Source organism: Arvicola amphibius, chromosome 6 (assembly GCF_903992535.2).
Source record: "Arvicola amphibius chromosome 6, mArvAmp1.2, whole genome shotgun sequence".
Taxonomy (NCBI): domain Eukaryota; kingdom Metazoa; phylum Chordata; class Mammalia; order Rodentia; family Cricetidae; genus Arvicola; species Arvicola amphibius.
In genome coordinates this window covers 19055817-19125756 of record NC_052052.2, presented here as the reverse complement: position 1 = coordinate 19125756, position 69940 = coordinate 19055817, and the positions used below count along the sequence as shown (strand labels likewise).

The 69940-nt window shown below is 48.1% G+C and overlaps 3 protein-coding genes across 7 annotated transcripts; 2 read left to right on the top strand and 1 right to left on the bottom strand.

Annotated features, from left to right (window-relative positions):
- Window positions 1-23717: 23717 nt before the first annotated feature.
- Window positions 23718-34506, top strand: Kdf1 (keratinocyte differentiation factor 1). 4 transcript variants are annotated; one of them, XM_038332956.1, is made up of 4 exons: window positions 23718-24081; window positions 31772-32839; window positions 33468-33542; window positions 33993-34506. In XM_038332956.1, the coding sequence occupies exons 2-4, from the start codon at window positions 31804-31806 to the stop codon at window positions 34073-34075; spliced, it is 1194 nt and encodes a 397-aa protein (XP_038188884.1). In that variant the 5' UTR covers window positions 23718-24081; window positions 31772-31803; the 3' UTR covers window positions 34076-34506. The 4 variants fall into 4 exon arrangements, with proteins under 4 accessions (XP_038188884.1, XP_038188885.1, XP_038188886.1 ...); XM_038332957.1 differs by having other exon boundaries at window positions 24080-24140; XM_038332958.1 differs by lacking the exon at window positions 23718-24081 and adding an exon at window positions 24262-24371.
- A 1996-nt stretch (window positions 34507-36502) lies between these two features.
- Nudc (nuclear distribution C, dynein complex regulator) lies at window positions 36503-57106 on the bottom strand. 2 transcript variants are annotated; one of them, XM_038332961.2, is made up of 8 exons: window positions 56884-57106; window positions 46510-46587; window positions 40026-40229; window positions 39871-39936; window positions 38242-38556; window positions 37329-37412; window positions 37124-37242; window positions 36503-36764 (listed from the first exon to the last, which is right to left on the bottom strand). In XM_038332961.2, exons 1-8 carry the CDS (start codon window positions 56920-56922, stop codon window positions 36713-36715), a joined length of 957 nt encoding a protein of 318 aa, XP_038188889.1. In that variant the 5' UTR covers window positions 56923-57106; the 3' UTR covers window positions 36503-36712. The 2 variants fall into 2 exon arrangements, with proteins under 2 accessions (XP_038188889.1, XP_038188888.1); XM_038332960.2 differs by lacking the exon at window positions 56884-57106 and adding an exon at window positions 50883-51084.
- Window positions 57107-57715: 609 nt separating this feature from the next.
- Window positions 57716-60874, top strand: Nr0b2 (nuclear receptor subfamily 0 group B member 2). The gene is made up of 2 exons (XM_038335386.2): window positions 57716-58311; window positions 60359-60874. The coding sequence occupies exons 1-2, from the start codon at window positions 57771-57773 to the stop codon at window positions 60598-60600; spliced, it is 783 nt and encodes a 260-aa protein (XP_038191314.1). The 5' UTR covers window positions 57716-57770; the 3' UTR covers window positions 60601-60874.
- The last annotated feature ends 9066 nt before the right edge of the window (window positions 60875-69940 follow it).

Here is a 69940-nt window from a genome sequence, read left to right as displayed (position 1 = left end):
CATGGTGGCACAAGCCGGTAACTTCACCATTTCCAAGGTAGAGGCTGGAGGATCAAGAGTTCAAGGCCAACCTGAGCTACATGAAACCCTTACTAAAAAGAGAAAGCCGGGGATGGCAGCCCATGCCCTTCCTCCCAGGCAGAGGTAAAAGGATCTCTGCAAGTTTAAGGACAGCCTGGTCTACATAGTGAACTCCAGGGCAGTCAGAACAAATTAGAGAAACCCTGTCTCAAACAAACAATGAAGATGAAGAGTGAGGGTGGGGCCATCTAAAGAACATAGTAACAAGGAATCATTATCTAAAGTTACATATAATACATATAAGTCTATGTGTACATACATACATACATACATACATACAGTTTAAATTAAAAATTCCCACCTGGTCTGACAATGCTACCCCCAAGAATCATAGACTAAAACCCCAAAACTGAGCTTGGGAAGCCATCTTTGGAGTTGCTAGTCAGGGTAGCCCAAGAGGCTTCTAAAACATTATAGGCTATGGCCATTGCCCTTGGTTGCTTCCCAGAGGCTGAAGGTAAGTCACTATTGCTGAAAGCACTATGCACTTTGAACACAGGACCCAAATATCCAAGCTAAACCTGACCCGAAATCCTCCTCCCTGAGACTAGCTTTCACAGCACCAGAAGGTCCCATGCAAGCTTCCAAGGGCGGGAAACAACAAACAGACCTACCCAGCTGTGATGCCCATGAACCATTTACACTAAAGGTGCAGGGGTGGAACACAGATCTCGATGGTAACCAGTAGCTTTCTAATTGGACTTAAGACTCATTAGGCAAGAGGGAAATCATGCCTGCTGCTGGAAATGTAGCCAACCACCTCAGGCTATTAGATCATAGAGCTTGGAGGAGAATCTCCAGCTGCCGTTTTACCAAAGCAGCATAATTTCTAACTGTTCTAAATCTGTACCCTTATAGACAAGTGCAGCTCTCCCTCCTTGTCGAAGAAACTTTCCTTTGCAATAGGCAGAGACCATTATAGACAACCACACTGATCAAAATGCAGAGCACGAGCGATCATGCGGTGCCCAGCCCCCAGTGATCCGATGCGGTGCCCAGCCCCAGTGATCCAATGCGGTGCCCAGCCCCAGTGATCCGATGCAGTGCCCAGCCCCAGTGATCCGATGCAGTGCCCAGCCCCCAGTGATCCGATGCGGTGCCCAGCCCCAGTGATCCGATGCGGTGCCCAGCCCCAGTGATCCGATGCGGTGCCCAACCCCAGTGATCCGATGCAGTGCCCAGTCCCCTGTGATCCGATGTGTTGCCCAGTCCCCAGTGATCCATCTACAACACAACTGCTATACCTAAGGAGAAAATCTCCCCAATTATTTATCCAATGCTAAGTGGTCAGCCCTGAATCATATACATACAAGCACCATCACCATTCTACAAACTGAGCAGGCTGTAGTTATACTTTTAGGAATATATGTATATGTATATTACAAATACATATTCTCTCTCCCCCTCCCTCTCCCCCCGCCTCTCTCTCTTTCTCTCTCTGCTGCTGGATTTGGTTCCTGTTCCCCGTTCATGCAAAGAACTGTGATCTGTGAGTCTACCCCTGAATAAAGAACCCTTTATTATACTAAAACCCAAATATATTTATAATGTAATATATTATAATATATAAATGTATTATATAATACTTATATATATAATATATTATGTAATATTATATATATATAGAGAGAGAGAGAGAGAGAATTCAAGAAAAAGAGGCCATGAATTTAAGAGAGCAAAGGGGGTTCATGGGAGGTGTCAAAGGGAAGGAGAGAAATTATGTAATTGCGAGTTTAGACTGTCAAGAACCTGCCTCAGGGCTGCTGGGATGGCTCCCCAGATAGAGGCACCTATTTCTCAGCCTGACTGTGTGAGTTCCGTCCCTGGGAGCTCTATGACGGAAGAAGAGAACTTTCTCACAAAGTTGTCCCCCGACCTCCACATGTATGCAGTGACACACAGATACAGGCACACAAAAGAAACAAAAATAAAATAAAAATGTAACTTCTTTTTAAGAAAAAAAGAAGGACTGTTATTTGGGGGAACAAAACTGAGCCGCACCATTGGTCAGATCCAGAGAACCTCTCAGATCTGGGTTCAAAACCTCCACACACTTTCTTCCAGAGACCTTGGGCATTGGTCTCTCTAGGAGGGAGAAGATGGTCAAAGCTTATCTACTAGGAACCGGAAGCGTGACTCAGCAGCCAAGCTGGGCTCAATCCCCAGCACCACGAAAATAAAAACAACAAGCAGCTATTATGGCTCCCGCCTGTTGTCCAGCACGTGAGAGATAGTCAAGAGAATGAGAAGCACAAGATCATCCTTGGCTACATAGCAAGTGCCAGGCCAGACCGGGCTACAGGAGACTGTCTCAGAATCCAAATAACTAGAAAGATAGGAAGATAGGGAGGCAGATAGATGATAGATAGATAGATAGATAGATAGATAGATAGATAGATAGATAGATAGATAGATAGATAAAGTGTTCACTGAATAAGTCAATATTCTATTTCTTTACATCATCCCTAGATATGGAAATCAGCAGACTTTTCTTCCTAAAAAGAAGCTAAAACTCGCAAAGTCACATAACGGAGCTGGGTGTGTTGGCTCACAGCTATAACCACAGAGTTCAGGAGGTTTAGGCAATAAGAATGTCATGGGTCAGAGACCAGTCTGGGCAACATATTGAATTCTAGGCCAATCTAATCAATAGTGTAAGACCCTGTCTCAAAAAGGTGATGACTAGCACCAGCCAGATGGCTTATCAGCTAAAAGTCAGCACAAGTCTGACAGCATGAGTTCGATTCCCAGAACTCTCAGTGGAATAAGAAACAGCTCCCGAAAGCACCGTGTGCCTCATTCACACACACACCACACACAGACATACAACAATGATAATAAGTAACAACTTTTTTAGTTAAACACTTTTAAGATGGGGTCCTATTCTGTAACCTTAACTATCCTGGAACTCACTCTGTAGACCAGCCTGGCCTTGAACTCACAGAGATCCTCCTGCCTCTGCCTCCCAAGTGCTTGGATTAAAGGCGTGTGCCACCACACTGGACATTCACTATTTTATTCCTATCCTCTGAGGTATTATATATAAATATGTTGTGTATATTATATAACATATATGTGATAAGTTTTTTCATTATTGATGGAGTCTCCCCTCTATTCTAGTTTTCTTTATAGCTGGAACCCTTTGACATTTAGTAGAATGCTTGGGTCTAAAAGCACTCGTACCTAAATGCCCCTCTACTGAAGAATGGATAAGGAAAATGTGGTACATTTACACAATGGAGTATTACACAGCAGAAAAAAATAATGACATCTTGAATTTTGCAGGAAAATGGATGGAGCTAGAAAACATTATTTTGAGTGAGGTAACCCAGACACAGAAAGACAATTATCACATGTACTCACTCATAGGTGGTTTTTATTTTTTAATAGATTTATTTATTTATTATGTGTACAGTATTCGCAGTTTTCTGTCTGCATGTATGGCTTCAGACCAGAAGAGGGAACCAGATCTCATGACAGTTGATTGTGAGCCACCATGTGGTTGCTGGGAATTGAACTCAGGACCTTTGGAAGAGCAGGCACTGCTCTTAACCGCTGAGCCATCTCTCCAGCCCCCTCATAGGTGGTTTTTAAACATAAAGCTAAGAAAGCCAGCCTGCAAACCACAATCCCAGAGAACTTAGACAACAATGAGGACACTAAGAGAGACTTACATAGATCCAATCTACATGGGAAGTAGAAAGTAGAAAAAGACAAGATCTCCTGAGTAAATTGGGAGCATAGGGACCTTGGGGGAGGGCTGAAGGGGGGAGAGGCAGGGAGGGGAGCAGAGATCTCCTGAGTAAATTGGGAGCATGGGAACCTTGGGGGAGGGTTGACGGGGGGAGAGGAGAGGCAGGGAGGGGAGCAGAGAAAGATATAGAGTTCAATAAAAATCAATAAAAAAATGAAACGGGCTGGAGAGATCGCTCAGTGGTTAAGAGCATTGCCTGCTTTTCTGTTGTGCCCAGATTACGAATCTCCCGGGTGGAAGAGGGGAAGGCCACTATCTTCCTGGGAAAACATTCTGCTAGGAAATTTCTTCTTGCCCCTTTGAGAATAAGGGATGAGGATCCTACACTTCCAAAGGTCCTGAGTTCAATTCCCAGCTACCACATGGTGGCTCACAACCACCTGTAATGAGGTCTGGTGCCCTCTTCTGGCCTGCAAGAATATACATAGACAGACTATTGTATACGTAATAAATAAATAAATATTTTTTTAAAAATGAAACAATAATGTTACCTGATGTAACAAGATAAGGCTGTTACTTCCAAAGGGCTAAAAACACACACAATAAAGCCCTCAGTTTTAAAAAAAAAAAAGCACTCGTGTGTATATGTGTGTGTGTGCATGCATGTGTGTGTGCGTGCATGTGTGTGTGCATGTGTGTGTATTGTTAGATACGAAACTCAGGGCATTGTGCACGCTAGGCAAGATCTACCACAGAGATGTACCACCATCCTAATATCTGCTGGAATGGGGAACGATGGAAGCAGGCACCATCAGCACCGAGACCTCCCCTCGGCACTCACTCACTCATTCATCTTCTTCTCTCTCCCTCACTCCTCAATTTGATGATCCCTTTCTGCACTGGGCTGACTGATGGAATGGGAGACCCAGTCATAACGGGAAAAGTCCTGCCGTGGTGACTGGATGGCAGTTCAGTACTGTTTATACTTGGAAGAAACACAGAGGCTGCAGGAACACATTGCCCAATGAGGCCAGCTGGGGAAGACAAGGTGCAGAAGGTGGTATTTCAGCTGAGAACTGCAGGATGAGTCAATGTGAAGAATACAGAGATTCGGGGGGTTGGGCGGGCGGACTCAGGGTAGGAATACCATGTGTGACCAGCAGAGAGAGACGGTGGCAGCTGCCCATTTTCTTGCCGTCTTGTTTTAACTCCACACACCCAGGAGTGGACAGGGTCCACAGCCAACCACTTATGAGTACACAGCTAGCCCAACAAGCTGAGCGCTCTGAATGAGGAAGCTGGCAGCGGAGGATGGGCTCAGTTGGGAGAGTGCTTGCCTAGCTAGCTAGCACGCCTGAGGTCCTGGGATAGATCCCAGCACCAAACACATTTGCCAGATGTGGTGACACAGCCTATATCCGGGCATTCAGGAGGTAATTCAAACCAGGATGACACTTTTTTTTTTGAGATGAGAAAAATGTCTCACCATGCAACTCTGGTTGCCTGGAATTTACTATATAGACCAGCAGACTGGCCTCGAACTCACGGAGATCTGTCTGCCTCTGCCTCCCGAGTGCTGGGATTAAAGGTGTGCACCAAGCCCAACCTGACAAAGTGACTTTTAATTTTTATTAAAGCTCTAAGAGGTAAAATTTCATTTACTCAACTTATTGTGTGTGTATGTGTGTGCACATGTGTGTGTGCATGCGTTGTGTATGTGTATGTGTGTGCATGCGTGCGCACACATGCACTTGCACATGAGTATACCTGGTATGTGCAGGAACTGCTGCCCTCATGGAGGTGAGAGGACAGCTTGTGGGAGCTGGGCCTCTCTTTCCACCATGTGGGGCTCAGATTTAACTCTGGCCCTCAGGTTTGTATAACAAGTGCTTTCGCCCTGTTCCTCTTCACTTACATTTGTCTTTTTGAGGCAGGGTCTGAAGTAACCCAGGCTGCTCTGAATATTCTAGAGAACTGAAGCTGGCCTTGAACTTCTGACCCTCCCCCCTTCTACTTTTCTAAAAGGACCACGTCTGTCAGCAGGCCCAGCTAGGAAACACATTTTGTGGCTTTCATGACCATTACATTTTCTCAGATCTTTATAAAAATTATAATTTTCTTGTAGGAAAATAGAGAAAATAATAAAATTAAAAAACAAAAAAAATTCATGATAAACCAGAAGCTGGAACGCTTGCTTATTATGCATAAGGTGCTGAGATCAACCCCCTAGCACTCCAAAACCTGGGTATGGTGGCAGGGTGGCACACACCTATAATCCCAGCTCTTCGGAAGTGGAGGCAGGAGGATTGGAAGTTCAAGATCATCCTTGGCAACTTAGAGTTGGGTTTTTGTCTCAAAACAAATATTATCTCACAACCAAAAGTAATAACGAGGGAGAAAGGGGGACCCAGGAGTAGAGAGCTTGTGTTTGGATGGGGTTCAGTCCTTTCCTGGCTCTTCAAAGCTGAGCGAGGCATCTTCTCCGAACTTCCAGGTCCTGTCAGAAAACTGAAGTGCCAATAGCACAGCCAGGACTTGCGACCTTGGGGCTGTTCCTGTCTACCTAGCTCGAAGCCTGTGGTCTGAGTTCAAGACACTATAAGCAAAGTGGCCATCAGACTATATCAGTCCACCCAGTATGGACCAACCCCTCCTGGAACAACCTATGAGGAGGGGGCTCTAAGGGGTCAGGGGGGAGAGGCACATGTGAGTGTGGACCCAGCCAGGTCCCTCAATCAGCTGAGCATGGGCTAGGACAAGAGGTCAAGGCCTGAGGAGTCCACTTCTATTCCAGCCCACAAGATTCACGGCCCCAGCACAAAGCTCTAACACCCCCCCCCCGCCCCCTGCATCTTCCTGGCAAGCTGGCCTGACACCCTCGAGGATGTGATGGCAGTTTAATAATTTAGCAGATGCAGACAAAGATAGCAGTTCTGAAAATAAGGCAGCCAGGCCCCAGGCTCCAGCTCCCCTTTCCTGCTGAAGTCCCCAGGGTCTCTGGTTGCCCTATACACCGTCAGCACCCCCACCTGCCAGAGGACTCTTCGCCTCTCTCCTTCTCACCCTCTTCCCTCCTTTCTCTCACCTGCTCTTCCTCTCCATCTCATAATAGCTTTGGAATCCATTAAGGCTTAAAGGGATCCTACCTTGGCTTTCATTCACAGTGGCTTAAGCAGGGCCCTTCTCTATGGGCCTCTGTTCCTGCATTGGTAATATGAAGCCTTTGGTTCCTAAATGTCAGGGGAGAAGGGGTATGTGGACAGGAGACTAAGTGTCTTCCCCAGCAAGCCACAAGTGCACTGCCAATGTCATCCAGCCCACAGCCTGCAATCCGCCTGCCGCTGCATCCAGAGAGCTCAGACTTTCTTTGTTTTTCATCTCTTCTATGATGAAAATTCTGCCCTACTTATTTTCCCTGGAATAAAAGGCTGTGATTCTTCACAATAGAGGCAGCGGGTGCCACATGCTTTCGATATCTTGTCACATTTCTGGCAAGTAGAAATGACGCTCCTTCCCTCTACAGGAAGCTCTCAAATCCTCCAAGAGGGTAGCAGAAGTTTTTCATTTTTTCTTGCTCTCCCCCTCCCCAGTGAGGGCATTGTTTTTTATTGCCTTTTTGTTGTGAAGTGCTGGACATCCACCCCAGACCATCTGCATGCGGGCAGGCACTCTACCTCCGAGCTGCATCCCCACCCACCCCAAACCATCTTCATGCAGGCAGGCACTCTACCTCTGAGCTGCATCCCCAGGCAGGGCTCCAGTTTCACATCCACTGAAACAGTCTGGTGTTGAAAGATAAAAGGACAAAAGGGGCAAAAAAAAAAAAAGGTTCCTCTCATGTATTCATTAAGCAACCCAATTAAACACCTCCTGTATACACACAGCCACTGGGTGATGCTAGGAGGATCCCTGGTTGACAAATCTCATATCTCAGAAGCAAAATAAATAAATAAAATAATAACCAAATCCTAGGAAAGGTGCTTTAAAGGATAATGAAATATCTGACGATATTCCCGAATGTTCCCTCTGTGCCAGGAATGGCTCTTAGAGATGCCGTTGTGTGTGGTGTTCCTTAGGGAAAGCAACAGAAGGACAGGGGAGTGCTGGGTGTCCCACCCAAGGAGTGTAGGAAGCAACCCCAGGGCATCTTGTTAGAAAAAACTAGGGATTGGATTTAAAAAGTGAGTCAGTGAGAGCTTCCCCCACAAAGATGACATTCAATCTGAGACCCGAAGATGATGATGGGCAAACTGGGGAGAGAAATTTCTCAGAGGGCTGGAGAGATGGCTCAGTGGTTAAGAGCATTGCCTGCTCTTCCAAAGGTCCTGAGTTCAATTCCCAGCAACCACATGGTGGCTCACAACCATCTGTAATGAGGTCTGGTGCCCTCTTCTGGCCTGCAGGCATACACGTAGACAGAATATTGTATATATATATATATACATATATATATATAAATATATATAAATTTCTCAGACAAAAACAATATAAAGTGCGAAGACGACCCTGGAGCAATTTCTCAGACAAAAACAATATAAAGTGCGAAGACCCTGGAGCAGAAAGGTCTGTCTGTAGGAAACCGGAAGGGACTGAGCTCTGGGACAGAACCTGTGCTGCAGATGTGACTCTGCAGGCAGAGCCATTAGGTTGGGGATCAACATGATCTGATTTATTTCTGAAAGATGAAGCTTTTGCTGGGTAGAATGAAGAGACTGGATTGGAAGGGGACAAGGGAGGGCTGCAAGGCCTGAGCTAGGAGATTACTGCGGTAATCCATGGAAGAGAGGACAGCATCAGACCTATGGCAAGGGGTGAAAGGGGGTGGGTTAGGGTTCAATTTGCAAAGAGAGGACTTGAGAACGGCTTAGTGCGGGTGGGAGTGGAGGCATGACCTCTGGTTTTGCCTGAAAACCAGCAGATGGATTATGGTGTTCTTGACAGAGAGAATGGAGGGAGAAGCAGTTTAGTGGAGATATCAAGGTCAAAGGTTTTATGTTACAGTGGCTGACGAGATGTTCCACAGCTAAAACTGCTTGCTATATAAGCCTTATGGCCTAAATTCAATCCTGGAACCCGTGTGAAGGAGGAAGGAAGGAACCACCTCCATGGTAGACCTCTGAACTCAGCAGGGACATGGAGCCTTGCACCTCCCTGGCAGGTGTCAAAGATGTAAACCTGTGGGATACCTGGAGCAGTGTGCAGAAAGCAGCCCAGCTGCGCGGGAGGGGCTAGGATGTGGTGGTGGACACTGTATTCCCAGCACTGGCTACACCAGAGATAACCAGACAAGGGTTAATGTAGCTGGTTGTTTTTAACTCTTTTGGCTCTTTTGGGGCTCATCACCCAGCTCCCAAATAAATACACATGGAGGAGACTTATTCTTACTTGTGAATGCCCGACTTTAGCTTGGCTTGTTTCTTGACAGCTTTCCTTAACTCAAATTATGCCGTGTACCTTTTGCCTCTGGGCTTTTACCTTTTATATATCTTTCTTTACTTCTTACTCTGTGCCTGGCTCTGTTGCTGGGTGGTTGGCCCCTTCTTTCCTTGCTCTTTGATCTTTTGTTACCAGATTTCTCCTCCTATTTATTCTTGCCTGTCTGCCAACACAGGCAAAGTAACATAGTTTCACAGAGTTAAACAAATGCAACATAAAAGAATGCAACATGGGGCTGGAGAGATGGCTCAGAGCACTGACTGCTCTTCCAGAGGACCGGGGGTTCAACTCCCAGCACCCACATGGTGGCTCACACCTGTCTGTAACTCCAGTTCCAGAGGAATCCAACACCCTCACACAGACATACACACAGTCAAAACACCAATAAACAAAATAATAAAATTAAATAAATTATTTTTAAAAAGAATGCAATGGGCTGGAGAGATGGCTCAGAGGTTAAGAGCATTGCCTGCTCTTCTAAAGGTCCTGAGTTCAATTCCCAGCAACCACATGGTGGCTCACAACCATCTGTAATGGGGTCTGATGCCCTCTTCTGGCCTGCAGGCATACACACAGACAGAATATTGTATACATAACAAATAAATAAAATATTTTTTTAAAAAAGAATGCAACATCTTTAAATATCCACATCACGAGCTGGGTGGTAATGGCGTACCACTTTAATCCCAGTACTCGGGAGGCAGAGGCAGGCGGATCTCTGTGAGTTCCAGGCCAGCCTGGTCTACAAGAGCTAGTTCCAGGACAGGCTCCAAAGCTACAAAGAAACCCCATCTCGAGAAAAAAAATCCGCATCACAAAGTAACACATCTTAAAATATTATTCCACAACAAGATAGAGCAGTGGTTCTCAGCCTCCCTAACACTGTGACCCTTTAGTGCAGTTCCTCACATTGTGCTGACCCCAACCATACAATTATTCTCACGCTATTTCATGACTGTCATCTTGCTACTGCTATGAATTGTAATGTAAATAGCTGTGTTTTCTGATGGTCTTAAGTAATCTCTGTGAAAAGGGCCCCCCACACACACACACAGGGGTCTCGACCCACAGGTTGAAAACCATCGTCCTACACTGTTTTGCCCTGTCACACACTGAGGAGATGGAGGTAGCAAGATAGCAAATTCTAAGGGAGCCTAGTGTACAGATAAAAATTTTTGAGTCACTGGGCATCAGAACAAGGAGTATCTGTCTTCCAGAATCCTGTTCACTGTGGATCAGTCTAACCTAGAAAGATGAAACCTAAAGAAAGAAAGAAGACAACTTGGGCTGGTGAGTGGGCTCCAGTACCACAGCACAAAACCCTGACAACCTGAGTTCCACACGCCTCCCTGCCCCTCCCCCCAAACACAAGAAAGAGTGGAAAAGGAGAATTGATCCCACAAAGTTGTCCTCTGAATGACTGTCATGGCATTCACCCCAATGCAATAATAAATAAATGGTTTTATTGTTGTTTTATTTTTGATTTTTTTTTTTTTTTTTTTAGTTTTTCGAGACAGGGTTTCCGTGTAGTTTCTAGAGCCTGTCCTGGAACTAGCTCTTGTAGACCAGGCTGGCCTCGAACTCAGAGATCCGCTTGCCTCTGCCTCCCGAGTGCTGGGATTAAAGGCGTGCGCCACCACCGCCCGGCTTGATTTTTTTTTTTTTTTTTTGAGGCAGGCTTTCTCTGTGTAGTCTTGGCCGTCTGGAACTAGCTCTTGTAGACCAGGCTGGCCTCAAACTCACAGAGATCCACTTGCCTCTGCCTCCCAAATCCTGGGATTAAAGGTTTAAGCCACCATTGCCCATCCTATAAATATCTATACAAAACAAACAAGCAAACAAAAAAGAAGACAAAGAGGGCAGTCATAGTAGTCAATGTCTATAATCCAGGCACTTAGGAAGATGAGGCAGAAGGATTGCCATGAGTTTGAGGCCAGCCTTTTCTACATGAGTTTTCCCAGCCCACCCTGAGCTGCAGTGTAGGAGTCTGTTGCCAAATAGAAAGTGGCTGGGCAGTTTGGATACACACCTTTAATCCCAGCACTCAGACACTCAGGAGGAAGAGGCAGGTGGATCTCTGTGAGTTCAAAACCAGCCTGATCTACAGAGCGAGTTCTAGGACAGCAAAGGCTACACTGAGAAACCTTGTCTTGAACACCCCACCCCCCAAGAAAAAAGAAGAAAAAAGAAAAGGAGAGAGAGAGGATACAGAAAAGGGAAACACATTTCCAGGTAGGCTCTGCAAGAGGATAAAGAAACCTGTGGCAAGACCTTTGAAAGCCCAAATTGGAAATTCATGGTAAGCAGATGAGCAGGCAGTGAAACAGGTTGGGCGGGGCCGGCGAGATGGCTTGGTGGATAAGAGCCATTGTCTCCACCTAGGCTGACTCCCTGAGTTCAATCTCCGGAGCCCACGTAGTGGAAGAAAAAAACCGACCCCTGAAAGGTGTCCACTGATGTGATGTACGCATGCGTAGACACACAATAAATAAATATAAATAAATGTGATTTACAATTAAAAAGAGATTTGTCTGGGGTAGAGATCTAAGTTCATCAACATACAGATGGCACTTGAAGCTACAGGACAGAATGATGGTCTCAGGAGAAAGTAACGAGGTAAGGGGGACTGGAGGACAAAACCTGAGGCTCTGTCACAGTGAGGTCAGGATGGGGTGCAGGAGGGGCCAGGGTGTGGGGTAATACATCTGCAATTCCAGAGGCGAGAAATGAGGCAGAAAGATTTCAAGTTTTTTTAAAATAATTTATTTAACTTTATCTTATGTGCCTTGGTGTGAAGGTGTCATATACCCTGGAATTGGAGTTACAGACAGCTGTGAACTGTCATGTGGGTGCTGAGAATTGAACCCAGGTCTTCTGGAAGAGCAGCCAGTGCTCTTAACCACTGAGCCATCTCTCCAGCCCAAAAGATGTCAAGTTTGTGGTCAGTTTGGATTACATAGTGAGTTCAAGGCTAGCCTGGGCTACCTAGCAAGACCATGTCTCAAAAACTGAAAACACAAAATCAAACTTGTAGAAAACTATTTACAAAGGCCAGGTGTGGTAGTGCATACCTTTAATCCCAGCACTCAGGAGGCAGAGGCAGGTAAGTCTGAGTTTGAGGCCAGCCTGGTCTACAAAGTAAGTTCCAGAATGGCCAGGGCTACACAGACAAAAACTCTGTCTCGAAAAACCAAAACAAAAAACAAACTTGTTCACGGAGCGTGATGTGGCCATCTTGAACTCTCAACCACTGTGAGTAACTGCCAGAGACCTGCCCAAGACTATTACCTCTCCTTCACAGAGGAATAGCGGGGTTTGTGAGGCTCACCTCTCCTGAGGGCATAGAGACAGTTTCTTCAGTGGTGCAGTTGCTCGTCAGTCTCCCTGTTGCTGCAAGTAGCCCCTTGTGGTTGCTCCTATAAGCACCCCTAATTAAGCTCAGTGGTTTACCATGCTCAACTAGGATGGAATTATTTCTTTGACTCCCTTTGAAAAAGTGGACATTTGTTCATCTCTCCAAGTTCACACGACAGAAATAAACACACATACCACCTCCACTACCACCACCACCTCCACCACCACCACCACCTCTACTTCCTGCACCACCACCACCTCCACCACCACCATCACCACCACCACCACCACCACCACCACCACCTTTACCTCCTGTACCATCACCACCACCTGTACCACCTCCATCACCATCACTACCACCACCTCCTCCTCCACCACCTCCACCACCTCCACTACCATCACCACCACCTTACAGAAAAACACAAGTAGCACTTCTTCCATCAATGAATCAACCTAACAAAGCACTATGTCCCTAAGCTGTCAAAACAGTGCTGGCTATTGTGCTAGAAAAACAAGCCAGGGCCGGGGAAATAAACCGGAGTGATGCCCCTGTGTCCTGTAGATGACATTGATTGCTGTCCTGTGAGGACAGCCATGAGGACCCTCCTTGAGGTGACATTGGATCTAAAGCCTCATCTGACCCGTTAACAAAATGAGAGCCCAGAAAAGTCCATTCACTTAGCTCCAGGTTGCCAGGCTGATAACGTCAGGCCTTGTAACCCCTTCTGCTGGCCCGGGTTCTCAAACTTCACTCTATCCTCTCCACGCATCACTGCTGCTGGGATCCAGCTTGGCCAAGTCACACCCCCAATTCCTCTGTGTGTCCCCTTCTTCTCTCTTTTTACATGGACCCTGGAAGGACCTTCATCAATAAATGCCAACTGTGACACTTTGGCCAGCGACACTGGATCGGCTTCTGCATCCCAGGCCTTGCCATCTGCCTGAAATGCTTCGACAGGCAGTTGACGGTGGTGCCAGCCCACAGCTCTACCCCTGCCATCTGCTTTTAGGTCTGGCATTTGCGGCCTCCTCTGAGACTGGTGAGCCAGCTTTTCTTGACATCTGATGCTGATTCAGACTCCATCGTGACAGGGGAGCAAGCACACTCTGATCTTTTCCCTCCGTGCATCCTCCTTGCTTCTGTGGCTCAGGTTCCAGCGGCAGGAGTGATCTATGTTTGGCTTTGGGAAGAACAGCACAGGGCTTGTGAACTGTTCCTGGGGGCTTCTGTTGGCTGGAATGAAATGCTAAGTCTAGGAGGACCGTGGTACGCCCATGGGATTGGTCAGACAAAATAACTCAGGTGAAGATTTCCTTCTTTTTTTTTTTAGACAGGGTCTCACTATTGAAGCCCTGGTTGCCCTGAATCTTGCTCTGTAGACCAGGCTGGCCTCAAACTCTCAGAGATCTGCCTGCCTCTGCCACTGCCTCCCAAGTGCTAGAATTAAAGGTGTGACCACCAACTGTGGCTGAAAGATTCTTAAAACAAGAGTGAGTCCAGGCACTTTGCCGCCTGCTGAGCTGTTTCCACGCTGTGCAGTGTGCTCCAGATTTGTGAGCTGTCACCATGTCAGAGTGGACCTGGGGAATGCAGCTGTCTTAGAGACATTTCTTTTTTTAAAATATTTATTTATTTATTTATTATGTATACAATATTCTGTCTGTGTGTATGACTGCAGGTCAGAAGAGGGCACCAGACCCCATTACAGATGGTTGTGAGCCACCATGTGGTTGCTGGGAATTGAACTCAGGATCTTTGGAAGAGCAGGCAATGCTCTTAACCTCTGAGCCATCTCTCCAGCCCTCTTTGAGATATTTCTATTCCTGTCAGTAACCCCAATAAATCTCACTGGTTCAAAAAGAAAAAAGAAAAAAAGTGAGTCCAGAGAGATGGTTCAGCGGATAGAATACTCATCCCACAAACACAAGGACTGGAATTTGAAACTCCTGGGTCGAGTGCTCTGCAGGCCCCGGGTCCTCCTTCCCTCGGCTGCTTCTGTTTAGATATCCCCACATACCTGTGCTTTCCTGGCCCGTTCTTCTTGCAATGTCTCCTGGGAGTAAGAAGTCGTCATCTTAGAGCGCCCACGACTGCTTTCCTTGTCTACCTAGGTCCCTTTCCCTCTCCCTCTCCCTCACTCATGTGGTGAGAGGGGAAGTAGAGGCAGGGGAATCCTCAGAGGCTCACAGGAGGGCTAGCCTAGTGGGCACATAGCAAATACCAAAGAGAACCTGCCTCAAATGTGATAGAAGGCAAAAATAGGCACACATACATTTGCGCACATGTATTATGTATCTATAAATAATTTAAATGGGTAGCAGGCCCCAGTCAGTGGTTTGGTAAGACAGCCCAGTCTAGTCCTATTTTTGTTTGGTTTCGTTTTTTATTACACTGTGCTGGGGATGGAGCCTAGGGCCTCCCATGTGCTAGGCAGATCTCTGCCACTATGCTATACCCAAGCCCACACTTCCCTTACTAGGTAGTTATCTGTGTCTTAGGAAGATAACTGTATGACTTAGCCATTATTTTAGCTTATTAATTTTGGTTCTGGAAACAGTCTCAAGCTGGCAAGGATGACCTTGAACTCTGGATCCTCCTACCTCTGCTTCCCATGTGTTAGAATTATAGACTTGTGCCACCATAATTTTGGCCCAGATAATATTTTTTCATTTTTAAATTTATGTCTGGCCGGGCGGTGGTGGCGCACGCCTTTAATCCCAGCACTCGGGAGGCAGAGGCAGGTGGATCTCTGAGTTCGAGGCCAGCCTGGTCTACAAGAGCTAGTTCCAGGACAGGCTCTAGAAACTACAGGGAAACCCTGTCTCGAAAAACCAAAAAATAAAAAAATAATAAATAAATAAATAAATAAATTTATGTCTCTGTGTGTGTGTGAATTTATAAGTACCATGTGCCATACATGTCTTCAGTGTCACAAAAAAAATGACATGAAGCTTAGGCCTGTTTGTAACTAGCTCTTATAACTTTAATTAATCCATTTCTATTAATCTATGTGCTGTGGTGTAGCTTGCGGCTTTTTTTTTTTTTTTTTCCTGAAGCAGGGTTTCTCTGTGTAGCAGTCCTAACTGTCCTGGAACTAGCCTTTGTAGACCAGGCTAGCCTCAAACTCACAAAGATCCACCTGTCTCTGCCTCCCAAGTGCTGGGATCACCATCACCGCCTGACTGTTTCCTGGCTTTTATCTCTCTTCCTGCATGTCATGTTTCCGACCAGGTGCTAAACTAATGGTTTTTAAGATAAACTATGCCGAGAAAAGGCAGCCCAATCCACAAGGGCCTATCACAAGCTATCTGATCTTGAATTAAGGTTAAAGGTGCCACACAACCTAATTGCTATGCCAGCTTCTTTTGCTAGGTATGGTTGATAACCTAGGATGGTGATGACCTCTGTACAAATTTGTAACCTCAGTTTTATGATACAGGTATATAACCTGAACATTCGGAAGTTCGGCCAATTAACTGTTTTTATGTTGGGTCTTGATATTGCGCAGGTGACAGGGAACTAACCGAGGTCTAGAAACAAAACTGGCTTTTGTTCAGGTACAGCACAGAAAAGATTGTCTAAATGACCAGAACTACAAAAAAAAAAAAAAAAAATATCTGACTTCATAGCCCTGAGAAAGAGTTAAAAGTTTCCTTTTTTATGATCTAAAGTTACACGCAGGACAGAAAATACATTCTAAGATTTAAAATGCTTTTAGTGTCATTATACCTTGGGGAGTGTCGATTGAGCTGATATTAAGAGATTTATGGTAATCCTGAGCCCCCCAAAATATTTTATGATATAATCGCTCTCTGTAAACATAAAGAGTCCTAAGAAAGCCCAGTTTTTTCAACTACTAACCACAAAATGTTAAAGTGTTTGTACACTCAGCAGTGTAGGATATAGAGCACAATTTCCTTAGTAGCTTAGTTTTATAATTCCTTTTAAATCCTTTATAGACCTCCTCTCTAGATAGATAACAAAATGACTGACTCTTTCTTTGCAGCTGCAGGTTATAGCCCACCAATTAGGGAGCTGACTGAGAGAAGAATGCTCCTTCCTTGCTCTGTGACAAGCTATTTAGATTCATTGCATGTAAATTATCAGGAAGACTCTGGCTTTTTACCATTTACTTAAGAAATGGAATATGACCTTATGTGTGACTCTTAGATTGCCTGAAAGATTTTGTGGGGGTATTTAAGCTGTAAAGAATGAAGGGACATGGGCTGGAGAGATGGCTCAGCGGTTAAGAGCACTGCCTGCTCTTCCAAAGGTCCTGAGTTCAATTCCCAGCAACCACATGGTGGCTTACAACCATCTGTAATGAGGTCTGGTGCCCTCTTCTGGCCTGCAGGCATACACGCAATATACAGAATATTGTATACATAATAAGTAAGCAAATAAATATTAAAAAAAAGAGGACACTAAAAAAAAAAGAATGAAGAAACATGGAACATCATGAGAAGAGCATCATGAGAGGAGTTAAAATGGGCCAGAAGGATAACATCATGAGAGAATTAGAAGGGAAACATCAAGAGTAAAGATAGAGTCAGAATGAGAGAAAGAATAGAGAGAGCAAGAATGTAGCAAAGAAACATCATGAGAACAGCATGAGAGAATAAAAAAGGAATCCATCAAGAATAGAAACATATATACAGTATAACAAAAATAACCTTAAATTTGTATCAATACACAAAAATCCATACCAATGTAAATTATTTGAAATAGTGGTTGCTAAAAACTAGACTAAATAATCGATCCTTTTAATCCCATCATTTTTATACTAGATCCCCCTTTTTCCCTTCAGAAAACAATCCTTGAATCTAATATCCTTTGTTCAGCTTTTTTCCTGACCATGACCAATAACAACTTGTTACCAACCCCCCTAAATGATGACAAACATCCATAACCCATTGAACTACCAAAAACCATCCACCCCACCCCTTGGGACTGTTCCCAGCACCCGTGTTGGTTGGAAGGTCCAGGGTATCCAGTGCCCTCTTCTGGACTCCATGAACACCTGCACTCATGCATACACATACACCCCAACACACATACACACTAAAATTCTTTTTAATCTTTTAAAAAATATATTTATTATTTTAATTTTTAAAATTTCCCTAAAATTTGCCGGGTGATGGTGATGCATGCCTTTAATCCCAGCACTCAGGAGGCAGAGATAGGTGGATCTCTGTGAGTTTGAGACCAGCCTGGTCTACAGAGCGAGTTCCAGGACAGGCTCCAAAACTACAGAGAAACCTGTCTCAGAAAAAAATAATTCCTAAAATTTATTTAGGTGTATAGTGTTTTGCTTACATGAACACCTATGTACCATGCGCCCAGCAGAGGCCAGAAGAGGGCTTTGGAGCTACAGACAGTTGTGAGTCGCCATGTGGGTGCTGGGAACGGAACCCAGCTGGTGCTCTGAACCTCTGAGACATCTTTCCACCCTTAAAAATATTCATTTATGTGGATGCATGCTTTACCCACACATGTGTAAGTTTGTGCCCATGAAAGTCAAAAGAAAGTATAAAATTGCCGGGCGGTGGTGGCGCACGCCTTTAATCCCAGCACTTGGGAGGCAGAGGCAGGCGGATCTCTGAGTTCGAGACCAGCCTGGTCTACAAAAGTTAGCTCCAGGACAGGCTCTAAAGCTGCAGAGAAACCCTGTCTCGAAAAAAACTAATTAAAAAAAAAAAAAAGAAAGTATAAAATTCCCCAGACCTGAGGTATGAATGGCTGTAGGGCACATGTGGGTGCTGGGAACGGAACCTGGGTCCTCAGGAAGAGCAGCCAGTGAACAGTCCCTCTAGTCCCAACAATTTAAAGTATCTTCTTTAAAAATTTTTTTAATTTTTTTTTTTTTTTTTTTTGTTTTTCGAGACAGGGTTTCTCTGTGGCTTTGGAGCCTGTCCTGGAACTAGCTCTAGTAGACCAGGCTGGTCTCGGACTCACAGAGATCCGCCTGCCTCTGCCTCCCGAGTGCTGGGATTAAAGGCATGCGCCACCACTGCCCGGTCTCTTTTTTTAAAAACTCATGGAATGTGTATTTCTAGAATGTGTTTTGTTTTGGTTTTGGGGTGTTTGTTTGTTTGTTTGTTTTGTGACTGTTTTGCGGTATTTTTGTTGTCCATTGTTTTTGCTTTTGCTTTTTCCTGTTATTGTTTTCTGAAACGTGGTCTCATTATTTAACTCTGGCCGATTTGGAATGGTGAAGATCAGGCTGGGGTCAAACTGGCAGCAATCTGCCTGCCTCCATTTCTTGGGTATCCTGTGATTACAGGTGTAAGCCACCATACTGAGCACAGATAACTGAAATTGTAGAAAACGAAGCCGCAAGCAGGGAAAGGCTGGTGTGCTACCCCTTTACAGGTGTTTCAGAGGCATGGAGAAGTGAGATTTAACCAAATACACAAATCCAGTAGATAACAGAGTTATCTGGCTTCAGAGTTCACACTGTAAACAGTGTGACGTCTTAGTCGAAGCTGAGCCCACCCGCTGAGAGAGGTGCAGAGGCTCAAAGCCTGTGTTCACACAGCAGCTGCACAACACACACCTAGAGCCGGGGAGCCAGTCTGGGCGTTTCCGCTGTTGTATGCTGCCCCCTAGTGCTCCTCTGAGAGAAGTGCAGCAGAGGCAGGCAGCCCTCAAGGGAAGGAGGCAGGGAGACTTGCAGAGCCTGATTATGGCGCCCATACCCAGTCCCCTGAGCCCCAAAGCTGCTGTGTGTCAGCTTCAAAACAGTCATCCATCCGTGTGTACAGTCATGTGCTTGACTGCCTCACGACCCTCAGACCCAACGGGTCCAACCTAGATCAACATCGTTACACCTGAAACTCTGTGCATCGGGTCGCACAGTCAGGTGCCAGAACTAGAGACCAGAGAAGGTGACCAGAGAAGCACAGCAGAGCAACAGTGGTAAAAACAGACGTCAGGACGATGGCCTCAGGTCAAGGCCATCAGGCCAAATGAGGTCAGGAAGCCCTAGTCACAAAGCAATGCTCCCGAACTGGATGGGATGGGAGTGACCAGCAGGCAGATGTACTCAGAACATGCAAAAGCAGTTTCAGTGCTGTGATATAGAACGCTGGCCTACAGTCTGCAAGGCCCTAGGTTTTAGCTCTAATACTAGAAAAAATTCTTTTAAATAAAATAGAAAGGAAGGATGCTTTCTAGGAATGTAGCTCAGTGGGCAGAGTGCTTACCTACATGCATGAAGTCCTAGGTTCCATTCCAGCCCAGCATACATCAGACAGGCCTTTAACCCTGGCACTCGGGACGATCAGAAGTTCAAGGTCGTCCTCAACCAAATGGAGAGTTTGAGGCCAGTTTGGGTTACTTGATATTCTGTCTCAAAAAACAAAACAAAACAAAACAAAAACCAGATTTTTGTTTTACAAACTATAAACAATTGGGGCTGGAGAGATGGCTCAATGGTTAAGAGCACTGGCTGCTCTTCCTAAGGTCAATTTCCAGCCATAACATGCTGGCTCACATCATCTACAATGAGATCTGGTGCCCTTTTCTGACCTGCATGCATAACACTGCATACATAATTAAAAAAAGAAATCTTAAAAAAAAAAAGCCAGGAAGTGGTTAATCGCAACACTTGGGAGGCAGAGGCAGGCAGATCTTTGTGAGTTTGAGGTCATCTTGAACTACAGAACAAGTTCCAGGACAGGCTCCAAAGCTACACAAAGAAATCCTGTCCCAAAAAACCAACCAACCAAACAAACAAACAAACAAAAAAAAAAAAACTCAAGGAAAAAGGGTGTTAATCTCAGACCTTCCCCTGGAAGCCTGTTCTTTGTCTTGTTGAATTCTAGGCCAAAGAGACACTCTGTTTTGTTTTCAGAATGCCCTCTTTTGTTTTGTTTGCTTTAATGAGAAGTAATTGTGCTTATTCTTTAAGGTTTTGTTTGTTTATTCTCATTATTTTAGTGTTTTTGAGACAGGGTTTTGTTATATACTTCAGGCTGGCTTGAGCTCACTATGCAGCTAGAGCTGGCCTTAAGACTTGAAACCCTGCAGTTTCCAGCTTTCCACACACCTGACTTAAACCATTTTTTAGTCACCGTGTGTGTGTGTGTGTGTGTGTGTGTGTGTGTGTGTGTGTGTGTGTGCGCGCGCGCGCAGATGCGCAGATGCCAGGGGAGATTTGAACTCAGGCCCTAATGTTTGTACAACAAGAGCTCTCACCCTCTGAGCCATCACCCCAGACCGTTAAACCACTTTGAAGCACCAATTTAACTGGAATAATTACATTTATAGTATTACACAACCTCTATTTCAAAAATGTCTTCATCATTCAAACAAGAACTCTGTACCTATGAAGCAATAACTGCCCGTGACCTCCAGTCTAGCAGTAAATAACATCTACACTTTCTGCCTCTGTGAAATTGGCTATTCTTAATATTTCACATGTTCATTTTGTTTTATTTTAGACAATACTGGGAATTGAACATAGAGTCTGATGTACTTTGGACAAACACTATCACTGAGTTATATACCCAGACTTCAATATTTGATGTTAATAGAAACATACAGTGTTTGTTTTTTCTGAGACAGGGTTTCTCTGTGTAACAATCTAGCTGTTCTGGAACTCACTCTGTAGTCTAGGCTGGCCTTGAGCTCATGGAGATCCACCTGCCTTTGTCTCCGATGAGCCAGCACTGCCTGGTTAACTGAACAGTTCCTACCAGCCCCTTGTACACATTTCCTTCAGGGGTAGCACGAGAGCTTATTGTGCATGTGCCCTGGAACTGGCCTTTCTGGTCTCAGAGTACACAGAAGTGCCACTATACACCATGGAACCCATGTTCTGAGCTCCAAGTGAGGAAAGAGAGTGCCCCTTGCCCCAGAAGGAAATGCGGAAGAGGTTTGGTGGGAAGGCCCTCCATCAGGTCTTTGGCGTTTGGCGGGAGCAGCACACCTGTGTGCATTGGCAGCACTGATCTCCTGAATCTCTTATCTCCCATGTGTCTGTTACCTTTGTTCAATCTCCCCAGCTGACAGAAGTTACCTTCTTTTTTTTTTCTTCTGCTTTTTTGTTTGTTTGGTTGGTTGTGGGGTTTTTTGTTTGTTTGTTTGTTTTGTTTTGTTGTTTTTGAGACAGGGTTTCTTTGTTTAGCCTTGGCTGTCCTGGACTTGCTCTGTAGACTAGGATGGCCTCGAACTCAGAGATCTGCCTGCCTCTGCCTCCCAAGTGCTGGGATTAAAGGTGTGTGCCACTATTGCCTCACGGTATCTCTATCTATCTGTCTGTCTATCTATCTATCTATCTATCTATCTATCTATCTATCTATCATCTATCTATCATCTATCTATCTATGTATTTGAGGCAGGGTCTCTCTATATAACCCTGCCTATTCTAGAACTCACTGCGCAGACCAGGCTGACCTGGAGTGCACAGAGATCTGCCTCTCTGCCTCTGGAGTGCTGGCGAGAAAGGTGTACATCACTATGCCCCGCACATAGGTACCAGAGGTACCTTCTTTTTCTTTTATCTTTTAAGAAGAGTTTTTTAATTTACTTAATTTTATTTCATGAGCATTGGTGTTTTTGCCTGTGTAAGGGTGTCAGATCCTCTGAAATTGGAGTTATAGACAGTTGTGAGTTGTCATGTGGGTTCCAGGAATTGAACCTGGGTCCTTTGGGAAGAACAATCAATGCTTTTAACCTTTGAGCCATCTTTCCAGTCCCCAGAGGTACCTTCCTATGTCTTGGTTGCAGGTCTGGTTTTCGTGACAAGGCCTTGCTGTGTATATATCCTAGGCTAACTGGAAACTCACGACTCTTCTGCCTCCTCCTTCCCAAGGGCTTACAGGAGTAAACTGGGCTTACAGGAGTGCGCCACCACGTCTGGCTAGAGAAGTCCCATCATCTACAGAGAAGCAACTGCAGGACAGAAAGTGTTCCCTTGTCAGTCAGTCATGTCAACTGACTGCTCGATTTCTCCTTTCTGTGCATAAATATCAGCAATGGTGTATGCTTGTGTGTGTGTGTGTGTGTGAGAGAGAGAGAGAGAGAGAGAGAGAGAGAGTGTGTGTGTGTGTGTGTGAGAGAGAGAGAGAGAGAGAGAGAGAGAGAGAGAGAGAGAGAGAGTCCCTCGCTCACAGATACTTCCCCCATTTCTTTTTGTCCCATTAGTGGTGTTTGTGTGGTTCCAGCTAGGGGCTACCATGAACAAGATTTCTATCTCGTAGATTAATGGAAGGTTGAATTACGATGCAAGGGAGGGAGGGGCTTAGCATGGACTTTTACGATCCTCCCTAGAACTGTTGTCTAGTTATGGAGAGCAGGCAGTCAGGGTAGAGTAAGGGTAGAGTAAGCCTTTTGTGGGGCCTTCCTAGGGAAAGCAGTGGCCACCATGCTTTCTGGTCTCTGCCCATCTCCCACGTGTCTCTCAGGGCCACACAGCCTGACCAACTTCTTCACTATACTGGGGCACAGGGTCTCTGCCCCTGAGGTTTTCAGCTGCACATTTGTACATACTGATGAGCAGTCAACCAGGAGCCCCTAGCTCTGTCCCAGAGCAAAGAGAGCCCATGTTGGGTGTGGCAGTGCAGGCCTGGAATCCCAGCATTCCAGGGGTGACAGTGGGAGGAGCAACTGTTCAAGGCCAGCGTTGGCCACCTAGTGAGCTGGAGACTAACCTAGGAGACAACGTCTAAGAAAACCTAAACAGTCTATGGCCATACCCTCTTAGAACACGCCCAGCCTAGTCTGTTCTGGAAGCTAAGCAGGAATAGAATCTGGGTTATGGTTGGATGGGGGAGACCAAAATAAGTGGGGCTGGAAAGGCGGTTCAGCAGCCGAGAGCACTGGCTGCTCTTCTAAGTTCCAAAGACCCACGTTCGATTCTCAACTCCAGGTCCAGGGTATCCCATGCCTTTTCTGCTTCTCAGCCCTGCATGCACCAGGCATGCAAGTGCTGCACAGACTGTATGTACATGCAGGCAAGAAACCCATACATATAAAAAGATTAATGTAAAAAAAAAATAAATGAATACGTAGACAGACAGACCGATCGATGACAGATCATTGCCTAGCTATTCAAACAGTGAAGACTGGTGAGCATTTGATATGTGCCAGGCTGTACTAGGAAACAAGGCCAGACCTTTCCCTCAAGGTCAGAGGCTAAAAGGAGGAACAGAAGACAAGAAACAGCCGGCTGGGGACTATAATAAAGAGCACAGAAAATTGTTCCACATAACCGAGCTAGGGACTCGGGGGTCAGGGACGAATTACCAAGAGCCATACGCTTTGAGTAGGAGTTTTGCGGCCCCGTGGGCACTCCATGGCCTCTCAGAGACTTCCAGGACACCGGACTACAGAGCTAAGGGCACCTGAGCACTGCGGCCGGGCTGCCCCTCTCCGGGCCTCACTCTCCTGGCCTAGGCCGGGGCTGGGCGGGGCCTCGGCCAGGTGCGCGGCAGCGCTTCGCGGAGCCAGGAAGTGTGTCCCCAGCGGCGACCCGTGCCGCGCTCCCGCGAGACGCTCACCTGCGACCCAGGTGAGTGCCGAGGGGGGCGGGGGAAAGGCTGGCTGGAGGCGGCTCACCTGGCGGGGCAGGTAAGTCCGGAGCAGACCCGCGGGGGCGCGGAGCGGCGCAGCCCCGAGTGAGTGACCCTGGAGACCGTTCCTAGACGGCAGCGGGGTGCGGGGGCCCGGCTCCACGGGACCCGACGCCCACTTCCGGGGTGCGCGGGCCGGGCCGCAAGCCCGAATGGGCGCGGGGCTGGGCGGGCCGGGCCGGGAGGCCTGGGTACTGGGGCTGGGCACCTCGGAGCCGTGGCAGGAACCGTAAGTGGAACAGCGTCGGGATTCACAGGCAATGGCGCTCGCGGCGAGAGAGGCCGTGCGCGCCCCGACGGCAATGCGTACCCGGTGCCTGCAGAGGAGGGAGGCTGAGGCTGTGCCTGGGGGTGGGGGTGCCCCATGCCCTGCGCTTGAGCTCAGCTGACCACGGCTTGTTGACCCGAAGCTTGCTTGGGCGGAGAGGTCGGTGCGGCCAGCCCGTCCTGTGGACGCAGGGAGAGAGCCCGTGGAGAGCCGCGAGTGTGTGTATGTGTGTTTGCGGGGACTGGCGGAAAGGCCAAGGCCACGAGAAGCCAGAGAGTCCTGGGGCCACCAGACCCTGGAGCATCCTTGTGATGCCTTCGGATGCCGGGTGACTGAGCCCGTCTTCCCAGGCTCTCGCTAAACACCAATGCCTCATTGGAGCGCTATCAAGACACTAATCTCTCCCGTTTAGGCAGATGGGATTTTCAAATTTTTTTTGTATTTTATTTCACTTTGGTTAATTTTTTATGTATTTATTTTAATTATATCCAATTTAATTAAGTATATACGTAGTTTTTGTTTTTGAGAGAGGGTCTCATATGACCCAAGCTCCTTGTCATCCTGTCTCGTGTTGGGTTTAGGGACATGGGCCACCTCACTACTCTAAGGGGAACCTATTTAAAGATGACAAAACGGGAACCAAGAGTCCTGTTCCAAGCTAAAAGAGAGGCGAGAATTGGCCCCGCTATATTAGGTGACCAGTGTTACTGGATTGGTAGGAGGGGGAGGAGCATGGACCCTGGTGGGGAAAGGAAGATGTAGCCTGGAATGAATGGGCCGTTCGAAGGGACACTGAGACCAGACACTATCACACCACAAGTAGGAAGGCTGATTGGTTGGTTGTTAGGATTTAAGACAGGGTCTCTCTTTTGTAGCCCAGGCTGATCTTGTTGAACTCCAGGGAATCTGCCTGCCTCAGGCTCTCCAGTGCTGGGCTTACCTGAGTGAGCCGCCCTCCCTGGTTTATCCTAGGCTTTGCTCATTTGTCCCCATTCTTCCCTGACTGGAGATGTGGCACAGAGCAAGGTACCCGGGCTGAAAAGCCCTAGCCCACCACACAACAGTTTGCCGTCTTGCTCTCGCGCCTCCTCTGAGCTTGATTCCTGGGCTGTGGAGTGATGATAAATTACTCACATGGTAGTTGTAATGGGAATGCTCTCTGGCCTGAGCCCATTTGCTGCTGTTTCCTCAGTGCTGGCCCATGGTAAATGTGTGTGTTGGATATGAACGCACCCTACAGTAGTCAGTCCTAAGCCCTTGGTTGTGGGGAGAGACAGTGTCCCAGCCCAGTATCGGTAACCATGATACTCCCACAGACCCACAAAGTTCAGCTTGGTGTGATGCTGAGAGTGGCCGATTTGGGAAACACTCCAGTTGCAAGCCCTCAAAGGATGCCAGCTCGTGCGGGCAGCCCCAACTGGCTCTTTTCTCACAAGTCCACAGATGGGGTGGGGTCATGGAGGACATGGGTAGGAGTGGGTGAGGGTCTGAGGCCAGGCCAATGAGTGCAAACAGAAGTGTGTTTGTGGGGACTGGGATAGAGCTCTATTGGTAGAGCACTTAGCATGCATGAGACCCGGAGTTAGAGCCCCAGCTCTGCATCAACCAGCACCTGTGAAGGCGGGAGGATCAGTAAGTCACTCTTACCCCGAGGCCAGACCGGGATACATAAGAGCCTATCTCAAGAAACAAAAGGGGGTGGGTAGACACGCCTGTAATCCCAGCCCTCAGGAGGCAGAGTTCAAGACCAGCCTGGTCTACAGAGCAAGTTCCAGGACAACCAGGACTGTTAGACAGAAAAACTGTATGGCGGAGGGTGGAGAGAGAAGAAAAAAAAAAAAATCTGGCTTTAGACAACTTACTTAAGCTTTCTGCCTTTGTATAGTGGAATAATACTAAGAATGTCTTGAGAATTAATAGATTTATTACAAGCAATATGTTTATGGTAATGGAAGCTGTGAGTAATCACTTTCAGTGGGATGTAAATTGAGGCTTAGGGAGGTAGTCTGTTTTACCGCTGTGTCCTTAGAGTTTAGAATGCACAGTAGGGCCTCAACATTTGTTAAATGACTGAATGGATCCAACCTCATGTTGATTAAATCAGGACAAACATTTAGTTGTCTCCCTCTGAATTGTGAAGAACATTTTGTTCTACTGAGTTGGGGGTCTTGCTTTGTTAGTCTCAAAGTTACGATCCTCTTGTCTCAGCCTTCATGGGACAAGGGTGACTGGTGTGTGCCACCACATTCCCTCATGAAACACTTCTAAAGTCACTTACTACAGTTTCAGTTCTGTACCTTTTTTAACTGAGCAGCAAGTGTTCCAAGGGGGAAGTACCTCCTTCAGTTTATAGACTTCCGAAGATGGGAACCACATAGGCATACACTGTTCCCTAAGAGTGCCGGCTCCTGCTCTGGTCTGCCTGGAGCCTAAGCCCTTTGTCTTTCTACCATAAAGTCACACAGAATGTGTCTGTGCCATGCTAACACCTTCCCAAACTGACCTTGTTCGAGGAGTTGAAGCAGAAAGGAGGCTGACCTTTAAGCTCAAAGTCCCTGGGGATTTAGGCTTATCCCAAATCAGTGAGTACAAGGCTGACCCAGTCATCAAGAGCCCTCAGAGAAGGGTATGGAAAGAGGGGCTCATTTGGCTAGAATTCCTCAAGGTTCCCTGGCGAAGGAGAGCTGAGTGGGTCCCAGAAACTAAAACTTCAGGAAGAACTGCGTCTTATCCAGCATAGCAAATATTCCTTGCCTGCCTGCCTGCCTGCCTGTCTGTCTGTCTGCCTGTCTGTCTGTCTGTCTGTCTCTCCAGGCATGTGCTGGTTGGCTGGTGTAAACCATTGATGATCACACTGCAGATATGTGTTCATTTACTTCTAAGAGCTATAGTCTGCTTCCTAAGCAAAGATACTAGGCTATTTTGTTTCTCTTAGAAATGTCTATATCTGTTGGTTCAGCTGGCATACCTTTAATTCTAGCACTCAGGAGGTAGAGTCAGGCAGATCTCTGTAAGTTCAAGACCAGCCCAGTCGACTTAGCAAGTACAGCTAGGGCTACATAGTGAGACCCTGTCTCAAAATAAATTTTATATAGGACTCCATAGTGATTAAATCAGGGGTAAAGGATAAAGTGTCAGCATCTCAGAAAAGGGTAGGAGGCTGGAGAGGTAGCTCAGTGGTTAAGAGCACTGGCTGCTCTTCCAGAGGACCCAGGTTCAATTCCTATCACCTACATGGTGACTCAAAATACAGGCTAAGGACAGTTAACTGTGGTTAAGGCCTTCCTGAGTATGGCACTACATTGTCCCTTAGGGTCCCTTGGTGATTTACTCAATTCCACTTGCTTCATCCTAGGAGGTTTTTGGTTTTTGTTTGTTTTGTTTTGTTTTGAGACAAAGCCTCACTACATAGCCCAGGCTGGATTAGGACCCTCTACATAGACCAGGTTGTCTTAAACTCACAGAGATCACTTGTCTCCTACTGACCCTACTCCATGCTGGCATTAAAATTGTGAGTACTGCCGGGCAGTGGTGGCGCATGCCTTTAATCCCAGCACTTCGGAGGCAGAGGCAGGAGGAGCTCAGTGAGTTCGAGGTCAGCCTGGTCTACAAAGAGAAAGCCTCTCTTGAAAAAACAAAACAAAAACTGAGTACCATGTCTGGCTAGCTTTTTTTTCTTTTCTTTTTTTTTTTTTTTTTTTTTTTTTCTTTATAGGATCTCATGTGCTGGACTGGCTAGCCTGGAACTCACTTTGTAGTGCAGGATGACCCAGAACTACTAGTCATGCCTCCATTCCCCAAGTGCTAGGTTTTCAGACTGGTATTATTGTACTCTGCTTGTCTTAGAAGCTTTTCTAGAAACTGATCCGTCAAGTACAGCACATATAGTTGATTTATCTTTGGTTTTGCCTTGCCTGACACATGGCCAGGCTCAGTGTTCATCAGTAAAACAACCGTAGTTCTGAGATACATAACACATAAACCTGAGGAATGAAGACCAGTATTACTATTTTAAGACAAAGCTGTTTTCTTTTTTATTGACTCTCTTATCTTAGGTCTATGTCTGCACTTGAAGGCGTACATGTGTGAAAGTCAGAGGACAGCTTTTAAGAGTTAGTTCTCAGCCGGGCGGTGGTGGTGCACGCCTTTAATCTCAGCACTCGGGAGGCAGAGGCAGGCGGATCTCTGTAAGTTCAAGGGCAGCCTGGTCTATAGAGTGAGTTCCAGGACAGGCTCCAAAGCTACACAGAGAAACCCTGTCTCAAAAACAAACAAACCAACAATAAAAAAGAGCCAGTTCTCACCTTCCACCTTTGGAAGCAGAATCTCTCATTTCTGCTGCTGTGCTGTGCACTCCAGGCTGGCTGGCCTGTGGGCTTCCAGACAGTTCTCTCCCATCTCACCGTAGGAGTGCTGGGATTACAGATGTCATCACTGCATCCAGCTTTCGCATGGGTTCTTTCATTGTTAGTGCTCTCACCTGGTGACCCATCTCCCTAGTCCATGAGGATTATTTTTGTGGCAAGGAACCAAAACTGGTTGGTGTTGCCAGGCAAGGTAGTACACTTCTTTAACCCCAGGAGGTGAAAAGGGAGATCGGAGGACCAGGAGTTTAAGAGCAGTTTTGGCTACCTAGCAAATCTGAGGCCTAACTGGAAACATGAGACCCTCCTGTCTTAACAAAACCAATCCTTCTCTTCCCAGAAGGAAAAAGAGAAACCTACTTGATGGTAAATGTTCCTAGGAGGGCACATCTGAGTAGGATGAGAGACCCATTCATGCCCATGCCCAGGATGACGGGGACGAAGGAAGGAGGGGCAGTGGTGGTGATCGTGGCAAGGCAGACAGAAAGCTGTCTGTTGAACAGAGGCCTGCACTGGGCTCAGTGATGGCAGGAAAGTGGGGACAGAACTCAGGAAGTAAGGTCCCTGCACAGCTTACCTTCTTTGTGGAAAAATATACATCAAAATTACCATTTTAATCTTTTACATGCCATTCTTTAGCACAGCATCCTGTGGCATTAAATACATCCTCATCTTCCAGAGCTATGACACCTTCCCAGCTGAAATTCTGCATCCATTCAACATAACTCACCCATGCTCCTCTGCGTCAGCCCCTGGCATCTCCCACACTATTTCTCTATATCTGTTAAACTGCTAGTTGTGGAGAGTTCATGTAAGCTAGACAATAGAGTGTTTGTTCTTTCTTGTGTAACTTATTTCATTTAGAACGTCTTGAAAGTTTATCCATGTCAAAGCACAAAAGAACTTTTTTTTTTCTTTTTTGGCTTTTCAAGACAGGGTTTCTGTGTAGCTTTGGTGGCTGTCCTGGAACTAGCTCTTGTAGACCAGGCTGGCCTTGAACTCTTAAGAGTGCCTCCCAAGTGCTGAGATTAAAGACTTGCCCCACCACCGCCCGGCTAAGAATTTCTTTCTTTTAAAGGTCTAATTGATATCCCCAAAATGTTTCATTTTATGAGTCGATTCATCTATTGATATACTTTTAATTTTTTTAACCTTTATTTTCATTTGATGTGCATGTTTTGCCTGCATATGTGTCTGCACACCACATGCATGCAGCACTTGTGGCGGTCAGAAGAGGATGTCAGATCCCCTTGGACGACACTTGCAATTGGTTGTTTGTGGGCATGTAGGTGCTAGGAATCAAACCCTGGTCCTTAGGAAGCCCCCCCCCATGAACTTTTGGATCGATCTTGCTTTATGGTTATTGTAAATAATGCTACTATGAACATTGACATACAAATGTCTGTTTAAAGTTGCTACTTTCAGCCAGGCGGTGGTGGTGCAGACCTTTAATCTTAGCACTCGGAAGGCAGAGGCAGGTGGATCTCTGAGTTTGAGCCCAGCCTGGTCTACAAGAGCTCCAAAGCTACAGAAAAACCCTGTCTCAAAAAAACAAACAAACAAACAAACAAACAAAAAAAACAATAAAATAAAGTTGACTTTCAGTTCTCTTGGATATAAACCAAGGATTGAATTTGCTAAGTGTCATATAGTAATTTTGGGGAGCTTTGAGGAATTTTAAAAACTTTTTTTTTAGATTTTATTTATTTGTTATTTTTGTTTTGAGACTGGGTCTCACTATGTATCCCTGGCTGTCCTAGAACTCACTATGTAGATCAAGCTGGCCTCAAACTCACAGAGATCCTCTGTACACCACTATTCTAAGCAGAGATTTTATTTGTTTTTATGTATATGAGTGTTTATCTGAATATACATCTATGCACCTCATGCATACAGTGCCCACACAGGCCAGAAGAGTGCACTGGATCCCCTAGGACTGGAGTTAAAGAAGGTTGTGAGCTGCCATATGGGTGCTATGAATTGAACCCCAAGTCCTGTAGAAGAACTGCCAGTGCTCTTAACCATGAGCCATCTGTTGAGCCCCCACTTTCACATAATTTTTAAAAATAATAAGGACTGACACTCAGGAGGCAGAGACAGGTGGATCTCTGTGAGTTCCAGAACAGGCTCCAAAGCTACAGAGAAACCCTGCCTCAGAAAATCAATTAATTAGTTAATTATGACTAGAAAGATGGCTGGGCATTAAGATCACAGGTTGCTTTTCCAGAGAACCAAGATTCAAATCTCAGTACTCACAATACAGCTCACCACCATCCCTAACTCCAGTTCCAAGAGCCCCTACAGCCCTCTTCTGACCTCCATGGGCACCAGACACACATGGCACACACACATATATACAGGCAAAATGTTCACACACATAAAAGAAATCTAAAAAAAGGTTTTAATATTTTTGTATATGTATGTGGAGTGGAGAGAGAATCCCTGTGAGCGCAGTGTGGGCAGAAGACATAAGAGGGTGTCACATCCCTACAGCTGGAGTTACAGGTGCTTATGAACCCACATTCTTAACTGCTAAGTGGTTTGTCCAGCCCATTTTTATGTTTTTTGTTTGCCATACTGGGGTTGAACTTAGCACCTCCTTCATGTTATGTAGGCCATGCATGCTACATTTCCAACCTGTGTGTTTAAAATTTGAAGAACTATTCTGTTTCCCACAACACCTACATCATTTCATAGCCCCATTAGCAAAGTGCAAGAGGCCCAATTTCTCTGCATCCCCATTGACACTTGTAATTTTCTTTGTTTTGTTTTCAATAATAGCCATTCATTGAGAAGTCCAGGAGATTGTAAAGCCTTAGTTAGACCACAAAGAGAACTTTCTGTTTGGGGCAAGAAGAGCTCAACGTTTGCAAGGGTTTACGGAATGCTCCATCCGTCCTCCTCACAGGCTTCCCAGGAGTCTAAAACTCTTCAGGTCAGCCCAGGAGCTTGTCTCTGACCTCTGCTTCTGACATCCTCCTGGCTTCTCCCCTGCAGGTGCCTGGCTGCAGCAAGCCATGCTCTGAGTCATGCCCAGGCCCGGACAGCCTCGCCCATCGTCTGGGCCTCCACGCTTGGGTCCCTGGGAGAGGCCAACAGAGCTATGCCTGGAAACGAATGATGAGCGCTCCCAGCCCCCACCAGGCCGCCGCACTCGCAGGCCAGACCCCAAGGACCCTGGTCACCACGGGCCAGAGAGTATCACCTTCATTTCAGGCTCTGCAGAACCTGCCACCGAGCCCCCAACCTGCTGCCTCCTCTGGCGCCCCTGGGGGTGGGACTGGTGCAGGGCTGCCTTCTGCTTTCGCCGCTGCAGGGATTGCCTGCAGCGCTGTGGGGCTTGTGTACGGGGCTGCAGCCCCTGCTTATCTGCTGGGGACCCCACTGAGGGGTCTGCCGAAGCCGCCTGGGTCAAAGAGCCCAATGGTGTGCCACCCAGCCCGGACCGTGCACCTCCCAGCCGCCGGGATGGCCAGCGGCTCAAGTCCCCCATGGGCAGCAGCTTCAGCTACCCTGACGTTAAGCTCAAGGGCATTCCGGTCTACCCCTACCGCCATGCCACCTCCCCAGTCCCTGACTCGGACTCCTGCTGCAAGGAGCCCCTACCTGAGCCTCCTCCCACACGGCACAGCCTGCCCAGTACCCTCCCCAGCAGCCCCCGCGGCTCCGAGGAGTATTACTCCTTCCACGAGTCGGACCTGGACCTGCCCGAGATGGGCAGTGGCTCCATGTCGAGCCGGGAAATCGACGTGCTTATTTTCAAGAAGCTGACAGAACTGTTCAGTGTACACCAGATCGATGAGCTGGCCAAGTGCACGTCGGACACCGTGTTCCTGGAGAAGACCAGCAAGATCTCAGACCTGATCAGCAGCATCACACAGGATTACCACCTGGACGAGCAAGACGCCGAGGGCCGCCTGGTGCGCGGTATTATCCGCATCAGTACCCGCAAAAGCCGTTCCCGCCCACAGACCTCCGAGGGGCGCTCGGCACGCTCTACGGCCCCTGCTGCTGCCCCTGATAGTGGCCATGAGACCATGGTGGGCTCTGCCCTCAGCCAGGACGGTAAGTGTGCCCAAGTAGGGAAGCTCTGGCTTATAGGACGGTTGGGCTGGGTTCTTTGTGGGGCTTACCCGTAGCCAGCTGACACATCTCTAAACTCTTGGGCACAATGAAGCTGAGAACTGTAGGGAACATGCAAACTCAGTGGCCACTGCACTGTCCCCAGCACCCACCCATCCATCCATCCATCCATCCATTGCATCCGTCAGGCTCCTCCTTTCCCCTATTACTATACTACTTGGCAGAGCAGCTCCCAGGCCTGGTCTGAACAAGGGCCCCGAACTCAAGAATTTGGACCTCTGCAGTAAACAAGGCTAGCGGTAGTTCACGCTTGTATTCCCAGAATTCTAGAGGAGTTCACGCTATTATTCCCAGAATTCTAGAGGTTGAAGAAAAAGGACCGCCAAGCGTTCCAGGCCAGCCTGGGCTATAGAGATGTTGTTTCAAAAAACAAAACAAAACCCCAAGAATTTGCATCACTGACCTGGCCTAGCCAAAGTCCCACCTGCCCACTACACACAAACCCATGTCTTAAGCATTTTTTCTCTAGCCTGTGTCCCATGAGCACCCTTCTTCACTGAACTGCTTTATACAATATAATGACCACTGTCTATTCATACTCCTTCCCTAGAACTGACAGTGCAGATCTCCCAGGAGACAACAGCAGATGCCATCGCCAGGAAGCTGAGGCCATATGGAGCCCCAGGTGTGGTCCTGACCTGACCAGAGGGTGGGAAACTACACTAGGGGCCCTTCCGATGACCTTCCAGCTTACTTTGGGGGTGGGTGAGGATGGGATTAGAATGGAAAAAGAATGGAAAAAAGGCCTGAGCAACCACATATCCACTGCAACCTTGGAAGCTGGCTTGAAGAGAGAAGGTTCCCAGAATAGAGCTAGAAGTGATTGGGGAGTAAGCTGGACAGCAGGCCTTCCATCCTGCAGCTGCGGAAGCTCCCCTTATGATGTCTACTGCTATCCTCTGGGCCATCACAACCCCAGGAGCAAGGTCATTACCCTTTTACAGACAACTGCTGGGGCTTGAACACCGGGCTGTTCCGGCCAACTAGGCTCAAGCCCTGCTGTTCTAGTCTCAGCAGGCTTCTCCTTGGCTGAGCTCCTTCCCCTCTCTGAGCTTCTGCTTCCTCCTTCAACCAGGGTATCCAGGCAGCCAAGACTCATCCTTCCAGGGCACGGACACAGACTCTTCAGGGGCACCCCTGCTGCAGGTGTACTGCTAACCCCCACTGGCCCAGCAGTCACAGCCCCTCTTGGAAGAAGCATAGCCAGCGGAGTCGAGGAATCAGGACCCCTGTGTGGAGGCCAGATCCTGAGCACAGAAGCAGTGACCTCTGGCTTCTCCTTTCACTGAATGACTTTAGACTACATACATTTCACAGGACTATGGTGCCCCATCCTCTGCCTGTTCAGCTGGGCTCACTGCTGCCTGGGCCTGTTTCTTCCTGTGAGCTGAAAGCAAAGTCTTGGGAAGTAGCTTCCCAGTACCATTCCCATATCACCCTAAGCAATTATGGAAACTACATAGGTTGGGTTGAGGACAGATGGCCTCTATATGTGATTCTCTGGGCAGTGCCCACCAGTTATATTGCTGAGCAGTTTGTACTGATCTTGGCTGTTCTGTATTGTTAACATGACCATAGTTACAAGTATACCGGCCGGCTCATCAGACTTACATGGTTCTCCCTATGCCATTTGCCCCAATTGCTGTTCAGCATTGTGGAGTAGAAAGGCAAGGTAGGAGCAAGACAGACTGTAGCTTTGCTTCTAAAAGATAAAGAACAATCTAGGGCGGCTTTGTGTGGACCGCCATTCTTCCATGCTCTGGCCACCCCTCATCACTTATAAGGAATCCCTCTCGCCTCTCCCTGGTGTTAATACAGCACTCTGGTTTTCACCTTATCCTGCTCTTGCTGGCAACTTGAGAGAGCCTGGTGTTCAAAGACATCCTTGTGGCTAGCAACGGGCACCAAACCCGGCACAAAAGCAGGCTCCCCTTGGGTGGTCACCATCCAGGGCCCTTAGCTGCTCTTTCCAGGTGCTGGACCTGATACAGACTAGCACCACAGCTACTTGAGGGTGAGGCAGAAGGTCTACAAGTGCAGGGTCCATTAGATTCGCCAGGACAGCTCTTCAACCCATTACAACAAAGGAAGGCCCCATCTAAAGTTTCAGCAAGCTCTGGGCTGACCCGCCTAGCCCAGTAACCACAGGCTAGCAAAAGGGGCCATTCTCTCCTAGCTTTTTCCTTTACATTGTTTACTGTTTGGGACACCCTTTGGTAAGTCCCAGGGGACAACAGCTGACCCTGGGGCTGTGACCACAGGCCCCAGGTGTAACTATAGCACTGAACTGGCCCTTTTCTTGGGAGCTCTGTGTTATATATAGATTAAGGCATGAATAGAATGACCAGGTAGGGGTACAGCCTGGTGTTGACTAGCATATCTGGGGTCCTGGCTTTGATCTCTGGTGCTGCAAGAGGAAAAGGGGGTGCCCACATGTAATCCTACCTAGGAAACCAACAAGAGGATCGCTGAGGTCAAGCTAACCAGGGATACATAACAAGACTCAGCCTCAAAAAGGGGTATAGTACCCATACAATGGCTATCATCCCTAACCCCAGTTCAAGGTAAACAATGCCCTCTTCTGACTGCTGTGGGCACCAAGCATGTAGATGGTACATATACATACAGGAAAACATTGGTTCACATTAATCTGTAATTTTTTTTAAGGCAAAGATTACAGAACGGGAAAAACAGAGTAAGAGTGTTAATGGTCTTGGCCCAGAAACCAATTCCCCAACAGCTTTGTGAAGCTTTGCATTCTCAGAAAAGGGTTTATCAAAACAGCTGGGTACTTACTTTACCCTGCACAGCCCCTGCACTCAGTGACCCCTACCCTCCAGTGGAAGCAGAGGCTCCAGGGCCAGATGTGAGCTGACATGCCTCCTGGGCCCTTTACTGCACAGGTGCTGGCTCTGAGAATGGGTCAGAGACAAACGGTGGGGCTCCACTGGACTGTACCCTGCCTTCCCAGCTCCCACACCTATGCAACGTCACCCCAGCTTTATGACTCTTCTATCTCGGCACGGTCTAGTCTAAATACTCAATTCTGGGACTGGGCTCCTGGTGATACACAGCTGCTGTTAGATCGTGTTGGATCATGGGTCCCTTTGGGAAGCTGTAGCTTCTGCTCAGAGCCACACACGCGGCAGGTGAGGTGCCTCAGAGTGGAGAGGCACTTAGACAAACTGGACAGTCCAAGTTCCATCTCTGGAGTCCACATAAACATGGAGGGACTCACCCACAAAGTTACCATCTGAACTCCACACATGTGCTGTAACACATGTACACACACAATAAATAAAGACTAAAGCAGGCCAGGTGGTGGTGATGGCACACACCTTTAATCACGTGAGGAGGCAGGTAGATTGAGATCTACAAAGTAAGTTCCAGGATGGCCCAGGATACAGAGAAATCCTGTCTCTAAATAAAGCCTGTGTCGCCATCCCCCCTAAGTCATGGAGGAGCTGAGATCCAGAGTGAAGAGCCTGCCCTAGTAGGTAGAATTCTACACAACAGAATCTAGGCTAGAAGCCAAAACCCCAGGTCCCCGCAGCAACAGGAGGGGCTAAAGGAAGGACACAGATGGAGCAGGGTAAATAGTTTTAATGTGTAACAGGTCAAATGGGGAGGAGGAGACCCCCAACACAACACCCAGCCCATCTTCGGGGAAGCCTTGGAGCTCACATGCCTGGGAAGTCCCATGCCTGCCGGCCCTAAGGCTCCCAGGTCCAGGAAATGGTGGGAAAGGAAGTTTAGGGGCTCAGTCCCAAGAGTTCAGGAAGGCAAACACGGGAGCTAGTTGAATTTGGCTTTGGAGAAATCCATCTCTGGGTGCTGATCCATGAACCTGGGAAAAAGAAGTGTAAGACTGGAGTGAGCTGTCCATCTCAACCTAGCCTAGTCCTGACACTGGGCCTAACCTCAGCTACGTGGGCCTCAGCTGAAGGCCATTTCAACCCTGGAGGCTGGAAGTGGCAAGTGCCAGCAGTGGCACCAGTTTCCAGTAGGTGGCAATAACCGCCTCTTACCTATTGCTTCCTACTCTTAAGGTAGCCTTGTCCTAGAGATGACCCTGGCAAGTGGTCAGGTTAGCTAAGCCAAGGCCATAGAACCATGAGCTTGGCTGGTTCGTGCTGGAAGGGGGCAGGGTAGCCTAGAATCCCATTCAGTGGCCTAAGTCCCCAGTGCCATCCCTGCGTTGCTTACTTCTTCAGGATTTCCTGTTTCTTCTGCTCATCAGAGGTGGGCAAGCCCATGGACTTCTGCCTTTGGTCATACATCATTTTCTCCACCATGCTGCGAGTCTCACTGTCCAGGTCCGACAGCTAGAGAGAGGCGGGGAGAGCATGAACGAAGCACTGGAGCACCTATCCCCTCAATTCCAGAAAAGCCCCAGCCAACCAGGACTCACCTTGGAGTTCTCAGGGTTAATCTTCTTGGTATTGATTTCGGGGTCACTGGTAACCAAGCGGTTCCACCATTCCATCTTATTGATCTGAGAGGAGGAGGAAGATATCCATGGAGAAGGAAAGCTCTGACCTAGGAATTACATCTCAACCCTTTTAGATCTAAACTCTCTCCCATCCACATCTGGTATCCAAGCCCCACGCAGGTCTGTGCTGGAGCCAGAGATACAGAAGAACCGGACCTCTGTCCACCCAGCAGCCAGGGAAGATAGATACACAGAGGACAACAGTTACCAATCAACCCATCAGGAAAGGAAGCATGCAGTGGGCACTCAGCGTGGAGGAGACAGGCAAGAGTAACAGGTAGACTAGGCATTAAGGCACCAGCAGTAAACAAGGAAGACCAAAAAAAAAAAAAAAAAGAAAAAAAAAAAGAAAAAAGTAAACAAAAAGGAGATCCTGGCTGGGAGGAAAACCAAGAACAAGGGCACAGAGGTGAGCGAGCGGCAGCCAAGCCACTGTCTGTGCCAGGGAAATCTGTCCTTGGACTTTTGGCCCTTTTCAGACACCACCTTTATTTACCCCAGCAAATCCCTACCTCTAGGAAGGCAGTGTAAAAGACAATATGGACTTTATGAGGGCAAATCCTTCTGTTTGTTCACTGTTCTCCATCCTTAGAACAGTGCCCGGCACACGTAGGTGCGCAAGCATGCATGGAACTGAACCCATGTGCAAGCATGATGAGAACAAAGAGCTCAGCATACAAGACTGCTCAACCTGACTCTGCCCACCCTGCGCCAGCGAGGAACACAGCTGAACTGACGCTGTTTTCTGACTACGAAACAAGGGCAGAGGAATAGGCCCCCAAGGGTCTATGGGAGCCTTGGGGAGTTGGCACCCAGGCTGGGCCTCCCCTACCTTCTCCAGGTGCACCGTCACCACTTTGCCGTCCTCGATGAGCCATGAGCTCTCCTCCACCTTTACTTCATTGTACAGTTCTCCATCAATGATCGGCGGCTGTCCTTTGAGGCCCACCCGGAGGTGTCGCCGCTGAATGTCTACCACCACGTCCTTCCCCTTCAGCCGGAAGCTGACCCGGAAGGGCACTGCCAGATCTAGTTCCGACAGGGTCTGGGTCCAGCGGTAGTTGGGCAGGTCAGCTCCATTGCCTAGGTTGGGCTTCAGCTTCCCTTTGTCCTTCTCATCTTCCTCCTCGTCCTCCTCGTCAGCATCCTGCTCACAGTCAGGGTGTTCAGTGACTTACCTGACAGACCAGAACTGCCACTGGACAAAACAGTCACAAAACAGCAGACCTACGCCAGGTGAGGGTGGGGCACACCTTTAATCCTAGATTTGGGAGGCAGTGGTAGGTGAACTTCTGTGAGTTCAAGGCCAAGAGCTAGTTCCAAGTTATGGAGAAACCTTGTCTCGAAAAACAAAAAGCAAACAAAACAGCAGACCTAAGCATGGCAGACCTACACACTCCAACCACTGAGAACCGAAGGTAAGAACAGGTTCTGATCTCTGCCAGAAGGGCTCAAAGTGTGTCATGTGACAAAGGATATGGAGTCCACTGACCCTCAGCCCACCCTTCATGGTGCCCTCTGACTTGTGAGCATGTTAAGAAATATTTTAAGCTGGGCAGTGGTGGCGCACGCCTTTAATCCCAGCACTCGGGAGGCAGAGGCAGGAGGATCTCTGAGTTCGAGGCCAGCCTGGTCTACAAGAGCTAGTTCCAGGACAGGCTCTAGAAACTACAGGGAAACCCTGTCTCGAAAAACCAAAAAGAAATATTTTAAGTGTATGACTGTTTTGTTCGCATGTATGTGTGTGCACCATGTGCACGCCTGGTGCTCAGAGTACAGAAGAGGGCATCTAACTGAAGTTAGAGATGGTTGTGAGACACCATGTGGGTTCTGAGAACCAAACCTGGGACCCTTGCATAAACGAGTATTCCTAACTACTGAGCCATCTTTTCAGCCCACTTGTGGGTATTCTTGTCCCAGTCTTTTGTTTTATTTTTTGATTTTTCAAGACAGGATTTCTCAGTGTAGCCCTGGCTGTCCTGGAACTCACTCTGTAGACCAGGCTGGCCTCGAACTTACAGAGATTCACCTGCTGCTTCCTCCCTGCTGGGATTAAAAGCATGCGCCACCACTGCCTGGTTTATTGTCCCAGTCTTAAAGCCATTTAACAAAAAGATTATCACCATCATCATCATTATAGACAATGTCTCTCTACATAACTCTGGCTGGCCTGGAACTCAGAGATCCGCCTGCCCCTGTCTCTTGAGTGCTGGGATTAAAGGTTTGTGCCGCTATGCCTGGGTTGAAAAAATATTATTTTAATTTAAGATAGGTTCTCACTATATAGCCCAAATATCAATTTTTCTGCTGAGATCACTGGTGTGAGCCGCCACACCGGGCGCTGTTCTGTTTCCCATGTCTCTGGGCTGCGACCTTGAAGGCTGAGGGCAGGGGAAGGAGACGAAGGAATTCTGTCCAAGGGAGGAAAGGTGACGCCCAGGCCCCTACTTATCTCTCTTACCTGCTTCCCTGGTGAGTCAAGGCTGCCATTCTTGAGTTGAACCTCATGATTCTGGGCATCCTTTTTCTGCAGCAAAGGGCACACAGGTGGGACAGAGCCCTACTCCCAGGGCCGATACAGTCAGGGATGGGACAGAGGCGGAAGCCCAGCCTCACCTGGTCAATCTCCAGCTGCAGTCTCTCTGCTTCCTCATCAGTCAGCTCCTTGATCTGCGGCCCCAGGGTCTCTGCCTTGGCCTCCTTGGCCAGCCTGGCTGCCCGCTCTGCCTTCTCCTGACGCTCAGTCTCCTGCCGAGCTCGCTTCTCTCTCCGGGCCTTCTGTGCCAGCTGGTTGTGGTGGTTAAATGTCTGCGTGATGAGCTAGGGAGGGCAGTGAAACATCAGAGCAGAGGGCAGTGTCCTAAGGCCTAGGGACAAAGCCCTGCCCGCCTCTACCTTGCATCTGCTGCCAGGTACAGAGCTGTGCACCGGTGAGGACGGTGCTGGTAGCTGTTTCTGCTGCAAGCAGAACTCATGCTCAGCCCCCTTAGGAAGCGTCCCCTAGCACACAGGTCTACACTTCCTGTTCCGTCTCTCTTCCTGCCTATATCCATCTTAGGCATACACCCCAGAAGGCAGCACTCTCCCAAGGGAAAAGACTATTTCCCTTCCTAAACAGAGAGCTTGTCATTTCAAGTTGCTTCACGTTCACTGAGGGGGCCTCCCATGATGCTTCAACCCCAGAACCATCTAGATGTCTGCCACCCAGGGCTTACCCTCATGGCACCTGTCACAGATCTGAACTATGACCCTGAGTCATCCTCTCTAAAGGCAGCTTCGGCAGATGCTGCTCTTACCTAGAATGAGGTCTTTGTCTCACTGGCCACACTCCAGGACCAGCGCAAATGTCTCGAGTTTACCTAGCAGGCTCTGAACAGATCCTTAGAAAATGCAATTTTCTATGGTCACCAACATTCGATACAAAATGCACACCTGAGGTCTCCCAGAGCAGCCACCCCGTGATCAGAGCTCAATTAGCCATCTGCCAGGCACCTCCACACCTAAGATGGAGGGAGGGTGCAGCCTCTGAAGTCACCCATGGTTTCCCACACCCTAAGTGCTGCCAAACGCTCCCAGACTCTCATTCGTCTGTGACCCCCAGCCCCATGCTGCCCTGAGTAGCTTCACCAAAGCGTTAGCAAGTTTGAGATGGGAGCCGCGCCACTGTGGAGAGAAACAGGTCATGGAGCAACTGCAGCAGAGGCTGTTCCACCACAGTGCCTTGTCCCCAGTTTCTAATCAGGGGGACCTTGAACTCAAGCCATTTGACAATCACTGGTCAAAGGAGGGGCAGGAACAGGTCCTCCCCTCTTCCAGTCCCATAAATCATGTCACAATCCACTTGTCCTATTACTTCCTAGCCACGAGGGGTTAAAAAAGGGCAGCGGGGAGCCACCAGGCGAAGGCCAACCATAGCAACCTCTAACCTTTCTTCCCAGGCCCCTCCCACCAAAGGACACGCTAGAGATGGCCTCTATGCAGAGGTCACAGGTCAAGCTTCAGTCACTGACACATGGTTGGGAGTCACAGGCTGGCAGGTGGGAAAGTGAGGTCTTCTTTTAAAGATTCATTTATTTACTTACTTATTTGTTTGTTTATTATATTATGTATACAGTGCTTTGCCTGCATGTATCCCTGCCCTGCAGGCTAGAAGAGGGCACCAGATCTCATTACAGATGGTTGTGAGCCACTGGTTGCTGGGAATTGAGCTCAGGACCTCTGGAAGAGCAGCCATCTCTCCAGCCCCCACAGGTGTTTTTCTGACAGCTGACAGGGACAAGGATGGTTCCGAGTCTGGCAGGGCAGACTTCCACCCAACCCGAAGGCTCAAGGAGTAGACACACTCAAGCAGTAGACAACAGGGGTGCGCCTCTGGTCAGGAGTGCTCAGAGATGGGTCCTGTTGACTCCGTCTTTCGGTCCCACCCACCCCCATCTTTCTCCCTTCCCAGACTGGATTGGACAGGCATCCTTGACCCCTTCCCTTTCTCAACTTCCAAGCAGCCTCTCAGGCCCCAGGGGAAGACCAAGAGGTCTCAGCGAGGAGGCGCCTGGAGCTGGGGTGGAAGAGGTCCACGCCAGCAGGCCCTCACCTAAGGGACAAGCAGAACTGCCCTGGCTTCTCCACCCTTACCTGTTGTAGGGTATTTTTACACTGTGACTGGTTTAATAAAGAGCTGAATGGCCAATAGCTAGGCAGGAGAGAATAGGCAGGGTTTCTGGGGAGAAAGAAAACTCAGGGAAGAAGAGAGGCGGGGAGATATCAGAGAGACACTGAACAAGACAGACATATGGCACAGAGCAGAGGTAACTGAGTCACGTGACAGAATGTAGATTAATACAGACAGAGTAATTTAAGAGCAAAGTGGGAAAAGCCTAAGCTAAGACCAAGCTTTCGTAATTAACTCTCCATGTCATTTGGAGACTGGCAATCCAAAGACAGTCAACAAGAAAGCTTGTTGCACTGACCCATCCCACAAACCTCAGCATCCTTTTCCTCCTTGGGAGCGCCTCGTTTTGAGTAACAGTGCCCAAGGTCAGAGCAAAGCATCACCTATGAAGACCCACTTGGTACCAGCCTTAAGACACTGGCTGCTTAGGCCGAGCTGTCTCCCTCCACAAGCTCCAGCAGCAGCGGAATGCCCACAGGACGCCCACTGCTCCCCAGCTTGCAGCCATGACACTTGGCCTCTGCCCAGGTCCTTTCATCTGGCCTGCAGAGCATGAGCGAGAGCGAGCGTGCAGGCACGCAGTAACTGCTACAGCTCTGCACCTGCTAGCTGCTGCTCCCTTTACGTGGACAGCCTTGTTCCGTCCACGAGTCCCCGCTGAGGCTTTCAAGCCACATTTTCTGTTTCTCACCAAGTCAAGATCCCTGTCTTCTGCAGAACAAGGCCCCTGAACAGCACCTAACTTTGCCATCAGCTCCTTCCTCACTTGAGAGGAATGAGGAGGGCTGGGCCTCGTGCCCTCTGAAGCTGGATCCTGCCTGAGCTCTCTCTGCAGCATCTCAAATACCTCAACCACCTTCCTGAACGCAGAGTAATTTTACATAACACCTTTCACTAAACTGCTAACTGGGAAGTACATCTGTTCAAACATTTACAGAATTTACAGAATATTTCTGAAGAATCAGCGACACGAGCAGGTGTGGCGGCTGCACCTGTGGTCCCACATTCCAGAAGCAGAAGAGGGAAGGTCATGTTTGAGGCTACTGTGCTGAGACTAGGGGTGAGGGCAGATATACACCTCAATGACATAACAATAACCTAGCATGGCGCCTAGCCTAAGGGTTAGTCCCCAGTCCACACACAAGCACCTAAAAGACAAAGACCGGACAGCCAAGGACAAACAAAAAGGAGGAGGCAGTCACCTAAGCAAGTAGAGGGATCTAGGAGCAGTGACGATAGCATGACAAACTCCCAAGATGGAAGGTGACAGCAGGCCACATGGGCCTAGAGCCAGGGCTGAGATGGAATCTCATCAAAAGTCAAACTGGGCCGGGCGGTGGTGGCGCACGCCTTTAATCCCAGCACTCGGGAGGCAGAGGCAGGCGGATCTCTGTGAGTTCGAGACCAGCCTGGTCTACAAGAGCTAGTTCCAGGACAGGCTCCAAAGCCACAGAGAAACCCTGTCTCAAAAAACCAAAAAAAAAAAGTCAAACTGGGCCGGGAATGGTGGTGGTGCACGCCTTTAATCCCAGCACTCAGGAGGCAGTCAGGCAGGTCTCTGTGAGTTCCAGGCCAGTCTGGTCTACACAGTGAGTTTCAGGACAGGCTCCAAAGCTACGCAAAGAAACCCTTTCTCAAAAAAAAAAAAAAAAAAAAAAAAAAGCGCCAAACTGGCCTGTGTCCTTTGACACAGATTTCCCTCATGATTTGACTTGGTAACAACCCTGGAACATGTTTACCCAAGCCCATGAATTTGCTTTTGTTTTTGGGGTTTTTTTGGGGGGAGAGGGGGTTTCGAGACAGAGTTTCTCTGTGTATCTCTGGCTATCCTGGAACTCGTGCTGTAGACCAGGCTGTCCTCAAACTCAGAGATCCACCTGCCTCTGCTAGTGCTGGGATTAAAGGTGTGTGCCACCAGCGCCCGGCAAATCCTTGAGTTCTAACAGTAGAGCAAAACCCCACCTCACAGGCCACCTTGGAAACACCTGCAGGAGTGGACAGTGACGGAAGCTTCCACAGACACAGGAAAGATGGTAGGCACAAGCACGGCCAACCGCTGAAGGTGCCACCATTTCGTCCTTCCTGTCTAAGCACAGAGTTCTAGGGCAGAAAAACCATCGATGGACACACTACACCGACAAGGCGGACGTGAGCGACAGCAAGAAACCCAGTCTCTGACCAGGCTCCCGACACAAAGCTCCTAAGTCCTTGGTATTTCCAGACAGACGGTGCATCTTCTGTTAGACTGAAACCATGTCTGTCAGAATCCTGTCTCATAGCTCAGGACTGGCTGCTGGTTGCTAGGAAGATGCAGCAAGAGCTGAGGCTGAATCTTACAAACCCCCTCCCCAGTGGAGGAAAGCAGTGGGGAGAACCTGTGAACTGCAGTGGTCGACAGCCAATGATTCGGTAGTCAGTCGCAAGCGCTTACACATGCAATCCCCTGAATGATGGAGCCTGGACCATTCCTAGCTGCTGGGCATCAAGATCCTGGGAGGAAAGCACAGAGGCACCACACCCTGCCTTTCGCTCTGCTTTTATATGGCTATTCGTGTGTGCGTGTGTGAGCGTGTGTGTAGGTGCCACACCCTCACACCCTGCCATTCCCTCTGCTTCTACATGGCTATTCATGTCTGTGAGTGTGTCTGTGCCACTTTCACACCCTGCCATATGCTCTACTTCTGTACATGTGTGTGAACTGTCCTAGAACTCTCTACTACGACTCTCAAACTGAGAGATCCTCTCCTGCCCCTGCCTCCTGAGTGCCTCCCAGTATCTCTCATAATAAAATAGAAAGGATACAGGGAAACCCTGTCTCGAAAAAACCAAAAATAAATAAATAAATAGATAAATGAATAAATAAGTAAACAAGCAAACAAACAAATAAATAAATAAAATAGAAAGGAGAAGAGTACAAGAAGTACTGCCCCCCCAAGCTCCCAGTCCCATGAGCTCTTAGCAAACCCGAGTCTGGGCAAGTATTTGACTTGAGTGGTCTGTCAAAGGATTGGGTTTTTTATTGCTTTAGGATCTCAGGCCGGGCATGGTGGCACTGGCGCACGCCTTTAATCCCAGAACTCTGGAGGCAGAGGCAGTCGGATCTCCGTATTTGAGGCTAGCATGGTCTACAGAGAGAGTTCCAGGAGGCCCAAGACTAAACAGAGAAGCTGTGTCTCAAAAAACAAATTAAAAAAAAAAAAGATGCTGAGAGCTAGTGGCACACACCTTTAATCCCAGGAGGCTGATCTCTGTGAGTTCAAGGCCAGCCTGGTCTACAGAGCAAGTTCCAGGACAGGCCCCAAAGCCGCACAGATAAACCCTGTTTCAAAACACCAAAACAAAACCAGACAAAACAAAAAGAAAACCCTTCATTATGTGTATCTTTGAGCTGGCATACATACCTGAGAGTAGGCAGGAAGGTGAGGAGAGGACAGCTGGTTTCAGGCAGCTGTGAACTCCCTGATGTGAGCGCTGCGGGCGAGCCCTCTCCAGGCCCCTCCTGCCTTTGCTCATTCTAAATAATGTCCATTATCAGGAACATAGGCACCTGCAAGCAAATCTTCTCTACCTTGCCCAGAAATGGACCCGCTGGGCACGGCAACTCTTTACAGTCCAGGAGCCACCAGGCTCTTTGCCACAAGCAGATGGACCACCCGACATCCCCAATGGCTGTGCATGGTGATTCCAACTTCTGCACGTCTTTGCCAACACTTATTTCCAGCTGTTACAGTCTCTTTTTAAATGTGTACCTGCCTAGTCTCAAACTTGAAGGTTTAAGCCACCCTCCAGCCTCAGCCTCCACAGAAACAAGCTTTTCCTGTCTTTCTGATAGAAGCCATTTTAATGGGTCTGAGGTAGCAGCTCATTATAACCTGGAAGAAAGGGGTAGCAGAGTTGTCTGACGAAGGATCTAGTGATGCAGCCCAGGTTGCCAAGGATGGCCCTGAACCACCACCTCTTAAATGCTGAGACTACAGGCCTGGCCCGTGTCTGTAATATCTTAATTTTTGCTTTTTTTGAGATGGGGGTCTCATATCATAGATCTAAATTCACTATGAAGCACAGGCTGGCTCAAATTTAGGGCTCAGATTACAGGCATGTACCACTATGCCTGGTTTTAAGCTTCAAATTAAAATGTCTGTCCACTCATCTCCCAGCCAGATAAAAACCTTGTGGGGCTGGGGGGATGATTCGCAGACAGAAAGCAAGCCTAAAGCAGACGGTCTCCATGGTGTTTCTATAGCTCAGCCCAGGACTCTGAAGAATGTAAAACACCCAAGCCGACCTCCTCATCCACAAAATGAGGGTGGCTGACACCCAGGAAACTGCCGCATGAGCACAGGACCCAGGCAGGAGCAGGGTCTCCGTGACACTCCCTCCAGCCCCACCCGCATGAGCACTCTGCTCGGGCTTAGAGAAGCCTTAACTCACCTTCTCTGCCATCCCCTCTTCTCCTCCAATAAAAAAGTCTGTTTTGCGTCGAAGAAAGCTGAAGAAGGTGTTCACAAGCTGAAAGACAGAGGGAGAGGCTGAGTCCTGGGGCTCAGGATGTCATCAGCTGCAGCATAGGAGAGAATCTGAACTTGAGCATTACCTCTGAACCTCTCCCCTGACAGCCAGCCTCCCCACCAAGCCCCACAGCCCCTTCTGCCAGGACCTTCAGTGTGAAGCATGAACTCTCATTTCTTATGTGTATACGTACACATTCCTCTTCACAACGAGGCTGGACCAGTCAGACATGCTTCCTCTACATCCAGGACTTGAAATGCCTGAACCAAGCCTTCATGGTTAGACAGTAAAGCCCATCAAGAGGTCTAGAGAGATGGCTCACTGGTTAGGGTCCTGTCACACAAGCCTGACAGCCTGGGCTCCACTGCTCAGAACCCACAGTAGAAGAAACAGCTCCTGAAAGTTGTCATCTAACTGCCACACGCACATATAAACACACATGTGCTGGGTGGTGGTGTTAGACACCGCTAATTCAGCACTTGGGATTAATTAGGGATTAGGACAGGAACGGTGACTGAACCATGAAGAGCACTTCCTGCTCTTGCAAAACAACCTGGATTCAGTTCCCAGCACTGAGATGGTCGCTCACAATCATCGGTAACTGCAGATCCAACATCCTCTGCTAGTGTCCATGGCACCAGACACACACACAGCGTGCATGCACACATACACGCACACACATAAGGTAAAAATAAGTTAATCTTTTTTAAAAAGAGCCCATAGGAGCATCTGGCATAGAAAGACTAGCTCACAAAGGCCAGACCCCTGAAGCTCATGTGACAAGCTGTTGAGTTGTGAGCTGCCTGACACTGAATGCTGGGAATCAAACTCGGGTCCTCTGGAAGAGCAGTATGGGCTCATAACTCAGCCACCTCTTTAACCCCTGTTGTTTTTGAGACAGGATCTTACTACATACCCCTGGCTGGTCTCAAACTCAATTCACCTGCCCCTGCTTCCCAAGTGCTGGAATTAAGTGTGCAGCGTCACGCCAGCTAAATAATTTAAAAAATAAAATAAGGATTGATAATCGTGTGTGTAACACTCAGGAGGCCGGGGGAGGAGGACCACAGGTTCACGGTCAGCCTCAGCTATCCAGTCGGACGCCGTCTCAAAAAAGCAGAGGGTGATTTTATTTCCCTAGTGTTTTCTATTTTTCCTGTTGGTGTAATTAAAAGCAGAAGCTTGGGGCAGATGGTCCTCGGGAAGCTGAGAGCAAGGCTGGCATTCAGTTCACTCTCTCTTTTTGTGACAGTGAACCCTTGGGAGCATCTGGCACAGAAGAGATGGGCTAGCGGACGGCAGACTCTTCCTACGTACAAAGGGTCACCAGCTGATGACTTCACTCTGATACAGCAGCATGCACTGAGCAGAAACTGAATCCATGTGTTCTGGGCTCCCATCCCATCATCCGAACAGATGATGATGTTCGGCGATCCTAGGCAGCCAGAGTCAGCGCACTGCACCGGACTGCTGAGCTGGGATGTTCTGAGGTTCACTGTTATCATCGGACTCTCCATGGACATCCTCAGCTTTCTGTTGTTTCGAGACAGGGTTTCTCTGTGTAGCCCTGGCTGTCCTCGAGCTCAGAGACCTTCCTGCCTCTGCCTTCTGAGTGCTGGGATTAAAGGTGTGTGCCATGATGCATGGCAGTGTTTGTCCTTTCTTATTTATTTCACTTAGCATAAATGTCTTCAAGGTTCATCTATAGGTCTAAATTTGACATAAGAACTTACCCCACTGTGAAGTCCCTACTTCTAGGTACTTTAAATTCATTAAAACAAAGTAAACTCACTCCCAAACCCATTTTGTTAGTTTAGGGGAATGGAGACAAGGAGGCTTTTTACTGTGGTGATGTTTGTGCTGTAACAAAGTTTGCTTGATTAGTGTGGAGCAAGTCACTAATTAGTCATAGAGGCCAGGCAGTGGTGGTACACACCTTTAATCCAGCACTCGGGAGGCAGAAGCAGATGGATCTCTGGGTTCAAGGTTATACTGGGCTACTTACTGAAGATTGTAGTGCTATTTCATTTGCATTTTAATAAATAAGCTCTCATTCTGAGATTGCTGGAGGCAGGATTGCCATTTCAGACTGTGGTCGAGGTAAGAACCAATGGCTGGCTGTTTCACTTTTCTGACCTTCAAGCTGAACCCCAATTGCTGCCTCTGGGTTTTTATTAATCGTGCTACAGGAGATTGATCCAGTTTCAAAGAGAAACAGAGCCAGATGCCTCATACCTTCAATCCCAGCACTAGGGAGGTAGAGACAGGAAGGGATATGGCTGGGCGGAGAGAGGAATATAAGTCAAGAGGAGACAGAAGACCAGGAATCAAGTCTAAGGATTCATACAGCGAGGATCACCCTTCTGGCCTGAGGATTAGGTGGAGGCAAGAACTAGTGACTGGCTGCTCTGCTTCTCTGCTCTCCAGGCAAGCTGTATTTGTTAAAGCACAAACAAAGTTATCACCACAGTTCACATTTGCAGGTCTGACACTCTCTCCCACTAGGAGGGATTCAGTCCTCGGTCAACACAAGCACCTAGAGAAAGACTTGGAATGTGTAGTGACTAATGGAAGGCTAAATGAAAACCTACCCCCAGCAACAGACGAAAGGGGCCTATCTAGGTGAGGGGCTTCGGGTCTGATTTCGGGTAAACCTGCCACTCTCTGACCCTCGGGTGCTTGTAGAATTAAGTACTGTCAGAACCGGTGTAGGCTTTTCCACCTCTGCCTGCATTTCCATTTGAGGGGGAAAAAAAAACCAAAAAACCAATTAATAGCATATGTATCTTTGTGGATCATAAACCACACCCACGGTGTTAACTAGGTCTGGTCATTCAACATCACCTATGGGCTATATATTTGGGCATCTCACTATGTACCTCACTGGCCAAGAACTTGATTATATAGAGCAGGCTAGCCTCTAACTTGTAGTAATTCTGCCTCTTCCTTCCCAGTACCAGAATAACAGATATGAACATCATTCAAACCCTAAGGTATACTTACTTTTGGGGGTTTTTGTTGTTGTTGTTGTATTTTGTTGAATTAGCTCTTGTAAACCAGGCTGGCCTCAAACTCACAGAGATCCACCTGCCTCTGCCTCCCGAGTGCTGGGATTAAAGGCATGCAACACCACAGCCCAGCGCCCTTAGGTGTACTTCTAAAATGCTCATTGTGGCCAGCAAGATGGCTCACTGGGTAAACAGTGACTACCTCAAGAGCCTAGCAACCTAAGATCATGAACCCACATACAGGTCGCAGGAGAGAACTGGCCCCACAGTTGTCCTGACACAAACACCCAATTATAAAAATTTGATTTTGTTTTTTCAGGAGAGTTTCTTCTCTAAATAGCTCTGGATATCTTGGAATTAGCTCTGGAGACTAGGCTGACCTCAAACTCAAAATATCCACCTTCCCCACCTGCCTCTGCCTCCCGAGTGCTGGGATTAAAGGCACACCGGACTCATTTTTTTTTTTTAAGCAATAAGTTCTCTTTGTAAGTAACTCCATGAACGCAAGGTCTGTTCTCCGGCTGTTTCTGCATCCCCAGGGTCCAGTCTTCTGTGTCTTGTATACGATAATGGCAAACACTTGATGAACAAGCCTTATGAACTTTAAAAGTACTACTTCCCTAAAATTCAAGAAAACTAGGAGCCACGCAGGGTGGGGCACATCTGCACTCAGAGGCAGGAGGAAGGCCCTGAATTGGAAGTCACCTTAGTCTATCTAACAAGTTCTGGGCAAGCCAGGGATACACAGCTAGACCCTGACTCATAAAACCAAAACCAAGAACTGGCATTCCCACTCGTCACCTCAGACTGGGCAACTGAGGTTAGACCATGCGGAACGCTTAACCCCGTATAAGGCAACTGAGCCATCTACAGGTCTCCGGTTCACTTCCCTGACTCAAGTTTAAAAAGGCCACGTGCTGACTTCGCCCCGGTTCTCACTACCCCACGCAGTGTGTGATAGGTAGGCTTCAATTCTGGTTAAGATGGAAATCACGTCGGTCCAGGGATGCCCTAGTGAGTAATCATTAAAATGCAAGCTGAAGCACGCGTGGAGCCCAGAATGGATGCGGGAAGCTTTGGGGTCACTTTGGAACAACGAGATTGCTCTTGGGGGCCAGGTGCGGGGCGCTGATGGCGTGGGAGTGAGACTTCGCCCGCGGGGTGGGTGGACCGGAAGCTGGGACGCGGGGACCAGCTGCGGGGCCTCGGGGACCCGCGAGGCCGGGGTGGGGGAGGTCTCGGCGATCCACGGCGGACAAGGGCCGGGGCGCGGGCCATGCCGCTTACCTCCTGCACGCCGCCCTCGTGCTGCTGCGCCATGGCCAGCAGCATGCCGTCGAAGCGCTCCTCCTCCTGTTCCCCGCCCATCTCGCTGAGCTCCGAGCTCCGCACTCGCGCTCGGCGATACCCGCGCTCCGCTCGGTTCGAGTCGGGCCCAACGGTTCCCCTCGCTGGCCTTCCGCAGCGGAGCCGGAAACACGCATCGTCCCGGCTGCCTGGCTCCGCCCTTCCCTGCTCTCCTCCCGCCTCCCCGCCCATCGCTGGCCATTGAGCTCCCGGAACACAGCCCGCTTCACCGGTCATTGGCTAACGGGCGGAGCAAATCAACAGGAGCGACCCTAAAGCGATGGGCGAGGCTTGCGGCCGCAGAGTTTGGTTTGAGTTGCTATGGTCACCAGATACCTGGGAGCTTTCTAGAAAGGTCTGAGCTCACGTATTGAAAGGGTTGGAAGTTAAGAGAAGTTTTGGTCGAGCAGTACCTTCTTCAGTTGTCTTTTCCTGCGAGCGGCAGTTGGGACCCAGGAAGAAATCACTCACCAAACCTACTCCATCATGCTGGACCAGGCTTTTGGAAAAGCGCACAGAACTGTAGTTAGCGTAGAGCCCCGGGCTTAGAAACTGTTTGCACTTGGATTAATGCTCTTCCCTTACTGTCTGGAAAACTGCTTTGTATTGGTGGTGATGGCTTGCTTTGCTTTGCTGTTGTTGGGAATGCTGTACCGGAGGCAAGGACGAACTTGTGCTCCTGGTCCACCTACCTTCTTGTCAAAGCACTGAGATTGCCCGTGCGTATCACCTGAAGCCCCGCGTGCATACATACATACATATATATATATATATATATATATATATATATATATATATGTGTGTGTGTGTGTGTGTGTATATATATATATATTACTTTGTAAATCTGGAAGTGCTACACTGTTGGAAGATTATTACCAAACATTTCCTGAGAGCCTGGCCGTATCTCCCTTCTTGAAAAAGAGACTCCTGAGGGTTGAACCTCAGAAGAACATTCCCAAAGAGCAGGATTTATCTCCCCTATCAGACTCAGGTCTCAGAGGGCTGGTCTGTGTCATCTCCCAGTTAGAACCTATACTGGTTAGTTTTATGTAAACTTGACACTAGCTACCCTCATCAGAAAAGAGGGAGCCTTAATTGAGAAAATGCCTCCATAAGATCCCACAGAGGCCGGGTGGTGGTGGCGCACGCCATTAATCCCAGCACTTGGGAGGCAGAGGCAGGTGGATCTCTGTGAGTTCGAGGCCACCCTGGTCTACAGAGTGAGTCACAGGATAGGCTCTAAAGACACACAGAGAAACCCTGTCTTGAAAGAAAAAAAAATCCCACAGAGGTAAACCTGTAGGGCATTTTCTTAATTAGTGATTGATGGGGAAGGGCCCAGCCCATTGTGGGTGGGGCCAACCCTGGGCTGGGTTTTATAAGAAGCAGGCTGAGCAAGCCAAGAGGAGCAAGTCAATAAGCAGCATTAGCTTCCGCCTCTAGGTTCCTATCCTGTCTGACTTCCTTAGATGTGGAAGTGTAAGCCAAATAAACCTTTCTTTCCCAATTTGCTTTTGGTCATAGTGTTTTATCACAGCAATAGAAACCCTAGCAGTGGTGGCGCTCACCTTTAATCCCAGCACTTGGGAGGCAGAGGCCAGCGGATCTCTGTGAGTTCAAGGCCAGCCTGGTCTACAGAGCAAGTTTCAGTAGTTCTAGGACAGCTAGGACTGTTACACAAAGAAACCATGTCTTGCGGGAGGGAAAGAAAAGAAAAGAAAAAGGAAAGAAGGAAGGAAGAAAGAAGGAAGGAATGAAGGAAGAAACCCTAAGACAGAAAAGCCCTGGACTTGTATGAGCAAATGGCTCCAGTCAGCCTCTGGTCTATAGCGATCCTAACCACAGCCTTCTCTCCCACTCCAGGAATTCCAGAAATGACACCTGTCCTCTTAAGGTAGGACCTTAACATACCCAGGGCACAGGAAATACACAGCTCCCTACAGTGAGAGGTACCTAGCTTCCGGCCTGGCAGAGGGGTTCCACCTCCTCAGCTTCCTCTTCCAAAGAGTGAGGACAGCAGCAACAGTGGTGACTACCTGCCTTCGGGACATGCCTGAGTGCGCAGGCGCTTTGCATCCTCTTTGAGCCCCACAGCCAACAAGGGGGAAGCCCTGTAGAAGCAGTTTCTGTGATGCTTAAAAATAATAATAATAATAATAATAATAATTCAATTTTAAAATTTTTTTAGGTTTATTTTATGTATATGTTTTGCCTGCATGGCTGGCTGTGCACTATATATGTACAGTGCCTGCAGAGTCCAGAGAGGGTATTGGATCCCCTGGGACTAGAGTTATTGATGTTTGGTTGTGAGCTGCCACATGGGTGCTGAGAACTAAACCCTGGTCCTCTGCAAGAGTATCAAGTGCTTTAACCGGTGAGCCATCTCCTCGGCTCGCTACATTCATTTCTACCTGTAGATATAAAGAAACATGAGGGGGATTATCGCCAACTCCCATCCAGTAGAATAGGGTTTGTGCTGTGTTTTCTCCCTTCTGTGTTGACAACGTCCATCTCCCACTCTGAGAAACGTGGTTTCCATTAGTCTTTCTAACCCCCCGCCCCCTTACGTGGGTACAGCATAGAAGTCAGGGCCTTGCATATGGTAGGCACTCTCTCTCCATTCACTACACTCCCACGCCAGAATCAGACTTGGAGTACCGGCTGATTCTAGGAACTGGGAAGATTGGTGTCTTGTAGCAGAGCACCAAAGCATATTCAGAGAACAACATGGCAGATCAAAAGAATGTCACCCCCAGGACTTAGACACATAGACCGGGCTTCTGATTACCAAACTGCTGACAACAGAATCATCTGTTTGGCACTATAAATAATGACAGCAATACTTCATACACTACTAGACATGAATTCAAGTCCATATAAATACCTTTGGACCAGTGAGATAGTTCAGCAAGTAAAGGCACTTGTGGCCGAGTCTAATGATGTGAGTTCAACCCCCAGGATCCGCATGGTGGAAGAAGAGCACCAACCCCCATTAGTTAGTTAGCCTCTGATATTATCCTCATTTTTTTTTTTTTTTTTTGGTTTTTCGAGACAGGGTTTCTCTGTAGCTTTGGAGCCTGTCCTGGAACTAGCTCTTGTAGACCAGGCTGGTCTCGAACTCACAGAGATCCGCCTGCCTCTGCCTCCTGAGTGCTGGGATTAAAGGCGTGCGCCACCGCCGCCCGGCTATCCTCATTTTTTTTTAATCAGGCACAGTGACATACGTGTTTAATCCCAACACTTAGGAGGCAAAGGTGGGTAGATTCTATGAGTCAAGGCCGTCTTGATCCACAGAGTTCTAGAACAGACAAGGTGTCTGACTTTGGGTTACTATTGCTATGATAAAACACTGTGACCAAAAGCAAATTGGGGAGGAAAGGGTTTATTTGGCTCACACGTCCACAGCAGTGTTCATTACCTAAGGAAGGGAAGTCAGGACAGGATCCTGGAGGCAGGAGCTGATGCACAGGCCATGGAGGGGTGCTGCTTACTGACTTACTTTTCATGGCTTGCTCAGACTCCTTTCTTTGCTGGAATTCTGCTGACCAAGCTGGCCTTGAACTCAGAGACCTGCCTGCCTCTGCCTCCTGGAGGCTGGAATTCCACCACCATCCAGCAGATTCCTTTCTTATAGAACCCAGGCCCACTAGCCCAGAGAAAGCCCCACCTACAAGGGGCCGGGCCCTCCCCCATTACTCACTAATTAAGAAAGTGCCCTACAGGCTTGCTTGCAGCCTGATTTTTATGGAGGCATTTTCTTAGTTGAGGTTTCATCCTCTCAAATGATTTTAGCTTGTATCAAGTTGACATAAAACTAGCCAGCACACAAGGTTACATAGTAAAACCCTCTCTCAGAAAATTAAAAAAAAAAAAAAAAAAAAAAAAAAAAAAAAAAACCACTGGCACCAAGCAGCTAGGGGATACGAACGGACAACTGATGCAGTTTAGAGGCTGAGGGAAGAGGGTCCCAATTTCAAACACACCTAGCTACTCTAGGCAAGCAGAGTGAGATTAAGGCCAGCCTGAGTAACCGTTCCTGCTGCCCTTAAAGAGATCCATGTTTGGTGCCCAGAGCCCACCCAATGCCTTACGGTCATGTGTAGCTCCAGTACCATGGACTCTGAAGCCCTCTTCTGACCTCCTTGGGCACCAGGCATACACATATATGTATGCAGGCAAAACACATGCATAAATCTAAAAAAATAATTTGAATCGGGGGTAGTGCACTGGAGTATTATCCAACAAGAACAAAGCCCTCGTGCTGCAAAAAGAGGAGGAGGAAGAGGAGGAGGAGGCAATGGAGCAGGAGGAAGAAGGAAAAAGAGGAAGAAGGAAGAGGAGGGGAAGGATGACAGACGGAGTGCTGCGGTGCAGGCCGGTTGTCTCAGCACTTGGGAAGAGGAGGCAGGAGGATCCAAGAGTTAACAGTTAGCCTTGGCTACATAGTGAGTTCAAGGACAGGCTGGAGTACCTGAAACCCTGTTTCAAAAAAACAAAATAAACAAAATTTTTAAAAATGGTTGAACAACATGGGTCAGCAAATCAAGGCAATTCCCCTGGACTAGCCTGACTGTCTGCGTTTGGCCCCTGGAACCCACATAAAGTGGAAGGTAGAGACTGAGGCTTTTCAGGATGGCTCTAGCCCCCAATTTCAGCAGGAACAGGAGGTGCAGCCTGTCCATCTGTGGGGATCAGGATGTAGCGAGCCCCGTTTCTAGCTACAAGAGGGGCCTATGTCCCGGCAGACAGAAGAAAGGTTTTGCAGACACAAGTTTGGAGGTGAGGCTTGGAAGGCATTGGACCTCACTCCCAGAACCCCAGCACTTGGGAGGCAGATGCAGGACTGCCATGAGTTTAAGGTTGCCTTGGCTACACTGAGTTCCAAGATTACCTGAGCTACAAAGGCAGACATTGTTTCAATAAGCAAGCAGAAGGAAAGAAAAAAAGAAAGAAAGAAAGGAAGGAAAGAAGGAGGAAAGTAGAACTAGCTCCACTTCGTACCCACAAAAATCACATATTTTATGTTGTCTGCAGCCATCATAAATGAAATTGAAAAGTGGCAGTAGCAGACAGCAGGTAGGTGTGGTAGCTCAGACTTGTAATTCTAGCAACTGGTGACCAAGGCAACACAGTGCAAATTCAAGGCTAGCCTGGGCTACGGAGTGAGCAATCGGCACCAAACAACAATAAAGGAATGGAGCCCCGGGCTTCCTGTGTCATTTCTAGGAAAGCGATAGACAAGAATGGTCGCTCGCGGACCACCGAGGACCACCTTGCCCAGCTCCGTCAGGCCGCCTGTGTTTGTTTTCCCACTGTTAGTGTTCCTTGTCATACCTGCTGGTCTGTTCTTTTCCTAAGGGAGGCCTGGGCTGAGGTATAGGCCACTACGGTGAAAGCAGCCTGCAAGGTTAGAATGGCATGCGCAGTCTGTGCAGGACCTCGCTGGGTTCTCAAGTCAGCACCGCAGGGAGACCTTAATGTCTCAGGTAAGACGCCAAGGCTCACAGAACCCTGGAGACTAGCTGACAGTCACATGGCGTCTGGCAAGCATGAAGCCAAGACCTGATGCCAGGGTGGAGGACGCAGAGTCTCTCCCTCCTCATCCAGGAGCACCAGGTTGCCCAAGAGTGTGGCAACAGCAAGCCTGCTAGGCAAGGCTAGCCAAGGTCAGGAACCTGACACAGCTGAGGACCTCCCATTTTCCTTGTCCCTCGCCCGCCTCTAACCACTTGAGACAAATATCGGGAACAGAGAAGCCATGTGCTGCCGCAGATATGTTTCCACTCACTCCAGAGGCGGGCCACACCTGTAGACCAGGCAGGGATAGGAGAGTGGGAGGGGTGGGGTCAGTTCCTCGCCACCGGTGCTGGGAAACTCACACTGAATGAAGTGCACAATTGATCCAGGGGGACAAAAAGGGTGACTTTGGGGCTGTACATACCTGTGCTCTGTCCCTTCCTGTTGGAGTAACTTTGAGCATGTCACTTCACCTCTCTGAGTGTCACAGAGTAAGACTCTAATATCCGGAAGTCCCCAACATCACAATGGAAAGTGACCCACGTCTAGTGTGTCTTCAACAAATGGCAGCCAGGCAGGCTCACGGTTTTGCAAGGGCCAGCTGCCCTGGAGCTACAGGAATGCAGGCTGGGAGCAGGGGGCTCCGAATGGCCTTCCTCCAAAGGAGCCCCTGTGCTGGAGTCCCAGGAAGGGGGCCTTCTAAACTGTACAACGAGTTAAGTCCCCAGGGACCTGGCTCCCTTCCCTGCAGCCTGTTTCTTACCAACAACAGGGGCAGAGCCCCAAGGTTAGGCAAACACAGCCGCGATAAGGCACTTCCAGGCTGGGTCGCACATTCAAGGCTTTAGCCAGCTTTCCCTGGCTGGCTCCTTGGCTCAGTGAGAACCCTGGTCCTGTGTGCATGAAAGTGGGCACCAATAGAAGCAGCAGTCAGAGCCACTGGCTGGTTAAGCACCTGAGACCTTGGTGCCCTGGGACAGCCTGGGTTAATGACCTTGTTTATACACTTGAGTCATCCGATAAAAGGCAGGTAGGTGGCCCTGTGCCCTGCAATGGCCACTTCATTGACTAAAGCGATAGCAAGGCCACGTGGAGCTCCAGTGCCCCTCCCCCACCATTTCCTCACCAGTCCTGCCAGGGTCAGTGTGTGTATGCATTGTGTGTGTATGTGTTTTTTTTTTTTTCAATGAACATGACTTCTGGAGTCAAGGTTGCACGGCCATTCCCCCCTCCCGCCCATCCAGGATATAAATAGCCCCACAGTACAGAAAGGCCAGATAGCTGGGAAGAAACAGGAACAAGACACCAACCATGAACTCCAGCCAGTCTGGGGGTTGCCCATGCCAGAGCTCTGCAGGCCGCCCAGCTATTCTGTATGCACTTCTGAGCCCCAGCCTCAGGTCCAGGCCCATTGCACCGGCGTCTCGCAGCCACTGTCTGTGCCAGCAGCACCGGCCTGTTCATCTGTGTGCTCCACACCGCACCTGCCGGGAGGCTCTGGATGTCCTAGCCAAGACAGTGGCATTCCTCCGGAACCTGCCGTCCTTCTGCCACCTGCCCCACGAGGACCAGCGGCGGCTGCTGGGGGGCTGCTGGGGCCCTCTCTTCCTGCTTGGGTTGGCCCAAGATACTGTGACCTTTGAGGTGGCTGAGGCTCCGGTGCCCAGTATACTTAAACAAATCCTACTGGAGGAACCCAGCAGCAGTACCCAGGGTACCCAGCAACCAGACCGGCCACAACCCTCACTAGCTGCTGTGCGGTGGCTCCAGCGTTGTCTGGAGTCTTTCTGGAGCCTTGAACTGGGTCCCAAGGAGTATGCCTACTTGAAAGGAACCATTCTCTTCAATCCAGGTGAGTTTCCAGACTCTCCTGGCTGGTGGCCAGACTGGGAGTGAATAGGACCCATCCAGGGAAAGAACCTTCTTGGAGCTTGACATCTATTGTTTCTTTGTATCCTTGTTAGCCTCAAATAGATATCTCCCAAGAGAGACATAGAGAGGTTAAGCAACTATCTGAAGGCCACACAGCAAGGTAGAGGTGGCAGAGCAGGGTTGGAAATGCAAGCCAAACAAATGCAAAGATTGGTCTTTGCAGCTGCGCCTGAGAAATTTGCCCTGACTCTCGGGGACTGTGGGAGGGTGGAGGGAGTAGGGGAGACCCAGCCACGTAGCAGCCACATCTTCCAAGGGCAGGCTGCACAGTGAGGTTCTGAAGGTTAAAATCCTCTGTGGGTTCAGAGAGGCCACACAGAGAAAAGATGAAAGAATGGGAGTGAGCACTCCCTGGGAAATCTAGCCAGGAGAACAGCAATGGGTGGTGGGGCAGGACGATGCCAGGAACTGAGGCGGGGTCTCGGCATGAAGCTATAGCTGGCCTAGAACTCACTATGTAGAGCAAGTTGACCTCAAACTAAGACTATGCCTGGCATGGGAAAATATTCTTTGTAGCTTTGAAGAAGATAAGAGACAAGCCTTGAAAGTTAAAGTATCACGCCAAACAGCAGCAGCAGTACCAAACAGCCACATGTGTTTACCATATGTCAGGACACAAGCTAAGGGTTTGACAAATATTGGTCATAACAGTCGTGGGAGACAGGTACTGTCATTATCCCTACTTGGCAGATGAAGAAACTGAGGCACAAAGATTAAACGCCTTATCTAAGGTCACTCCTAAAGATTAAACTATTTGTCCAAGGTCACTCAGCTAACAAGTGGCTGCACTGGGATTCAAATCCAAATCCAGACAGCCTGTTTCTGTTTTGTTTTGTATTTTTTTTTCCAATACAGGGCTTCTTTGTATAGCTTTGGCTATCCTGGAACTTCCTCTGTAGACCAGGCTGGCCTTGAACTCACAACTCACAAAGAACCACCTGCCTCTGCCTCCAAAATGCTGGTGCTGGTGCCACCACCACCTGGCTTTGTTTTTGGGTTTTTTTTTTTGTTTTGTTTTGTTTTTTAAGATTTAATGGCTGGTGTCCCACACCTTAATCCCAGTATTTCAGAGACAGGGGGATCTCTGCAAATTCAAGGCCAGTCTGGTCTACCTATCAAGTTCCAGGACAGACAGGGCTACACAGAGAAACTCTGTCTCAACCAAGAAAGTAGGAAAAAGATTTACTTATACATTATTTTATGTGTATGATTTTCTACCTGTATATATGTGCATCATTTAAGTGGGAGCTCACGGGAGCCAGAAGAGGGTGGGAGGAACTGGAGTTATAGGCAGTTGTGAGTCACAATGGAGGTAGGAGCTGGACCCAGGCTCTCTGCCATAGCAGTAAGTGCTCTTAACCGCTGAGCCATCGATGTCGTCCGGACACTGTAGTCATCACATCTGCACGATCTCCTTCCGGTCTGTAAGTGGACATGCCAGGCAGTGGTGGCGCACGCCTTTTAATCCCAGCACTCGGGAGGCAGAGGCAGGCGGATCTCTGTGAGTTCGAGGCCAGCCTGGGCTACAAGAGCTAGTTCCAGGACAGGCTCCAAAGCTACAGAGAAACCCTGTCTCGAAAAACAAAACAAAATAAGTAAATGAAAAATAAAATAAAATGAAGGAGATGGTGCAGAGTGGGCCAAGGCATGGAACTCATTAGTAAAGTATGGCCTCCCGAGCCACAGGTCCTGGATTTGACCCCCAGCACCACCAAACAATTAGGTCTCTTTAAGGGCTGGGCATGCAGTTCAGCCGTACAACTCTTGCCTAGCATATTAAAGGAGCCATCAATGTACTACAGCGCAGTTGTAGAAGGCCTGCCTGGCGGGCACAAGCGTGCACGAGGCCCTGCATTGCACCCCAGCAGGTGAGGGGAGGGAACTGCTAGCATTCTCCCACCCTGGGCTAGCCTGGGCTAGCCTCCACAGAGCAGCTGCTTACCAGCCCTCTTTGCCCTCTACCACAGATGTGCCAGGCCTCCATGCCTCCTGCCACATCGCCCAGCTGCAACAGGAGGCTCACTGGGCCTTGTGCGAAGTCCTAGAGCCCTGGTACCCAGTTAGCCAAGGCCGCCTGGCCCGAATCCTCCTCATGGCCTCCACTCTCAAGAACATCCCCTGCAGCCTGCTGACGGACCTCTTTTTCCGCCCTATCATCGGAGATGTTGACATCACTGAACTGCTAGAAGACATGCTTTTGCTGCGGTGACCTGCCGAGTGGGGTCCGGAGCTTCCAAAGGGGAGGAGCTCAACTCCCCAGGAGTGCCCTCATTCCAGCCATAGCCCCAGTTTGGACTTCCTTGGCTTGGACGCCATGTGCTACTAACTGCCTAATAGGCCCTTGGAGGCCCCCAAAGCCTCTGGGCCAGGGCCAGGGATGGGAGCATGAATGAGGCTGTATACATCAAGCCAGAATTCCTCCTGACTTTGTATAGAACTAAACTAAGTTATTGATTTTTGTAATAAAAGGTATGACCAGCTGATACCATAGTTGCCTGTAGAAGGGACCAGCCAATCTCCAGGGTGCACCCTACTCTTGCCAGAGGGGACTCCTGGAAAGGAACCAGAGACCAGCTCCTTAATATTCTAGGGCAGGATGGTGATGTCAATGCTAGGGATAAGCTTTGTTTTACAGCTGAATGAGAAGCCACCAGAAAGCCTCTTCTCATCTCTGCCACCTCCGCGTCATTCTCCCTGAGCAGAGGGACTTTCTGTCCCTGTCTCCTGAGCCTCCGTTGTCGGCTCTCAGGTTACTGTCCCCTAGAGATCGTCTCTTACCTTGGAGATACTGGGATTGCAGCTAATCACAGAAACGTCCCATTCCCAAAGTAGACAAGCCCACTTTACTTTCAAGAATTCTTGACCCTCAGAGTACCCCCTTCCTGCAATTGACAGAAGATACTGGTCCTTTACTCTCCCAGCACCAGGGAACAAAACAGCCAGAGCTGCCCCCAAAGCAACTTAGAGGCCGAAACAGGCAGAGCTTTAACTATGGTATGGTCACCCACGGTTATTAAAGTCTGAAACCACTGTGTCCTGAGTCCCTGAGTTCCCCTCCATTGTGCCTCTGCCCTGCCCCAGTCCAGGGACCCTCTGCTCCGAGGGTCATTCCCGTTGTCCTAGTCACCTAGGCTGTACTTGGTCAGGCTACAGCGTCCAGCCCTGCTCCATTCAGAGTCTGGCTAGGGTCTGTTTTGATTGGCTAATGTCTGTGCCTCAGTGTTTGTGAAATATTTTGACCCGGTTATCCTGGGTCAGGGTGACTGACCTGAAGGGTGGGCAGGAGGAAATGATAACCACACAGCTGCCTATAGGACTTTCAGCCCTCCTCCTGTGCTGAGAAGGCTCCACCCCTTCACCGCCACAGTTTGGATCCTTCTCACAGGGCCAAGTTAATTATTGCTCAGAGAGAGGTCATTCTCTCAGGGGCAACAGCCTAGGAGTCACCACTCAGGCCTGGCTCTAAAGCTCCCAGCCTAGGACCATGCCTCCTGACCGTTATGGATACCCAGTGCCAGCACCAAGGACAACCCTGTGCCTTCCCCCAGCCCCTTAGTATAGAACCACCCAGCTCAGATGCCGCAACGATTCACAGAACTCAGATGTGTAGCTCAGGGTCACCCATACAGACAACACATAACACATACACACGCACAAAACAGACCCTCCACTGACCCACGCATAGTACTGGGAAGCATGTGGCAGCAGATCCCCCCAAAGCACATATATGTACCCAAGTCACACAGTCACAATACAATGCGCCCGTGCACCCAAAAGTGGGCATGCCGCTTGAAGACACCTCCAATCTGCATATGCTTTCTGTTTATCTTATTTTTTAATGTGTATGGATATTTTGCCTGCATATGTGTGTGCATTATGTGCATGCCCAATACCCTCAAAAGCCAGAAGAAGGCAGCATAGAATCCCCAAATTCTGGAGTTAGAGATGTCTGTGATCCACCATATGGGTGCTTGGAATAGAACCTGAGTCTTCTGGAAGAGCAGCCAGTGCTTTTAACTGCTGAACCATCTGTGAGGGTTTGAATGACCCCAATAAGCTCATGTTTGATTACATGGTCCCCAGTTGGTGAAACTGTGTTGCCTTGGTAGAGATGTGTCCCCAGGGGTGGGCTCTGAGGTTTCAAAAGACTCACCCCACTCCCAGGTAGCTCTCTGCCTGCTGCTTGCAGATCAATATGTGAACTCTCAGCTGCTGCTCCAGTCACCTATCTCTGTCTCCATCATAAGCTCTAAGCCTCTGGAACTATAAAGAATTAAATTCCCTCTGCTACACTTTGCCTTGGTCACAGTGTTTCATCCCAGTAGAAAAGTAACTAAGACACCATTTCTCCAGCCCCAAACCATTTTCAAATGAGACAGAGTCTTATTCTATAACCCAGGCTGGCTCTGATCCTCCAGCCTGACACGTGCTGGGATCACACGTGTGTGCTATTACACCTGTCTGTTGTATGTGCTGTTCATCCACTCCCGTGTCACAGTAAAGAGAAAAGTAGACAGACATCATTAGACACAGAGGCTCATGCCGATCACCCCAGCACTCAGGAGGCTAAGGCAGAAGGGCTGCCAGGAGTTCCAGCTACATGGTGAGTTCAAGGTCAGCTTGCCCTATCTAGAGAGACTACACCTGGAAAAAAATTTAGGGAAACAGGTGTGGTGGTGTGTGCCTTTAATCCCAGAGTTTGGAAGGCAGAAACAGGCTGATTCCTGAATTCAAGGCCAGCCTGGCCTGTGGAGCAAGTTTCAGGACAGCCAGGTCTACACAGAGGAAACACTGCCTCAAAAAACAAACAAAATCCAGTCTGGTGGTGGCGGCCCTTTTTTTTTTTTTTTTTTTTTTTTTTTGGTTTTTTGAGACAAGGTTTCTTTGTAGCTTTGGAGCCTGTCCTGGAACTAGCTCTTGTAGACCAGGCTGACTTCGAACTCACAGAGAGCCTCCCAAGTGCTGGAATTAAAGGTGTGCGCCACCACCACCCAGCAATTGTTTTCTTTTCTTTTTTCTTGGTTTTTTGAGACAGGTTTTCTCTGTAGCTTTGGAGCCTGTCCTGGAACTCACAGAGATATGCCTGCCTCTGCCTCCCTGAATACTGAGATTAAAGGCATGAGCCACCACCGCCTGGCTATATCTCTGTGAATTTGAGACCATCCTGGTCTATAAAATGAATTCCAAGACAGCCAGGGGTACACACAGAGAAACCCTGTCTCAAAAAAATAAATTAAATTTGGGCTGGAGAATATAATTCAATTGGTAGACCATTTGCCCAGCATATGCAAAATCCTGAGTTGACCTCCAGCCCTGTAAGCGAGGCTTGGTGTGGGAAGTCTTTCTGTATATGTGCTGCTTCTATTGGTTAATGACTAAAAAAGCTACTTGGGCCTATGACAGGACAGAATAGAGCAAGGCAGACATTCCAATATTATATTTAACATTTCCTCATGTTAAAATATAAAATAATAGAAATGGGTTAATTTAAGATGTAAAAGTTAGTTAATAAAAAAACCTAAGATATTGCCCAAGCAGTGTTTTAATTAACACAGTTTCTGTGTGATTATTTTGGGTCTGAGCAGCCAGGAAACAAACAAGCAACCTCCATCTAAAGAGGCTCACCTCTAATCTGAGCACCTGAGAGTGGACACAGGATGACCACGAGGTCAAGATCATCCTTGGTTACATAGTGAGTTCAGATCCAGCTTGGACTACAGGAGGCCATGTCTCAACAGATGAATGAATGGATGAATGCCTGAATGGGTGAAGTGGTAGGACCTATGCCCATATATCTCCACGTTGTTCCCAGCATCCTGGGGCTGGGGCTGGGGCTGTGTCTCCTTTCTTGAGAGAGGAGGAAGAAGCAGGCCCTGCTGGGGTATGGAACTTCCTAGAAGTCTAAAGCTAATCAAAATCACTGTCCATGCTGAGACTTGAGCTCAGACTTCCGCAATGATAGAGGTTGAATCCTTGCCATTTGCATAGACAGGAGCAAGTCCCAGACAGAACTGGGCAGTCTGGTGTCAGTGCAGCCAAGGCTAATTGACCATCTACTTCTAAGCCAGGATCCCCATCCTCAGGCTCAGCCAGGGATGACTCACAGGAGAGCTGGAGAGTGCCCGTGGCTCCAGGGCAGCCTGGGTACTGGTTTATTGCCATCATTAGCTCTATCTTCATTAGCCAAATCACTGTATCAGGCAGCCAGCAGCTGCCAACTGACTGTCAGCTGACTGTTCTGTGCCCAGGTGTGAGCTACCCTGCCCTCGGGGCCTTTGTGCACCCTTGAACCTTTGACACCAGGACAAAAACATGAGGTGCTCATCAGCGTCATTCAGTGTCTCCTGACATTTCCTCAGGCCAGAGTCTGTGTTAGATGTCAGGGGAAAGGACAGAGAATGAATAAGACCCAGATCCTGCCCTTGTAAGCACTCTTTCCCCTGGCAGATGAAGATACCCAAATAATTATAATTACCACAGTGATTTGAACCACATGGGAGCAGCAGTCACAGGGATGAATAACTGTGCCCCGGAGGTGGAGAAAGTGCTTCCCTGGGTGCTGACTGTCCTGAAAAAAATTTTTTTTTCTTTTTGCAAAGAAAAAATTGAGACATTCCAGAGGGAAGAGAGTATGCAATGGCACAGAGGTGCCAGGGATTAAGGAATGCTTCCTGAATGTGACCTGGGAGCAGCAGGAGATGAACCTGGAGGTGTGGACAGGATTTGTATCCCAAAACAACAGTAGGGAAAGGAAACACCAGGAATCTGGTGGAAGAGATCGGTGACAGTCTGAAGGAAGTCATGGTCAACAAAGGGGACTTGGTGTTTATGACGGGGCATGGCTAGGGGAAAATCAAAGCTCCACTATCTTTATGAGCCAGGACAAACCAGGTGTGGTGGCTCACACCGGTAGTCCCAGAACAGGGGAGGCGGAGGCAAGAGGATCAGTAATCTAAAGTCAGTCTTGGCTACAGGACACAGTTAAGGACACAATGGGGTGTATGAGGCTCTGCCTAGAATAGCTCCTCCAAATGCCTGTGCAATGGGACACACACACACACGGAGAAAGAGAGAGAGAGAGAGAGAGAGAGAGAGAGAGAGAGAGAGAGAGAACCAGGCTACGTCAGAGGTAGAGTGTCAGCTCACTGTACATGAGGCCCTGAGGTAACTCCTCAGCCCAAGGGAAAAAAAACATTTAATAACAATATCCCAGGACTTGGTGGCATACATCTTTAATCCCAGCACCAGAGAGGCAGAGGCAGGTGGATCTTCGTGAATTGGAGTCCAGCCTGATCTGCACAGTGAGTTCTAGGACAGCTAGGGCTACATAATAGAGAGACCCTGTCTCAAAAGAGACAAATGACAAGCCTAACAAAAATACAATACCCTGGAAAACTTCAGACCCACACCCTTCTCGAAGTTTTCCACCATACCGATTTCTAGAATCACAAAGAAGCGAGGAGGTAGCACCCATCAGCAACCCCAGCACTTAGCTGGTGGCGGCAATGCACACCTGCCTTTCATCCCAGCACTCAGAAGGTATGGAGGGAGGAGGAGGAGCAGAAACTCCAGATGGTTCCCTGGGTAAAAGTGCTTATTGTGCAAACTTGATAACCTAAATTCAACCTCTGGAACCCTGCGGTGGAAGGACAAAATCAATTCACAAGGCTTTCGACCTCTGTACCCTCACTGTAGAGTCCCCACACGTCCCCACACGTAATGACAACAAATAAAAATTAAATTTATCAAGTCCAAATGGATCAAAGACCTCAACATAAAGCCGGCCACACTGAACCTCATAGAAGAGAAAGTGGGAAGTACATTTGAACGCATTGGCACAGGGAACCACTTCCTAAATATAACCCCAGCAGCACAGACACTGAGAGAAACAATTAGTAAATGGGACCTCCTGAAACTGAAAAGCTTCTGTAAAGCAAAGGACATTGTCAACAAGACAAAACAACAGCCTACAGAATGGGAAAAGATTTTCACTAACCCCACACCAGACAGAGGGCTGATCTCCAAAATATACAAAGAACTCAAGAAATTGGACACCAAAAGAATACATAATCCAATAAAAAAAATGATGCCGGGCGGTGGTGGCGCACACCTTTAATCCCGGCACTCAGGAGGCAGAGGCAGGCGGATCTCTGAGTTCGAGGCCAATCTGGTCTACAAGAGCTAGATCCAAGACAGGAAACTACAGGGAAACCCTGTCTTGAAAAAAACCAAAAAAAAAAAAAAAAAATGGAGTACAGACCTAAACAGAGAACTCTCAACAGAGGAATCTAAAATGGCTGAAAGACACTTAAGGAAATGTTCAACATATGAAATGGGTCACACATACATACATGCATACATGAAAATTTAAAGAGAAGCTTGGAAAGGAGAAGGGATTTGGCGCAAGGTTAAGGGATAACAGGATAATGAACTCATGAAACGAAACAACAAGGTGAATTTGCTCAAAGAATATTATACATGTATGAAATTGTAAAAGAAAATAAAAATTTTAGGACTGGAGAGATGTCTCAGAAGTTAAGAGCACTGACTGCTCTCCCAGAGGTACTAAGTTCAATTCCCAGCAACCACATGGTGGCTCACAACTATAATGAGATCTGGTGCCTTCTCCTGGCATTCAGACATACATGCAGACAGAACACTGTATACATCATAAACAAATAAATAAATCTTTTTAAAAAAAAAAAAGAAAAAAAATTAGGAAAGAAAAAGACAGGTCTTGAAAAATGGCTCTGAAGTTAAGAGAGTATTCTACTCTTCCTGAGGACCCAAGTTCAGTTCCTAGCACCTCAGTTTGGCAGTTTACAACTACCTGTAACTCCCTCCCTGGGGGATCTGGCACCCTCCTCTGGCTATCACCAGCATCCACACATACATGGCATCCACACACAGACACACACACACACACACAAAAGTTTAGTTGCTGTTGTTACTGTTTTTTAGGTGTTTGCTACCACACCCGGCAAGATTTTGTTTATTTTTATTTTAATTGTATGGATATTGTCTACTTGTATGTTTGTGCAGTGCAGTACCGATGGAGGCCAGAAGAGGGTGTCAGATCCCCTGGAACTGGATTTACAGGCAGTGGTGTGAGCTGCCACATAGGGACTCAAACCCAGGTCCAGTACAAGTGCAGCTGCTAGTGCTCTTCACAACTGAGCCAGCTCTCCAGCCTCCAAACGGTTTTCTTAATCTTCAGAAAATTGTAAAGTTCATGATCATCCTCAGTTATAGAGTTTGATGCCAGCCTGAGTGAGGTGAGACCATCTCAAGAAACAGAAAAGAAAGAAAGCAAAAAACTTAAAAATGGGATTGCTCATCTTATATGCTTCTGTGAGAATCTACATGAGATATTTCCTGCTTTTCTTTCTTTCTTTTTTTATTTTATTTTGAGACAGCGTTTCTCTGTGTAGCCTTAGCTACTTAACTGTCCTGAAGCTAGACCAGGCTGGCCTCAAACTCACAGAGATCCATCTGCCTCTGCCTCCAGAGTCCCAGGATTAAAGTCGTGCACCACCACCGCCCGGCTGTTTACCATGTTTTTATTTTATTATTTATATGTGCAGGTATTCTGCCTGCATGCTTGTCTAGTGCACCGCTTGAGTCCCTGATACCGTTTGAGGCCAGAAGGACTTTAGATTCCTTACTGAGGACTGGGATCTGCGACATGGGTGCAGGGAACCTCACCCAGGACCTCTGGAAGAGGGGCCAGCACTCTTCACCTCTGTGCCATCTCTGTAGCCCCCCCCCCCATTTGTCTCTTTCACTCAGTGATGTCTCCTTGTCACCCAGCTGTTCTGTGTGGCCGTGACTATTTTTGTCACATTGTCGTAAAGAATCTCATTGCTTTCCAGGACAGGCTCCAAAAGCCACAGAGAAACTCTGTCTCGAAAAAAAAAAAAAAAGAATCTCATTGCTGCCACTCATTTGCCTATTATGCTGATGAACATATGGTTTGCTTCGCATTTTATGAATATTACAAATTAACTTGCTTGAGTGATGGTTGCTTACTTATTTATAGTTGTACATTGTGTTTGCATGATACAGGTACACTCAGCAGTGCAGGTGTGCATTTACATCTGTGTATTGCATTTGCATGTATGCAGGTACACTCAGGAGTGCAGGTGTGTGTTTACATCTGTGCATTGTATTTGCATGTATGCAGGTACACTCAGCAGTGCAGGTGTGTGTTTACATCTGTGCATTGTATTTGCATGTACGCAGGTAGACTCAGCAGTGCAGGTGTGTGTTTACATCTGTGCATTGTATTTGCATGTACGCAGGTACACTCAGCAGTGCAGGTGTGCATTTACATCTGTGTATTGCGTTTGCATGTATGCAGGTACACTCAGCAGTGCAGGTGTGTGTTTACATCTGTGCATTGTATTTGCATGTACGCAGGTAGACTCAGCAGTGCAGGTGTGTGTGGAGGCCAGAGATAAGGATGTTGCCTCTGTCTCTTCTACATTTTAGATGAATTTTTAAAATAAATTAATTTATTTTTATTTTGTGGGCATTGGTGTTTTGCCTACATGTATATCTATGTGAAAGTGGCATATCTCCTGGACATGGAGATACAGGTAGTTATGTGGGAATTGAATCCAGGTCCTCTGTAAGCTAAGAGTACCCAGTTGTTTTAACTGTAGAGCCATCTCTCTAGGCCTCTTTACTATTTTTTTTGAGTCAGAGTTTTTCTGTGTAGCACTGACTGTCCAGGAACTAGCTCTGTGAACCACAGACTGGCTTCGAACTCACAGAGATCCTCCTCCAAGGCACTGGGATTAAAGGCATGAACCGTCATCACCTGGCCTATGCATTATTTTTTAAAGCAAGGTCTCTTGCTGAATCTGGAGTTTGCTTTATCAGCACACTGGCTGGCCAGCCAGGCTTGGATCTGCCTGTTACCACTCCCTAGCTGTGGATTACAGGTGTGAGGCATCATGGCTGCTGTTTATGAGGGTGATGAAGATATGAACTCAGTGGGCGGTGGTGGCACACGCCTTTAATCCCAGCACTCGGGAGGCAGAGGCAGGCGGATCTCTGTGAGTTCGAGACCAGCCTGGTCTACAAGAGCTAGTTCCAGGACAGGCTCCAAAGCTACAGAGAAACCCTGTCTCGAGAAACCAAAAAAAAAAAAAAAAAAAAAAAAAAAAAGATATGAACTCAGGTCCTCGTGCTTGCTGAACAATGACTTTACACACTGAGACAGGTGCCCTGCCTCTTGTTGCATGTTTTTAAATACGCAGCTCTTTGTAGACCACTGGCTACATAGGATAAGAACGACCAAGTCACAGACATGTGCTCAACTTTGTTAGATCTTGTCGGTTTTCCAAAGTGGTTCTACCAATCCGTATTTTTTATCAGATTTTAAAATCAAGACATTAAAATGGGGGACTGAGATGGCTCAGTGGTAAAGGTGCTTGCTTCAAGAACCCGGAGAACTGAGTTCAAGTGCAGGGACCCATGTAAAGATGGAAGGTGAGAACAGACTCGACAGAGTTGTGCTCTGACCTCCCCATGGGTGCCATGGA

What these genes read in the sequence shown, in the direction of transcription:
- Nr0b2 (XM_038335386.2), top strand. Translation starts at nt 57,771, where the DNA reads ATGAACTCCAGCCAGTCTGGGGGTTGCCCATGCCAGAGCTCTGCAGGC. An exon ending in AACCATTCTCTTCAATCCAG is followed by an intron (nt 58,312 to 60,358) that starts GTGAGTTTCCAG and finishes CCTCTACCACAG; the next exon opens with ATGTGCCAGGCCTCCATGCC.
- Nudc (XM_038332960.2), bottom strand. Translation starts at nt 50,963, where the DNA reads ATGGGCGGGGAACAGGAGGAGGAGCGCTTCGACGGCATGCTGCTGGCC. An exon ending in TGCAGCTGGAGATTGACCAG is followed by an intron (nt 39,937 to 40,025) that starts GTGAGGCTGGGC and finishes CCTTTGCTGCAG; the next exon opens with AAAAAGGATGCCCAGAATCA. An exon ending in AAACAGGAAATCCTGAAGAA is followed by an intron (nt 36,765 to 37,123) that starts GTAAGCAACGCA and finishes TCTTTTTCCCAG; the next exon opens with GTTCATGGATCAGCACCCAG.
- Kdf1 (XM_038332956.1), top strand. Translation starts at nt 31,804, where the DNA reads ATGCCCAGGCCCGGACAGCCTCGCCCATCGTCTGGGCCTCCACGCTTG. An exon ending in CTCTGCCCTCAGCCAGGACG is followed by an intron (nt 32,840 to 33,467) that starts GTAAGTGTGCCC and finishes CTCCTTCCCTAG; the next exon opens with AACTGACAGTGCAGATCTCC. An exon ending in GAGGCCATATGGAGCCCCAG is followed by an intron (nt 33,543 to 33,992) that starts GTGTGGTCCTGA and finishes TCCTTCAACCAG; the next exon opens with GGTATCCAGGCAGCCAAGAC.